The sequence below is a fragment of the Syngnathus floridae genome, chromosome 21 (assembly GCF_059516105.1).
Source record: "Syngnathus floridae isolate MCC-2025c chromosome 21, RoL_Sflo_1.0, whole genome shotgun sequence".
Classification (NCBI taxonomy): Eukaryota; Metazoa; Chordata; class Actinopteri; order Syngnathiformes; family Syngnathidae; genus Syngnathus; species Syngnathus floridae.
The window spans coordinates 8,190,484-8,253,396 of NC_142433.1; the positions used below are offsets into that span (position 1 = coordinate 8,190,484).

General features: G+C 44.5%; 6 protein-coding genes across 9 annotated transcripts; 2 read left to right on the forward strand and 4 right to left on the reverse strand.

The window, feature by feature from the left end:
- Positions 1 to 1,654: 1,654 nt before the first annotated feature.
- On the reverse strand, positions 1,655 to 22,134 carry LOC148380459 (synaptonemal complex central element protein 1). Of its 3 annotated transcripts, none has more exons than XR_015854753.1 (11): positions 21,964 to 22,134; positions 21,664 to 21,696; positions 21,517 to 21,579; positions 19,881 to 19,955; positions 19,527 to 19,574; positions 19,393 to 19,447; positions 19,066 to 19,155; positions 18,821 to 19,000; positions 18,640 to 18,745; positions 1,935 to 2,070; positions 1,655 to 1,854 (listed from the first exon to the last, which is right to left on the reverse strand). XR_015854753.1 is itself a non-coding variant. In XM_088364323.1 (10 exons), the coding sequence occupies exons 2-9, from the start codon at positions 21,686 to 21,688 to the stop codon at positions 18,652 to 18,654; spliced, it is 630 nt and encodes a 209-aa protein (XP_088220449.1). In that variant the 5' UTR covers positions 21,689 to 21,696; positions 21,964 to 22,133; the 3' UTR covers positions 5,096 to 5,900; positions 18,640 to 18,651. The 3 variants fall into 3 exon arrangements, 1 of the variants encoding a protein (XP_088220449.1); XR_015854754.1 differs by lacking the exons at positions 1,655 to 1,854; positions 1,935 to 2,070 and adding an exon at positions 5,096 to 5,900 and having other exon boundaries at positions 18,821 to 18,863; positions 18,937 to 19,000; positions 21,964 to 22,119; XM_088364323.1 differs by lacking the exons at positions 1,655 to 1,854; positions 1,935 to 2,070 and adding an exon at positions 5,096 to 5,900 and having other exon boundaries at positions 21,964 to 22,133.
- sack1hb (scaffolding CK1 anchoring protein Hb) lies at positions 9,838 to 18,535 on the forward strand. Its single transcript, XM_088364279.1, has 8 exons — positions 9,838 to 10,035; positions 13,263 to 13,441; positions 13,520 to 13,852; positions 14,188 to 14,352; positions 14,432 to 14,556; positions 14,637 to 15,179; positions 15,252 to 17,469; positions 17,726 to 18,535. The coding sequence occupies exons 2-8, from the start codon at positions 13,319 to 13,321 to the stop codon at positions 17,744 to 17,746; spliced, it is 3,528 nt and encodes a 1,175-aa protein (XP_088220405.1). The 5' UTR covers positions 9,838 to 10,035; positions 13,263 to 13,318; the 3' UTR covers positions 17,747 to 18,535.
- A 552-nt stretch (positions 22,135 to 22,686) lies between the features above and the next one.
- On the reverse strand, positions 22,687 to 27,009 carry grinaa (glutamate receptor, ionotropic, N-methyl D-aspartate-associated protein 1a (glutamate binding)). The gene is made up of 7 exons (XM_088364307.1): positions 26,843 to 27,009; positions 25,325 to 25,615; positions 25,136 to 25,251; positions 24,807 to 25,007; positions 24,582 to 24,710; positions 24,365 to 24,508; positions 22,687 to 24,287 (listed from the first exon to the last, which is right to left on the reverse strand). Exons 2-7 carry the CDS (start codon positions 25,602 to 25,604, stop codon positions 24,138 to 24,140), a joined length of 1,020 nt encoding a protein of 339 aa, XP_088220433.1. The 5' UTR covers positions 25,605 to 25,615; positions 26,843 to 27,009; the 3' UTR covers positions 22,687 to 24,137.
- A 163-nt stretch (positions 27,010 to 27,172) lies between these two features.
- mapk15 (mitogen-activated protein kinase 15) lies at positions 27,173 to 31,430 on the reverse strand. Of its 2 annotated transcripts, none has more exons than XM_088364289.1 (14): positions 30,873 to 31,430; positions 30,437 to 30,535; positions 30,275 to 30,304; positions 29,900 to 29,990; positions 29,684 to 29,814; positions 29,406 to 29,569; positions 29,194 to 29,333; positions 29,072 to 29,129; positions 28,829 to 28,966; positions 28,610 to 28,715; positions 28,128 to 28,365; positions 27,958 to 28,055; positions 27,738 to 27,884; positions 27,173 to 27,663 (listed from the first exon to the last, which is right to left on the reverse strand). In XM_088364289.1, the coding sequence occupies exons 1-14, from the start codon at positions 30,960 to 30,962 to the stop codon at positions 27,469 to 27,471; spliced, it is 1,725 nt and encodes a 574-aa protein (XP_088220415.1). In that variant the 5' UTR covers positions 30,963 to 31,430; the 3' UTR covers positions 27,173 to 27,468. The 2 variants fall into 2 exon arrangements, with proteins under 2 accessions (XP_088220415.1, XP_088220416.1); XM_088364290.1 differs by lacking the exon at positions 30,873 to 31,430 and adding an exon at positions 30,730 to 30,845.
- A 381-nt stretch (positions 31,431 to 31,811) lies between these two features.
- Positions 31,812 to 34,401, reverse strand: vps28 (VPS28 subunit of ESCRT-I). The gene is made up of 10 exons (XM_088364321.1): positions 34,327 to 34,401; positions 33,826 to 33,885; positions 33,667 to 33,698; positions 33,556 to 33,593; positions 33,393 to 33,482; positions 33,209 to 33,314; positions 32,853 to 32,954; positions 32,677 to 32,730; positions 32,367 to 32,458; positions 31,812 to 32,285 (listed from the first exon to the last, which is right to left on the reverse strand). The coding sequence occupies exons 2-10, from the start codon at positions 33,863 to 33,865 to the stop codon at positions 32,165 to 32,167; spliced, it is 675 nt and encodes a 224-aa protein (XP_088220447.1). The 5' UTR covers positions 33,866 to 33,885; positions 34,327 to 34,401; the 3' UTR covers positions 31,812 to 32,164.
- aunip (aurora kinase A and ninein interacting protein) lies at positions 34,201 to 38,404 on the forward strand. Its single transcript, XM_088364310.1, has 3 exons — positions 34,201 to 34,636; positions 34,775 to 34,944; positions 35,025 to 38,404. Exons 1-3 carry the CDS (start codon positions 34,522 to 34,524, stop codon positions 35,685 to 35,687), a joined length of 948 nt encoding a protein of 315 aa, XP_088220436.1. The 5' UTR covers positions 34,201 to 34,521; the 3' UTR covers positions 35,688 to 38,404.
- Positions 38,405 to 62,913: the final 24,509 nt, after the last annotated feature.

The following is a 62,913-nucleotide window of genomic DNA, read 5'->3' on the forward strand; positions in this document are numbered from 1 at the left end:
CTTTCAGTAATGTCCGTCTTGATCGCGTTCTGCGTGATGCGCGAAATGTTGTAAACACAAACTAGCGCGTCTTCTTCGGCGCATTATCTCTTCTTCGACTGTCTCGCTCTTGCTTCCTGCTAGAGCGCCCCCTGAAGGCCGGAGACCGTAAAAAATCCATAAGTACGCCGCGCCGCCATTTAAGCCTCAGGGTTCAAAGTAACCTTCTGAATAAAATGCATTAAAAGTTCACATTCATTACAACTTGTTTTTGGTGAGCAAAATGTCAGAAAAATTGAATTTAACCTTCCTATTGTGTTAGGGTCACTAGTGACCCGTTTTGAGTTTTAGCATGTGCTGGATTCTGTCTACAATTTAGGGAGCGCGTTATCTGCGCCTCACAGCAAAAGCCTTAGCCAATCACCTGTTATCCAATTTACTCACTGCGTGCTCGTTTAATTTCTTCAGATTTAGGAAAATGCAAGGACACTGAAGCAGAAATTGTGGGCCGAGATTGATGGGTGATGAGTCTTCGGGGTGGGGCAAGTTCGAAGGAGAGTCTGCTTGCATGGGAGTGGTGCTGGTTATGGGCGATTCGGTGTGTAGGTGGGGGGCTGTTGGTGTGTGTGTGTGTGGAGGGGGGCTGTTGTCCTCCATCCCGTCTTTCGGCCTTGGCGATCATCTTTGGCCGAGTTCTCGGTGGGGACTGTTGTCTTCCCTCCCGTCTTTCGGCCTTGGCGATCATCTTTGGCCGAGTCTTTGGGTGGCTCCTTCTGGCACCTGCTGGTTTTATCTCCACGTGACCTTCCTGTGAACATTCTTCTCCAATCTTGGACATACACTGTTGTACCTCATTCTTATTCTTTTAATTTTGTCATTTTGTACGAAATTATGTTAGCTTTTGGCTGTGACATCATTAATCTATTGCTGTTCTTTTGATACATCATGTCTTTGCTTATTCTTAGTTTAATCATGCTTCCAACCGTATCTTTTCTTTGTTAGGCAAACTATCTCCCTCTGTGCAGAGTGTTCAGTAGTAATCAAAAACTGGCGTCTAGCATTAGTCAAAACATAAGATACAATCAAGTACTGAACGGTCAAGATGACTCTGGCCGTGTCCATGATTCAGAGAAAAAACATCAGGCATGCATTACACAGTTCCTTAAGGGTCATTAAGCTATTTAGGCAATATATCAAAAGTCATTTGTTATTTCAAAGTGCTCAGAAATATATCAGATCATAAAGTTATAAAAACCTTTCTCATCACCACTTATCAAAAATGTCTAGTTATGTCTTCTTTATTGATTTGGTGTGTAGGTATAATTATATGCTTAAAATGTTTCTTTTATTTATTTAATATGTGAATATAGTTGTCTGCTTATGTGCTTTATTCAATGAGGTTTGAGCATATCTGTTTTTGTAGCTAGGCAGGACTTTTTGTATTTTGACCCCATTTCCTGCACATGCATACAAGTACTTCATACATTTATTTTTTGCGTTGAAACTTTTTGACTTTGTTAGGGACTTCCATTTAAACAAAATAATGTTGTTGTTTTTTTACTGATTTATAAAGTGCTCTGGTGTTCGGGTCATTTTTGACCCGGTTAAAATTTTCGATTATAAAACATTAAAAAATGCCAAAAATGAAATAATAAACACACAATCAACCAACAACCTCTTTCTCCAACCACTTGAGCTTCATTTAGGGGCTTTTCTCTTTGCCTTTCTGCGAGAACAAACAAAGGGAGACATGTCCAGGCATGTCAAGCCATTTGAGTGTAGAGGTGGTGACTTGCAGAGTACACATCTCCAATTCACAGGATGCAATAATGAGGAGAAGATTGACTGTAAATGAAGCTTTGGATCACATCTTTGCTGCAAATGTGGGAGAGGACACATAGGATTTTAGCGATGGAGATGAGCAGGCCTCTTAGGACGAAGATGATGTGGAGTACCAATTGGAAGAAACAGACACAACTGATCAGTCTGAAGAGGTCACTGATGCTGAAGCTGCTCCTGCTGAATCACTCCAATCCAAACGTGGCAACATACGTTGGAGCACAGTTCCTCCTGATGTGCATGGAAGGACAGCTGCTGCAAACATCATCAAAATGACCCCAGGGGCCACGAGGTTTGCTGTGACAAGAGTATGTGACATCAAGACGTGCTTTGATCTTTGCCATTGTCACTAAAAAAAGTCATAATTGCTATGACAAACCTTGAGGGGAAAAAAAGTCTATGATGCTGTGTCATCAGGAAGAGACAAAAAGCTCATCATCATCCTGGACTACAACAAAAACAAAGGAGGAGTGGACAATCTGGACAAGCTGACTGCCACCTACGCTTGCCAGCGAATGACCAAGAGATGGCCAATGGTTGTGTTTTACAACATCCTCAATGTGTCTGCATATAATGCATTTGTGTTGTGGACCCTTCGACACTGCCATCATCCAGTCTGTCCTCTGCACCTCCATCCCTGTCTGGTTTGGATCGGCCTCCAAACAAGACAAGCACAGACTGCAACGGACAATAAGGACTGCAGAAAAGATAATTGGAATCAACCTCCCATCTATTCAAGACTTGTACCTATCCAGGACCAGGAAACGTGCAAGTAACATCTCAACAGACCCTTCGCACCCAGGTTGCAGCCTGTTTGAACTAATCCCCTCCGGACGCCGTTATAGAGCTCTGTACACTAAAACCAGCAGACACAGAGACAGCTTCTTCCCCCAGGCTGTCGCTCTGATGAACTCACACCACTCTTAGAGTCTCAGAGTCATTACTGTGCAATAACATCCCGCTTTCCACACCTTTTTTGTCTACACTGTTTGTACTATGTGTCCTCTCTGCATCCATTGCAGCCTGGTCATCCTAGAAGAGGGACCCTCCCATCTGTGGTCTCTTCTCAAGGTTTCTCATTTCCCCTAGCTGGAGTTTTGAGTTTTTCATTGCCCTCTTGGGAGTTTAAGATCAGTTTAAGATCAGGAGATGTTTGAGAATATCTTTCATTTTTCACATGTCCTGAGTGTTGTTGTTAGTCACCTAAATGTTGAACAGAGGCTGTGATTTACCGAAGTCAAATTCCTTGTTTGGCACGCTCAAACATGGCGAATAAAAAACTCTTGAATCTTGAATATTCACCAAGGGTGGAATTCAACCCAAAACACCAAGCGGAGAATGTTTCTTCAGGAGCTCGGGAATTTTCTTGTCCAGCCGTACATTGAGCAACGGGAACGGGTGCCAAAGACCCAGCTGCTGCAGACTTGGTCAGACAGATTCAGTGGTCACCAAGCACGCCATCCACATCCACAGCAACCAGAAACACATCAGCATCACCTTCCTCCTCAGCAGCCAGTCCTGCCTCAAGCACTCCATCCACATCCACAGCCATAATGCCAGTGAGACCACCTTGCTCAAAAAGAAAGAGCTGTCAGGTCTGCCCTAGCAGTACAGACAGAAAAACCTACATAGTGTGCTTCACCTGCAAATAATACATCTGCAAAGAACACACCAAGTGTCACTTTTTGCAACACATGCATCTAAACACACACAAGCACGCCCGCGCGCACACACACACACGCACGCACGCACACACACACGCACACACAGGCATGTTCTTTGCACATAGGATTTATAGAACAAGTACTTGATTTCTTTCGGTGTGATTTTCTCGATTGGTCTCGATTGGTTGTTGTTTATTTGACCTTGCAAATCGTTGTTTTATTTGGATTTTTTATTATTTATGACTGTTCTGTTTTTCATATTGTTTAATATTGTATTGAAGTTCTATCGTGTGGAAAAAAAAAAAAGACTTATTTTTGCCCTTTTCTCGAAGTAGATATATACGGGTCCAAAATGACCTGAAACACCATAGATGTTACTATATTTGATAATATTAAAATGAAAATCTTTTTTTGTTGAACATTTAAGAAATGTGTTTTAATATCTCTCAGTTACACTCAGGTAACAGAACAACTGATTATTTTGTTGCCTTCTTCTCTTAAGGTTCATTTGACCACTTTTTAGACATTGAAAATGAGGGGTATGCTGTAAAAACAAAAGGCCCAGGGGGCCACAAAAAAATATTAAAACCAATCTTTTCATGGATAAGGGAGCCAAACCAGTTAAACAAGAGTTAAGAAAAACATTGGATGATAAAAGATTGTTTTTAGGGTATTTTATGGTTGATTTAATACACCGCTAACACCACAGATGGAAGCAGAAAGTTAACACATTAGGAAGGTTAAATGCTGATTGATTGGGTTTTAATACAATGCAGATGGTCCAAACAGCGCCACTGCTTTGTATAATCTCTGAGTCACATGGCAGAGTAAGAGAAGGGGTTTAGAGCACAGGTGTCAAACTCAAGGCCCGGGGGCCAGATACGGCCCGCCACATCATTCTATGTGGCCCGCGAAGACAAATTGTGCATCAAATTCGTGTGTCATTACTAGAATTGCAAATTGTCTTCACTTTTAATAATATCTTTTTTTTTAAATATTTGACCGGTTTTTACTCGTCTGATTTGAAAACGAGTTATTTTCTTCAGATTGTTTTGTAGCTTTTACTGTATATAATAGTGTTAAGAGTAAAAGTGATCAAGTCATCACAAAAATCACGAAAAAAATCTTATATAAGCCGCACCTGACTATAAGCCGCAGGGTTAAAAATTTTGGAAAAAAGTCGCGGTTTATACACCGGAAATTACGGTAGGTTAATTGCAAGCAAGCTAACTATCTTAGTAGAATTTAATGAAAACACTACACAAGTTGGATCATAGTCTTGAAAGTATTATTAGAATTGTATTTACGGTCTTCCAATGACAGCATGCATTTCCGTCTTATTTACATTTGGGGGGGGGGGGGGGAGCATCCTTAATCCCCGTAGGCCAGGGGTGGGCAATTAATTTTTACAAGGGGCCACTTGAAAAACCTGAGTTATGTCAGAGGGCCACACCAACAATAACTTAAACCTGCTCAACTTTATTCCATTGTAATAGGCACTAAATTATTTATTTTAAATGGCTGGTACTGGTAATTAGAAGAATACAATTATTCTGTTTATATTTATATTAGGCTATGTGAAATTGTGATGTATAGGTCAAATAAAAAAATCATTAATCAGTACAATTTATTCTTAACTTCAACTTTTCCTCAAACTGTGAATTACAACACATTTATAGAAACATATCAATGTGTCCTCAACCCGCCTTGTTACGGTACGTCGGGAGAGTGACCCATTCTCAAATGCACTCTTTTTCTCCGGGCATATCAGTGCAACAGAGTCCAATAAGCACTCCTTAATAAACTCTCCGTCAGTAAACGGCTTACGTTTTCTGGCAATTTTGCAGGAAATGACAAAACTTGTCCTGACCGCTGTGGGCGTGAAGTTTGATAAAAAGTCCTTGTTGGGCTTGCAGTTTTGCTAGCAATTGTTAGGTTACGGATTCTAGTTATTGATCTGACTCCAAATTGCGATCAACACTTAACACATAAATTGCTATGTCCTAATCCACACACTGGCGCACCTAACAATTTTGCGAGTTCGTTCTGTCAAAGAGAAGACCAGTAGATCAATTAGACCAAATTTACCAATTATTTATTCCTGACAAAGCGCACTAATACAGGCCTGGGTCCCGGGTCCCTCACACTAAAACTCGTGCGTTTTTGTGACCACCAAAAGACGACACATTCTTCCGGGTTGCCCAGTTTTAAAGAAACACAATATGAATATTAAAGCATGCAAAATATTGTGAGATGATTGGTCGATGGCCATCTCCTCCCCGGTCCAGGTGTCGCTGAGGTCAGACGGTTGGGTTTTCCCCTCAAAGGCCGGTCTCATAGACGTGCTGTTGTTCTCGTTCCTCACCGACCTTGAGATGGTCTCCTCCGGTACTCCCTATCCGGGCCTATTCCACAACACTTCGAAGAAAACAAGTTCATGCAGTTTGCCTGCACATTCCTCGGCCCCCACCAATCCACACGAGCACTCCAATACTAGATATGAATATGATTATAAGTTTAACACAACCTTAAAAAATATGTTTGCAAACTCCCGAAAGCACATTTTCCTTTACAATGCATCAGCCTCTGTTGTGCGCTCTTTATTAGACAGATTTCTGTATTTTCCTCATGCTTGGTCGTGTAGTGGCGACTCAAATTATATTCTTTAAACACAGCGACCTGTGTGCCACAAACCAGGCACACGGCTTTACCTTTCAGTTCTGTAAAGAAACTTGGCAGTCCATGTCTTGTTGAAAACACGGCACTCCTTGTCAACTTTCTTTTCTTCGCGTCAGCACAGATTTTGAGGGCAGCATTACTTCACGCTGTTCACCTACACGCACAGCTCACATGCACGCACGCTACACGGAAGTGCGACGCCTTTCAAAATAAAAGCAACACAGTTGTATTGCATGTACGACACTGATTTTTTCAATTTATTAAGTTGCAATCAAATGTAATTTATGATTGCGGGTCGGACAGAGACGCACAAAGGGCCGGATATGGCCCGCGGGCCGTATTTTGCCCGGGTCTGCCGTAGGCGAATTGTCATTGGTTTATCAGCTACAGGTGTCCATCGATTTGCATGCGAAAGCATTTCATTAAAATCTAAGATTGTGAAAAAGGATGACCAAAAATTAGCTGCCAACACATTATTTTTTACTTAATATAATATCTTGATATCACACACAAAGAATTGTGTACTCCCTCTATGCAGATCGATCAAGTTCACTTAAATCGCCTTCGGCCCGCTGTCTAGATTAGACCTCCACATACTGGCGGATCGGCACCTATTCGAAGATTAAAATAAATAAATAAATAAATAAATAAATAAATAATTAATTCCGCCAGGTAACGGTGATTGAGAGCAGCTTCTCATTTTCAATGCCAATGTGGTAGCAGACAGCAGAGTAAAACAAAGCAAATTAGACGCTACTAAATAGTTGTACTATGTTCATCTTGTTTTCAATTGTCAATTATTTTACTGGTTCTTTTATCACAAACAATTTATTTAGGTTTGATTACCTGATACCTGACATGTTTCGCGGAAGTGATAGCCGAAACATGTCAGGTAATGAAACCTACATAATTTGTTTGTGATAAAAGAACCAGTAAAATAATAGAAACTACTAAAAATATGTAGATCTCCTTTTCCCTTCGTCTTTTCCCCTCAGGGGTCACCACAGCGAACCATCTGTTTCCATGGTTTGGAACAGACTGGGTTCGCGGCATGAGAAATTTTGGCAAATTTCTACGCCGGAAGCCCTTGCTGACGCGACCCTCTGCATTTACCCGGGCTTGGGACCGGCACAGGAAAGGCACTGGCTGCATTACTAAAAACATATAAACTGTACATTTTCATATAATTGCATAGCTATATAATCACGTGAGAGCTCACAGTGATTAATAGGTTCATAATAACAGGTGCAAGTAAAATCGGATGAATAAGTGAAATTATTTGCTCCAGAGTGTTACTAAAATATGACAAGCACTACTGCAAACAATTCAACACATTTTAGAAGCGTTCACATTTGCAAATACGTGTTTTCCTTTATCGTATTATTTACACGATGGGCTTGATTTCAGTAACCCAAAATATTTTCACAATTTTGTGGATGCCAGTTAAGCACAATAGGGAGCAGTATAACACGGCTGCTTCTCCCTGCACTGTGAGAATGTAATAAATGGGGAAAATGCACTTCCCATTTGATGATTTTCCATCACTAACCTCAGGTGTCTTTCCTTTTGCTTGTTTTTTCTTAACCTTATTAATCTTCTTTAGGGCCGTGTGTTAGAGATTTGCTCACTCCAACTTATTTTGCAAGAACCACACGGGAGACAAGTAAGTCCTTTTAGACACCTGCAGGTGGAGAGTCCATTTGTCGCTGTGCGTACAGCGATGTTCGAATGGAGGTCTGACTCTCGGCTCCTGCAAGAACTTTTTCATTAAGAGAAACAGGGTGGGGGTAAGAGTGGACTGAATAGAGAAAGCCCTTGTCCTCTAGTCAAAACATATCAGGGGGTGTTTTACGACCTTGTGTAGGATGGGACAAGCTAGGTTACTTATTACCGGTTACATTCCAACATAATCATACGATAAGGATAATCTGAAAAACCCTAACACCGTGAGCTTGACCTCGCACCATTCGCCTGTCCTTTGACACGCCTGGGGGGGGGGGGTTAGGTTAGTTGAGATCTTATCGTCGAGAGGGTCTCTATTATTTGGCAGCTCGCGTTTCCCATATGGTGTTAATTGGCACAAAATGTGGCCCGGCATCCGCCCCCGCGCATCGCGCATACTGCAGGCTCGTTAAAGGGGACCAAATGGAGCCTGGCGGTAGAATGGTGTCAAGATGACCCGTGGCTGTGCAGAGTCACCTTATACTCAGGTGTGACATTACAGCATGAGAAAGGCATGCTGGGAAAGCTCGCAGGGGGGGGGGTAACGCAGATGAGGAAGTTCAGCAGGTGAAAAACAATATCCTGCAGTACTCTGGACTTGAATCGTAAATAAAGGTACACCGTGTGTGGGTAACTCCCAAATAGACGCCTGTCCCGGCTGCAGTTAAGTAGTAAAGGAACGGCCGCCCCAGCCAGCCACTTTTCAAGTATGCTTGCATTTGGAGGCGTGTGCGTGTGTGGACTTCCAGCCCGTACTTGCACATATACTGGTTGAGCGGGTGACTCAGCCGAGGCAAGATGGCAGGAGGGAGGGCTGAGGAATGGGGGGGGAAGGTGTGGCGAGATGCCTCTGGCGCATTCCTCTCAGCAGTCGCGCCCTTTGTGTATGTACCTGTTTGACATTGGGAGCGTCTTTTTCGCCCTCCTCTGTCACTCCCACCTCAAGTTTTCATGCAGTCGCGCTAAAGACAAACTCCTCTCGTGTGTGTGTGGGGGGGGGTTCACACTTTAGAGTTGCAGCGCAAACGGGCATGATGAGGGTTCGCAAGTGAATACATAGATCCAAACAGGCACCCTCAGAAAACAGTGTGTGTGTGCGAGTTGCTATTAGGGTACGCGTAAAACAAGGTGTGTTCATGACTTAGGGCATATAAAGGGAGCTAAAGTTCGGAAAGCACCTACCCGATTGTGCACTCATGCGTTGACTTGCGTCATTGTTCACTTTATCAGTCGAGATAAAGAGAGAGTGGCAAAACAAATCAGAATTTTTTTTCGAAATATATGTAATTTAAATCAGGATTTCATGCAACTATTCAGGTGGAAAAACACTTGTACAAATATCCAGAATGAAAGTATATCACACGGTTTAATTCAGATGTATTGTTCAAAGCTCAACATTGATGAAAAATATTCTAGAGTGGGGACAAAACTAAGGTGGGCCCGCTCTGAGTGAACAGACCATCATTCAAATCACCCCAGCAGTGATCGGATAAGTAAAATGAGTCACTTCGGTTGTCCTGTGATGCATTCATCACTCACTTATTAACAAGTAAGAAGAAGGGAGTCACTCAGCAGCCAAGTAAGTGAGTATTTGGGGATTATCAAATACAAAACAGTCATAAAAGGCCATTTGAGACCAACAAGTACATGCGGGCAACACACAATCAAAGGTCTCGGATGGCGACCAATTGCCACTTCAATGCCACAAATTCAAACTATAACCAGCACAATCAAAGCACGCCACACACAAATATATTGTAGAATTAAACAAGTTGCCTTAAGAACAAACAGCAAGCAGCCATGTTTTCAGTGGGGGGAAGAAAAAAAATACGCTGCAAGACTCACAGTGAGGGCGGAGCTTCCAGCCGGAGCCTGCGAGTGTCTGTACCGGGCCAACGACGTCTCTGGGCGGAGTCTCTGGGCTGGTGAGTGGGGGAGCGGGGAGCCGAGCATCCCGCCTGCTCCTTCCTCATTCGCCGCAGTGGCGTAGTGGCGGCGGCCCTGAGTGTGCACTTGGACGCACACACGCACGCACGCAGGGCACTCGATCCAGGCCAGGAGCCTCACTTTGGGGGAGGCTTTCAGAATAATTTGCTTTTTGTTGACAAGTTCCAATGCGGACGCAAAGAGAAGACGCCTTACAAGTTTGGAGGTAAATGGAAGGCGAGACACAGTTGGACAGACAAACGATCAAGCGGCTACAGCGGCTCTATTCAGTCGACTTCCTGACTTGACTTTCACACTTCTATTCATGCTACACATTCCATTCTGTCGTTCTGCTCCATGCGGCTGCTCATCTATTTGAATCCTGCCTGCTTTTTCCTGCACTTCTTACAAAATGTCTCCATTCAATTTCACATCATGTCTGAAAGAGTTGAGAACAAAAAATGCAAAATGTCTTTGATCTGCATCGAGGCTTGAGCATGACATCCTCCAGGTAACTCCTGCTCACATACACTAAAATAGACGGGATAGTTTTAAAAGGTGCGCCCAATTAAGTCAAGCGATCCTCACTTTCAAGAAGTTCCCCGCCTTTGGACTTTGATCCCTCTATTGTCATGACTGCACACATCTTATTTGGTTTAGAGCCGTAAAAAGTGCCAATTCAAATCGAGTTGCCGCGTTTTCCCAGTGAGTCACTCACTGGGAAAACAGTGGTCCACTGTGTGTAATTACAAGTGGGGGGGGGGATCAGTATTGTGGCAAGAATTTCTTGCGGTGCGTCTTTTTATGGATGTGGTATTTGCTGGAATGGTTTTGTTCCATTCTCAGAGAGCGTGGAAAAGGTCCATTCGTGCTCGATGTTACATAGTTGACAATTTTAGCAGACACAGAGAAAATGTTGCAGTACCGGCAGGAAACTACGGGGGCAGCATTGTAGATTGGATGCAAATTGTTTACAGGGAAACCATTTTACGAGAAAAAATGTAGCTGTAACTACTATGAAGAAAAACGTCCAAACTGTCACACCAAATAAAAGTTGTAACATGCAAGTTAGTCCAGAAATCATATGGCAATATTCTGCCAATAATGTTGTTTGGTGTTTGAATGAGTGTCGTCCAAAGAGCTGAAGCACCTTTGGTTGGCTTTTGTGCCCGTAAACAACACTCGGACCCAGAGTGCTCACCACCACACACCCAACTGGATCTTGAGTCCTCAGTTTTTGTGCGCCACTCAACGGTTCTGGTGAGGTGCAGAGCCCATGTTTGTGCTCGCCTGTTTGAGCACGTTAACTAACGCCAGCCGCTGGTAAAAAGCAGCTGTGGGCTCGCATGAACTGGCTCGTCCCTCCCAACCTGTTCTCAGGTATTCCTTGCCGAGCTGAATTATCTCACGAAATGAACGCTAGGTATGCCCGCTCCACTCGCGTGGGTGAGGCAGCTTTAGAGACAACAGATGCGATTGGGGAATATGGCTTCCAGATAATTCACATGTTGACACGGAAATTTGTCTTTGGGTGCAGGCACCCATTCTCTCAAATGGCATTTCAAGTCAGTGTCTAGACAAGAATGCCAGGAATGAGCTCACCTCAACATCGGGCTTAGAAAGCCAGCGGAGGTTGAAGGCCTGCACTGATAACAAAACAGTGCCATTTGAAACGGTGGTGATAGTTTGGAGCCGAGAAATGAAAACAGGCTTCAGTTCAGGAGTGGGTTTTTTTCCGCCAAGCATGAATTTTCCTTTTTTGGTTAAAAAAAGAAAATACTAATGCAACTTAGTATATTTGGAGGCAAGAAACGAGGCACCCGAGGGACTCAAAAGACGTTTGGGGCGGCCTAACCTTGACCCTAAACCCTAAAGCCGTGTGTGAAAAGACAGTCATTGCCTTTAAAGTAGTCGTCGTGTCCTTGTCAGTCACTTCACTTTTCCACGTAAGGGAGGACGAGTGTACGATTTCATTCAAGACTTTGATGTTGCTGTTAAAACAAAGCGAGCAGGCCGTGTTTGTTTGACAATCCCAACCAGTAAACCAGGTGGGAGTGTTGGTTTGGAGAGAACCGCCCAGCAGTGCTTCTTCTTTCCACAGTAAAGCTCAATCTGGCTTGACTCGGAAATCTTCAGATTCCGTTGCATGTTCATCATTTCTTAACACGTAAATTTCATCATGACTCAAACGTGATGATTCAGGACAACAGATCAAGCCCGAGGGAGATCCATTCATACGACAGTCTGATGTTCAAACAGTTCAATGCGAAATAGCATGTACGCCCGCCCGACATACTTCCCGGGCCGCTCGCTATGGAACTTTGGATGGGAGCGCCAGACCACAAAGTCAGGAACGAAAGGGAAAAAGCAGGAAGTTGCTTCCAGATGACTCACTAGGGCCACGAGTAAACTTGACTCTCCCTGCCCTATCACAGTAACATTGTGGGAAGGTCACACGCTCTTTGAGTTGGAACAAAAACACTTGGCCTCTTAAATAACAAAGATCATTTGTGCACACGCTGACAATCAGCCTCCCACCATCGTTAAAGTTAAAGTCCCAATGATCATCGTCACACACACATCTGGGTCTGGTGAAATTTGTCCTCTGCATTTAACCCATCCCCATGTGATTTTGATCCATCCCCTGGGGGAGAGGGGAGCTGTGAGCAGCAGTGGTGCCGCGCTTGGGAATCATTTGGTGATCTAATCCCCCAATTCCAACCCTTAATGCGGAGTGCCAAGCAGGGAGGCAATGGGTCCCATTTTTATAGTCTTTGGTATGACCCGGCCGGGGTTTGAACCCACAATTTTCTAGTCTCAGGGCGGACACTCTACTACTAGGTCACTGAGCTGGTATGACAGACTGTACGCTTCCACGGAGACGTAGCCACACAGTCCAAAACCGTGCGCTCCAACAAGTGGCTGAGCAGGGTGGTGGGCTTTTTTTTTTGTCGCCATTCTTACTTCAAGACGAATCTGACTGCGGCATCTCCATGAGTTGGAATTGTATCAGAAACAGAAAATCTTCAAATGCCGAGCAAACTCTCGAGGAGCTTGTAAAGTCTAGTGCCGCCGGCACCACCAGATGAGACATCTCGTGTGCTGTTGTTAGAGCTAAATTCAATTTGGGTGTTGTGGGCTCGAGGGTCGACCTGCTTGGCTCAGCTGATTGCACTGTGCTGCTCTTGAAATGCAGCCTGAGACCACTCCTTAATAGAACCTTGGCAAAGTTGGAGTCCTGGAATTGATGGACAAGGGCCTATGAGAAAAGAGTTGATTTGGCTTGAACAACTTTGCCTCTTTAGCATCGTCCTATTTGCCCTCAACTTGGTGTCTGAGCGGTTTCCGGCTGTGACAGGTTGACTCAGCGGGATCTTAGCGGGAGAACCTGTCCATACACCTCTGCATACTTTGTGCTCTCCAGTTCTCAACCTTGACCCTTTTGTGTTGTAGAGTTGCGACTTCCTCAGCACCAGCCCTGACTTGGACTCCAACTAATACCTCCAACCATGGCTCACCGCTCTCAGAGTTCTTCCATTGGTGACAACCCCCTGGACCCAAATTACCTGCCCCCGCACTACAAGGAGGAATACCGCCTTGCCATTGATGCACTGATCGAAAATGATTTATCGGTAAAAGAGATTTGCGGGATATTTGGGGCTCGTTTATGTCAGAACTATGCATTGACCGGGCGCTTTCTGTCCCGCCAGGGCTACTACGAGTTCCTCCAGGGAGCCGACGTGGTCAGCTTTCTGGCACAAGCTGAAATTGAGCACATCAAATCCACGATCCAAGAGCCCACTCACGCCCACAGCGTTCCCGACCTGAGGTACCCAGAGGCAGGCCACAATGTGGAGGGCTCATCCGACACCTACTGGCCTATGCAGTCCGACCTGGCCGCTCCGGGCCTGGACCTCGGATGGCCACTGACTCAGAACAGCTTCATTGGACCCACGGAGGTCACCACTTTGGTCAACCCGTCGGAGCCAAACATGCCAAGTATCAAAGAGCAGGCCAGGAGACTCATCAAGAATGCTCGGCAGGTAAGAAAAGGTGCAGAGTAGCTTCAAGCACAGACGGCCAATCAGTGTGTCGGTCACCACCAGAAATCACATGCCGGGTCAAAAACCAACACGTCCTATCCTATCTTGTCCTTATCGCACGTAGCCAACGGCCGAGCATTGCTGACTCGTGTATGTTTACGTAATGCTATCTCCCTAATTGTACTTTCTATCTACCACTGCCGAATTTGCTGCTCCGCCCTTTCCGACCAAGGTCTGGCGAGGGCTAAACTGGCTTGCATTTGGAGGTTCTCGCAGCTTTGCAATCCAGATTGTTTGATTTGGAAGACAAATTGTACATTTGTTCTATTTTCTAGGTCATTGCGGTGGTGATGGACACGTTTACCGATGTGGATATTTTCGCCGACCTCTTGGATGCAACAGCTCGCCACATTCCTGTTTACATTCTTCTAGACGAGCAGGAAGCTCAGAACTTTGTCTCCATGGTGATCAACTGCAAGGTCAACTTGGACTTAATTCAGGTAAAAAAAAAATGGTCTCGCATTCAGAAAGGTCGATCTGCCTCAATCTGACATGCGAATGCACATTTGAATTTTACAGATGATGCGAGTCAGGACCGTGGCAGGAATAACCTATCAATCCCGAACGGGGAAGTCATTCAAAGGGCAAATGAAAGATCGTTTCCTATTAGCTGATTGCAGAGCTGTGCTCAGTGGTAATTATAGGTGAGTTCTGTTCCTTGTGATTTTTTTTTCTTTTGTTTCTCTGCAGTCATTTTGATGATTTTTGGGGTATTTTGTCCCAGTTTCATGTGGTCATATGAGAAAATCCATCGCTGCATCGCGCACCTTTTTCTGGGTGAACTGGTGGCCACATTCGACGAAGAGTTTCGCATCCTCTACGCTCAGTCCGAGCCCCTCGTCATCGACCCGTCGGACGGAACGCTGGCAGTCCCGGACACTGGCGCTTACTTAAGCAGACAGTTGGGTTTAAAGAGGACCCAGTCCTTACGGAACCCTCTAGGCTTCCGGAGGCAATCCGAGATAACCTCCAGCTACTCATACGGAGATCAGGAACGCAACCTGGGACTTCCATTCCGACGAAACGACCCCTTTCGTCACACCATTGAGCACGGGGCGGCGATCGTGATGGGGAAGTATTCCCAGCAGCAGTTTCGTCCCCAGCAATCCTACTTGGAGCAGGGACGGTCTATCGTGTCCCGGCAGATAGAGATGAGCGGCTTCAAGAGGCACAGCTACGCCGAAGGCACCCAGGACAACTACATGTCCTCCAGGCACTACATGAAGCACAGAGTCATGAACAATCTGGACGAGACAGACTTCAACAGGTACGCTACACTGCCCACTATTCTTTTGGTGCCACAGACAGTAAACTCACTGAATCGCTGTCTTCTTAACAGGGAACCCAGACACCATTTCTACAGTGAAGGTCCCGGCCCGGGTTCTGGCCACGGACACTTTGACAGACATCGTCCGCCGCATCTATCCATCGACCAGTATTCAGACTCGAGTTCCTTTCGCTCAGACCTCGAGTTCAGTGGCGGAAACTATGCGAGAGGCAATGCACATCTTTCCTCGGACGATTTAAGCGGACCCGACGGGATTCACGCACCTCCAGTAGCCGGGAGGTATGGAGGAACCGCCGCCCAGAAGAGGCCAACCATTGGTCAGGCTTATGCTTGTCAGAGCTCGCCCACGCATCCTCACCCGCCAGACAAGAAGTCCTTTCCAAAGCACTCAGATCAAGAGCACGGGGAGGACGCAAGCGTGCGACACGGCTTGCGCAACTGGCGGATCCACTCGTATCTGAGCACATACGAGGAAGGCGGAGAAGATGGGCTCAATCAACCCGCCGGGCCGGACGCCTTTGAAGATCCTCCACCTGCTCAGGAGCCCGGTGAAAGTTCAGCCGCCCGCTTTGGGGTAAAGGAGCCGCTGAACGTTGCTTCCAATCCCAGAGCGGATTTCAAAAAACCTCGCTTTGGGAAGCCCTTCGTCCCTGACAGCACCGGCAAGGAGTTGACCACCAAGGACCTGCTTCCGTCATTTTCGCTGGATAGAAGTGAGAAGGAAGCGGAGAAAGACCGGGAGCGAGAGGCGAGGTGGGGTTCTGAAAAAGATGACAGCAGGGAAAGAGAAGCCAAAGAGCACTCAGAACTCTTCCTTTCCAAACACGACTCGTTCCGCTCACGGATCAACCCGCTCCTGCAGCGGAGCTCACGTCTGCGCTCCTCACTCATATTCTCATCTTCCAAAGCTGAAATGCATAGCGGGAGCACCGCTGCTGCCACGGAGGATGAGGGCAAATCCTCCATTGTAGCCCAGATCTTAGAGAAGAGGCGATCGTTGTCTCGGGAACCTTTCGAGTGGAAAAAGATGGCAGAGGAGAAGGATCAAGACAAAAGTGAGATTGCAAAGGAAAGCGAAAAAGGAATGAAAGACATAGCAGAAAGCAAAGATGAACCTCAGCAGCACCTGGCAACCGTTGACACCTCTGACGCTGTCACCTCATCTCTCAACTTTAACGACCCGGCGAATCGACTCAAGTATTTCAAAGAAGTAGCTGCTAAGCGGAAAGCATCCAGAATGGAGACTGAAGCGTCGCTGAAGGTCCCAGAATCAGCAGAGAAGAAGGCGGACTATCCTGACCATCCCCCCCCCACAAACACTACAGCCGGTACTGCGAGTAGCTCGACAGAATCCGAGACCAAGAAACCGGATGCATTGGGAAAAGAATCAGAACTCACTCGGCGATCTTCGCTTACATCCTCCAAGCCGTCTCTGCTCTCTCCCAAGCCTTTCGTAAGTAGCGTTAAGCACCCCGAAAGCCACAAGGACGAGAGCTCGTCCGACGGCCAAAAGAAAGACCTCTTCAAGACTTTGAAGCCCCTCCCGTCCCCAAAGATCTTCAAACGGGACCAGCTCAAGTTTAAGGTACTCAATCCTCGCAGGGTCTCCTGTGGCGAGGAGATCCTCACAGACGCTACAGACTCCGAGAAGAGCGAGATGAAGAAGAGTCGCTCTCAAAGTTCCTCCACTCTGCCACACGATGAGTCCAAGGAGAAGGTGATGGGTTCCAACACATCCATCAACACGTTCGGCGAAGGGAAGGGCGACGGCAAAACGTTGGACTTCCTAAAGAAACAGACTCAGAGGCTCAAGGGATTCTTGGGTCCCAAGGATAAGGAGAAGAAGTCCTCGGGAGAAGATCGGGGCAGCATGAGCACTGTCAAGGAAATGGTCGAAGATTACAACAAGAAGCAAAGTAAAGACACGGGGGGATCGGCCTCACCCGCCGCTGACGACCAGCCCACGGCAAACCACAGGACGTCGCCCGGCACATCGGGTTCATCGCGCTACCAGCCCTCGGGGAGCTCTGTTCTGTTCAGCAGCAACCTCCGTGACGACACAAAGGTCATCCTGGAGCAGATCTCGGCTAACAGCCAGAAGAACCGACACGAGCGGGGCGAGGACGGAGATCGCGATGCAAAGGACAATGACTTCTTGGCCAAGAAAAACCGCTTGCTGAGACCCCAAGGCGGCATACAGGAGAGGGAGGGACTGCTCAAGAGGATAGAGAGTCTAAGAAAGGAGAAGAAGGTCTACAGCCGCTTTGAGGTACTTTACGGCGACATACGATCTTTGTTTTCCACTCCAACTGAGACTTGATTCAAACATTTGAAATTAATTGTTTTCACACACTATATCTCAAGTTGTAACATTTTGGAACCAAGTTAGGAACAGCATCCCAAAAGTGCGATCTTATTCTTTCTACCTTGTTTCTGGTTTGATTTCCTGATCAAAATTAATTCAGTATGTTTGACCGACTTTTTACGAATGCCAACAAACAAGTGTGTTGTTGTTCTTTGAACAGATGGGAAATACACTGGGATAGCTGGAAAAAGAAGGTGCCTGCTTGAGGACGACGTGGGAATCGACTAAAGCGCCACCAAGTGCCAACAACACGCAAGCGTTGCTCCAACACAGTCACCTCTGCTAACCTGGAAGAACGTTTTGAAAAAAAAGTAAAGACGGATGCAGAATGTGCCAGTTTGCTAAACACCGCTACAACTTTGGCCTTAGAAGGTGACCGAAAGTGGATCGTGTGTTGACAGAAAAAAAATAAGGTGGCAGTGGTGCAGGCTTGTTGACTGAAAGTGGAAGTTGGCAAAACAAAAATACACAAAGAGAGATGGATGCCATTCAACAACAAAAAAATGTATTTTGTCTTATGGAAATGTGTGCCAAAACACAAATATTAAGAGTACAAAAATGTTGGAACGTTGTAATGGGGAGGTTGGTGTGTTTGTTTGCTGCGCCATACAGACGGTGTGTTGTAAGTGAGAAGACGCGTTGAAAATTTGCGTTGCCCCCTCTTGAGCCAGGTGTGAAAGGACGCAAAGGTTTTGATGGCGCCTCTGCCGAATCGCGTGATGAAACCAAAGATTTGCGCTGATTAAGCTTTTTTCTTTCTTTTTTTTAATATGCGGGATTGTACATATTGACAGGAATTCATTGGCTGGCTATTTTGACTTAACAAAAGCTTCTTTGTCTCACTGGACATCAAAGAAGCTTGTCTTAATCTTGTTTTTAATTGAAATTGAATATGTGGCCATTTAGTGTTAATAAAATTGCATTTGAAGTATGCTGCAAAATACTTTTATTAAAGCTCTTAAACAATATAGCAACACTATCAATGGCTTTGCAAGAATTGAACACCCTTTTGACATGTTGTGTAAACAAACATCAAAGTAAGAAAATCCAACAGAGGAACATTTGGAACGTTACCTTGGGTCAACGTTAGGAAAGAGGAGCAAAGTGGCCTGCTTTTTCCATGAAAGTACCAAGGCAGTCCTTGAGGTGGACGTCATCGGATGAGCTGACGTCTCGCGTTCTGCGACAACAAAGTATTTTGACAGTTTGGAACATGAGAGGAAGAAAAGAAAAACAAGTAGCGAAGGTTCATTACCTTGAGTCAGTGCTCCGCTTTACTCTTTTGGCTGAGCGTCTTTCTGGATGAGATGACCAGATGCAAGTCGATGACTGTTTGTGACGGGGCGGTGGTGGCAAAAGGTGTCGACTTACAATGGCGGCGTAGAGCTGCTTGTGCTGTTGCATCATTGAGTGGAGCTCATTCTCAAACTTCAACCTGTTTTTGAACACGTCCTGTCATCACTGTGGCCATATATCATTGTGCTTCAAAATCAGACGCACTTCATCTTGCGCTGCTTGAGCTTTAACTCCCAGATTTCAGAATGGTGCTGAGAGATGAGGTCCTCACTTTTCTTGGTCCGCTCAGCAAGCCTAAAACGGACATCAAGCAGTGCCAAAACTGAGAACATGCCTTCCGCTGCTTCACAAGATACCGCTCATAGATGTGATGCGGCATTTTCAAAATATGCAAAAAATGTGATTGGTTGTTGAATTTCTGGCTCTAAAGACTTTATGACAACTTTCAATGGAAGACAACTTGCAAGTTGGAAGACGAACTGGAAGGACTTGAAGGTATGTCGTTCCACAGGTTTGAGTGTGAAAAATCACCTGAGATTCTCATGCTTGGATTCTTCGCACTGGAGCTGCAACTTCTGCAACAGTTCTGGAGGAACGGGGATGTTGTTGTTTTTTAAAGCAGACTTGATTGACGGCGTTCTGAACTGGATATGAATCTCCAGTACCTTCTTTTTCCTGCTCGGTCCTCTCCAGTTGGTAGGCCTCTGTTTGCCCTGAAACGACAACTGAGACCTTTTAGGACAATCCCGTTGCAAATGCTAACAAAGTACGAAACGATGGGACCTGTTAATAGACCATGGTGCAAACATTTTTTTCACAAGAATGACGCAACAATTGGCAAGGTAATTTCACCGTGACAATAACAAGCAACAGTTGGTGTTTGGCTGTGCGATACTCCGCCCTACTGGCAGTTTCTAGGCATGGTTATTTATTAAAGCCTGTAGTTCGAACTCATTTCCGTGTTTGTGGTTGGTTGACGTTCAACTTTTGCTTGATGACAATATATGCGCGCTCCTTACGTGCAGCGAAATCCTTGTGTAGACAAACAATGAGTGATTTCCTCTTCATAATATCAGTCTCTAGATCTTTTTTGGCTGCAAAAACACACCAAATATAACAGGAAAAAAACATTAAAAATGATATCAGGCTTCCCATTGAAATGATGATGAAATAAGGATGGCCTTCCGAATGCACGACCAAGTTCCACATGCTCAATGATTCAAACACTTATGTACTATTTCAAATTTTTCAACAATGAGCTGAACATTTACAAAATTGGTAATAGAATCTCATTTCCTAAAAAACCTGTGGTGAATGTGTCAGTTCTTTGCTTCAATTTTACATCAATACACGGATCAGAATCGGGTGTGGTTGAGGGCATTGCTGCCCAGTACAGACTACGGACTTAAGTTTCGCAGTTGTGTAATAAGCCAACTTTTATAACGATGAACATAGATTTTGTGATTAGACGCATGGGGTTTCATTAACATATAAACATACCTACAGCACATGTAGAACATGCATTGCAGATTGGGCTGTACTACAGCATCACACGGGTCAGAATGTTAGATACGTGCAGGATGCGGACATCCCGATGCATGTGAACTATGAACTTAATCATGTCTCATAGTCAGACATTCATCACACCCATGGCACCATATCTTTGTCAGATAAGGATATACCAAACTGATAATGGCAGACCTAATGATGCAATCGCTGGTTTGACTGGGAGGAGTAGCTAAATAACTTACGGTTTTACCTAACTTTTATTTGCCGCCTCTCTCACAAGAAACTCTTGATGTACAGGTTTCTAAAATAATGGGTCACTACTCGATAAAATTTCAATTTACGCATTTTGTAGGTTCAAAGTAAACAATATGAAAACCTTGTTAAATTACGTCATCAGAAAGAAGCTTTCTTATTGGCGCACTTAAAAAGACGCGAATAAACGTTCAACGAAAGTAATTTCACGCTAACTTCGAATTCTAAGCCCAAAGGAGAAAGTGGTGCACATATTGCACACACGTGTTGCGGCACTAACGCGTGCCGTGTTAACAAAGAAAAAAACGTTAAAACACGTCGACATGGAAAAACGGAAATGGAAATAACTTTGACGTGGAGCATTTCCGCTGACAAGAAACTAAATTAAGTAAACCTACAAAACTAGAACGATGTGTGAGAAATATGGACTACACGCCATAAGCACGTCAAAGTGCGTTTTAGCTTTTCTAAGTTGTTTTTTAAATTTTATTTCCATTCCTTTATGTTAAATAGCATGAGCCAAAGTAAAAGCAGAAATACGTATCCAGGGCGTACCTCGCGTCACTTTAGAAACGATCCACAGAAATGTACTATTAAAAAACAGAATAACAACATAATGATGTAAGTTATGATGTCCACTGCACTGTAGAGATACTATATGTGCTCTTTGGATAGTACGCAATCTCCTCATTTAGCCAACATACACGTTAGAAACCTTGAAATACCAGAAGATGTGACTGCTAAGTTTGAACTTTCCATAAGAGACCCCAATTCCCGTTCCCCAAAATACACGCAGTTATAACAACTTTAATCACCATTTATTGTATGACTAACTACCAAACAAGTAGTTTCATTTAAATAATGTATGTGTTAAGAAATAAAAAGTCGGGTCACCTTGTTGCAGGCTCACGAGTTTGTTCTCCAGCTCTTGAATGTTGGGCTCCTTTAGTCCTCTACCTAGTGGAGGATTATAATTTAATAGAGGACGTGTTTATCTGTATATGAAATTATAACATTTGAATACATCTTAGACCCACTCACCTGCTTTGGCTCTAATATCTTCCATGTTGAACCCTGTTACAATACATGAGAGTATCAACAAATATTGTTAAAAAGGTGGTAACTGGACTGGTGTTGCCCATTTATTTTGGGCAATTAAATGCCAAGTTAGATATACAATTAGCTTATTAGCTTTAGCCAGTTATAGTATACTGTGCTAACATTAGCCGCGCTGGGAAGCACCTGTGAAGTATGTGATGCTCGTAGCTTCAGCTTCAGCAACGCTCAAAGCAACTAGCACATCGGTATTGTTTTTAACCCCTAGCAAAGTCGTCAACCTACTTGTCGAGTTGCTCAGTTTTACGCTCTAGAATGGTAGAGTTTTGGCTGGAAAACGGCTCGTTTAACGAGCTCCTTAGACGTCCAATTTGTTGTGTGCACGTTCCCGGCGGTCTGCCTCACTGTTGTGTGATTCTGCTTTTAAATCTCAGGCCTTCTTGTGTCTCGTTTTAGTTTTTAGTTGCATTACAACGTCTTTATTTGTGAATATTTGCTTGTCTATGTGCCCACACCCCTCACCCAAATCTATGTAGTTGCATTAAAACCTCTATTTGTGAATATTTGCTCATCTATGTGCTCACGCTCCTCACCAAAATGTATTTAGTTGCATTAAAACCTCTTCATTTGTGAATATTTGCTCGGCTATGTGCTCACGCCCTCACAAAAATCTATTTAGTTACATTAAAACCTCTTCATTTGTGAATATTTGCTTGTCTGTGCCCACACCCCTCTCCCAAATCTGTAAACCAGATTTGTATAGCTAGACATCACTTTCACACTTCACTGTTGTGTTGTTTTCACAATTTGCTCTTATGTAAGGTCTATTTGTATCTTCATTGTTGCACATTAACTGGCTGAGAAGTACTGAACAAAATGTATTTGTGCAATGAACCATGACACTATATCATTACTGTCTTCTTGTTCCAAAGACAGCTGAGATAGGCTCTGGTATACCCACCACTTTGCTGAAGACTCACTTTTGAGAGAAATGAACAGAAGTCCTCACACATTCCACGTTGTTTTAATGTGAAGCCGACAGCGAGGAGGAATGCGTTTCCACTCAAATGGAAGGCATTACGTACAATGCAAACGCACACCCGGCCTATACACATCTAAGCGCTTCTATGTACACCTACGCCTTGCGTTAGATTCAAACATCTTTGCCAAGCAACAAACCTTCCCAAATACAAATTGCATTATGTGCTGACAATTCACATGCGACAGGCCATGCATAGGATGGGAAATAAAATGCCAGACAAATCATTAAAAACACTGCGTGAGACTGCAGCGTTACCTTCAGTATCACTTTGTCACCAGTGTTTGAACATTTCCAGTCCTCAGTTAGTAACTCATCTACATGACTATCAATAAATAAATAAGTTATCATGCATTTGTCTCCGTTGCATGTGTAAATCCAGCGTTCGGCTACTTTATTAGTGGTCATTCCCGTAAAATAATAATGTGAAGCAGTTTACCAATACTTAATGGAAACATGAAACTACAGCACTAAAAAGAAATACGATCACCGCACACCGATGACCAATCAGGAAGAGAAAGGGAAAAAAGTACGACGAAAGGCTTACTAGTACATCATTGTCACACTTTTTCAAGGTGGAGCTACCGCACTAGAAAAGTCAGTGCGAGGGTGTCCGAGACTGGCTCGCTGTTTTAGTTAAGGGCCAGCAAAATCAAGTGAAAACTAAACTGAAAAATATGACCAGAACATAGTACATGGGAATAAGACAAAATATTTGCAAAAAAGACAAACCAAATTGATGTTGCAACCGTCATGAAAAGAAAACCAAGTTGTGATAAATTTAGTATTTAAAATTTGTAATTTACCATCCAAGGTAGACTGCATTTACTGGACGATGTCTTGCGAGTAAATTTTGTGCAATATTTTGCTGGCCCACTGTACCAAAGCGTGAGGTAAGCATGAAGGTAGGAACCAAATCAGATTTTTAAAAATGTTTTTAAATAATGCACCTATCAAGAACAAATGGTTTGGTTTTAACAATGAAAATAGCATTCTTCAGTGTCGGCCAGCCCTGCATTACAGCTCCCCTCGCCCCCCAATGATTATTAAGTCGTGTATAGTGCTACGTGGAACTATTTGCAGCCGGACTACCGCGCAAAGGCGATTGACTAATGCTTAAAGAAACGAGCGTCGGGTGGTTTTTCCGCCGTTGCCATGCAGTTACAATCGGAGGGATGATTCCAGCCGAACGTGGCAAACACGCACGGGAGATAGGACGCGTCTCCAGATGGGACGTCGCCGGCGAGTGACCATTTTGTGTTAGCAGAAGCACACAGGGAGTTTTAAACACGGAGAGTGACCACGAGGGTGCTACTGGCAAAAAACGGTCAGTAAATGAAAGAGCAGAAGGAAGGAAGAGGAGGGAAAAAGAAAGGCCGCCAAAAAGGGAAGAAAGAAAGCCCACTTGCTCCCGCTTTGCTCATTCGCGGGAACGTCCCACGATAGCCAGGATGTAGAGGAATATGTTGACTATGTCTGTGTAGAGGTGGAGGGCGGCGAAGATGTATTCCTCGGGACTCAGAGACAGCTTCTTGTTGCCCAGGAGAAGCTGCGTGTCCACCGCCAGGAACTGAGACAAACGCCCCCAAAAAAAGACGCATTAACCACTTTAAGCGAGTTAAAGTCCCCAGCCCCTTCCAAACTCACGCAGGTGAATAAGAGGGCTCCCAGCGAGGCGTAGACGATGTGCAGGATCTTGTGGCGGATGAACATGCAGAGGATCCCGAAGAGCAGGAGGACAATGAGGCACACGAAGAGCACGCCTTGGCAGGAAGTGAAGTCGTACTTGCTCTGAAGAACGAGACAAGAATGTACATTAGAAAAGCAATCAGGGTTAGCTCATATTCATGGGTGCGGTCTCCACCTGTAGTGAGAAGAGGACCACAGTGAAGCAAACCACGGTGGTGATGCCCACGGCCATAATGACGGTGTCTGTGTCATAGAAGCTGGCGATCATGCCCACCATGTAGGACATGCTCAGGGTCAGAATGGACTACAAGATGACACAGAGGAGGGAGACAAAAAATGTGTCCATAAAGAACTTGTCAACATCTGACCCCCCCACCCCTTTTTTTGGGGTTTTCTTTACCAGCGCAACCAAGTTCCAGGGGTGCCTGCGGCGAAAGTCCCCACAGCAGCTGAGCGCGATTAGGGACACCAGGAAGACCGCGTAGGAGATGTAGTACGTCCACGGGTTGCGACGTACAAACACCTTGGCGTCGTCCACGAAGGTGAACACAGCCACGAAGGAGAAGGTGACCAGCAGCTGCACTGTGAGGACCATGAAAACCTGAGGGAGGTGAAAAAGGTGATCACAAGATGGCACTCAAGGCCCCAAAACAAAAACCTTCTGAATATGCTGTGAGATGACTTTCAAAAAGGGTTTGTGATTGTAGGTTTGCCGACGCAGCAAATTACCTTTCTGATAAAGGCCCGTCGGATGCCTTTGTCCTCAAAGCCAGAGTTGGTAAAGTCCTCATTGTCGTAGTAAGTGGGAGGCACGTCGCCATGGTAACCGGGGCTACCAGCAGGTGCTGGGAAAACAAATGGCATTAACACCAGGACATTCAAACTTGCACATCTGTTTTCTTTGGGCTGTTCACTCACCAGAGGGGTCCCCAGGGAAGCCCGGCTGCCCGGATCCTTGCTGGTAGGGCCCCTGTGGGTAGGGCCCCTGCGGGTAGGGCATCTGAGGGTAGGGCATCTGTGGGTAAGAAGCGGGGCCAAAGCCTGTCTGAGGGAAGCCCGGCTGGCCGTAGCCGGCGGCTGGCGGGTACGGGCCTCCAGGGGCCTGGCTGTAGTTGGGCGGCGGCATGGTGAAGCCCTCCTGCGGGGGGGCATAGACGTTGTTGTGGAGTGGGGGGAAGCCACTCTTGTCCTGGGACATCTTGTGTCAAGCTAGGAAAAGCAGAAATACAGCAACAAATTGAAATGGAGTATTTGACTCTTTTGAATGACAACTTTTGCCCAAAAGGAAACAAAAAGAGCCTCTTCAAAACAAAGTAAAAGCCACATGAACAATTAGCTCTGCAAGCTAATTAGCCACCCATGCACACACGTGCAGGTGCATGCAAAGAGCAAGGACTTGGCAACAAAATGCATGATTAATCTCATTTGGCTTGAGATGAGAGCTGCCATCAAGACAATAAGATGCTGTCAACAGGTGTCAGAAAGACACCCGCCACCGACGACTACACCATTTGTGCCCTGCAACTGGTAATCAGTCAAGGATGTCAACCACCTCCTGTCCTATCCAAAGTCAGCTGGTATAGGCTCCAGCTCACCCATGACTGCAATGAGCACAAGGTTGCTGATGAGAGCAGAACTGTAAAATTGCTTGTAATCTCTTTAACCTAGCATGGCAAACACATGGGTGAAAAATTAATCAATTTAACCGGTACCAAACAAACCATAAGATTGTTCAAACACACGACGAGGTCAATAACACATGGCATTTTAAGATGTTGCAAGTTAACTTGTTTTTGTGTCCAAAGAGCCATTCATAAATAAGTATCAACCATCCTACGGTTTTATAATTTCAACATCACAATATTGACGGAAATGTTGATGCAACCGGATAAAAATAAGCCACTTTGAGCAAAGAGCATCAACGCAGGCTAGGTGGCGTTCTGCACCATTTGGGGAAACGAACACAAACATCCAAACATGAAGCACCCGCAGGGGGCACTCCTCCAGCAACAACGAGGCCTTGCCGTATCAAACGAATGCGACACACGTCGTCGTTTATTGAAAATGAAACAATGTGGAAAAAGGTGGCCGAGAGGAGACTATATGGTAAAGACCTCTTAAAGACGGCGATGAGCGGTTATCCGAGCTAGTGAGCGAACACCGCAAGATGGCCCCGCGATGACGGCTTTTCTGTTATTTTACCTCACGCCCAGTGGACGTTCTGAGGGATTAAAACGTAGTTAACGTTTTCAGCATATTTACAAGCCACGCTTGGATCACTTGACGTTGTTCATTTCTGCTCATGCGAGGCTAAATGTCATCCGGGCGAGTAGCTACTTGCTAAACTCGATGACTGTCGCAAACGGACCAACGAAAAAAAACGCTTATAACGGTTCAAATTTGATCGAGTTGCTGCCATATAGTACGATTATTTACCGTCTACTTCTCCTTCTTCCTGGAACGTTGCTTGGAGGCCGTGTGGTGTTTTGATTTATAATTTCGTCGTCGCTTGAGTGTGTTTGGTGCGGTGGAGTCTGCGACGTCAAATGGTCGTGTGGGTCAGTTGATTACGTCACCTCGCGACGTGGTCACATAACGACATGCGCTGTTGTGACGTCACGTGGGTTGTTTTTGTCATCGCAACCTAAACAGATGAAAGCTTGTGTTTTTTAAATGGCACATTACAAAAAAAATTCAATTTTTCCATTTTCATAGTTTCTACTTCAAGATTTAAATATTTTTTTCATGGGTAAATAAGTCAAACTGTTGTCATCACAAACATTTTATTAACAATACAGGTAATGTTCTACTGATTCATAGAGACCATCCATGGTATTCTCACAAAAGCAAAAAACTCATGGTCTTCTCACAAAGGTCAAAAATTGTTGTCAACATGCTAATTGATCAGAAATTTCATTTTCCTCTCTCACAAAGGTTTGATAAGAAATTGTCCTTTCTTCTTATGAAACCACCTTGAGAAGAATTGGTCTCTTTAAAATGTCCTTGATGAAGCAGGACCACCCCCCCTCACCCCGGCATCCCTGCCGTTAGGGCATAACACACTATTGGTTGCATGTTCGCGCCTGAAGCAGGTTGTCCAGCTCCGTCTTGCTGATGGTTCCGTACGCCTGGCAGTAGCTGCCCAGCTTTGCGCGTGGGTCACCCGCCGCCGCCACGTTGCAGTTGTTCTGGAAAACCTTCTTGCTGAAGCGCGGCGCCGGTCGTCCATCGCGGGCTTGAGAGCCTGAGTGCTGGTTCTGCGCAGGACATGGGTAAAAGAAGAAAGTAGTCTGGAAAGTGCTTGAATAACCACAAATGTTCTCTCGCTCACCGGGTTAGCGTTGGCGATGCTCAGTCCCGGAGGCGATTCGTGCTTGCGTACCAGCAGGTTGTTCTGAGAATGGGCGAATGCCAGGGAGAAAGCCCGGTTTGGGTGCGCCGGGGCCGAGCGACCGCGCTGGATAATCTGGTCCATGGACTTTGGTAAGGAGGAAAACTTTATAGCAATGTTGTAATAAAAGATAAGGGGGAAAAAAATAGACCAGACTTACTGTGTTAGCTCTGTTGCACTCTGTTGGCGACGAGGTGGCACTGTTGCTCCTCTGTCTTGCTCCTCTGGTGCCGGCCGCGTTTGAGTGAAGGAAGCCAACTGGATGAAGACAGTCGGACCTACCGTTTACCTATCTGGTTTGTTGATGCCGGTGGCTAACGTCAGACCTACTTGGGGCGTGTGTGATGGGGTTATAGGTGCATCTGCCCGCGTGGGGGTTCCCTGAAGGGTCCGGCTTGTCCGCAGGAGGCGGCGGTGACGCGTTCTCTGCCTGGCGTGGACTTTCACCTTCGGGCTTTGCGTCCCTTTTCTCGTCTCCTCCCTCCTTTTGGCCATCCCTGACGGTCACGACCTTTGTGGGTTGGAGGAGCCGCAGCATACCCTGATGGCTTTTCCTCTCTCGAATCATCTGCGAGGCAATGTCATGTTTACTTTATGAAGACCACAGAGACTCACAAGTTGTGATTTCTTCCAGTTGGGCAATTTTCTGCTTTTGCTTGCCATTTATATTTTACAATATAGCGTCATTTTTTTTCATTGTGGAATAGATTGGTTACATTTCATTTCATTTCATTTCAATGGGTCCAATTGATTGTGTCTTACTGGCTTGGTCGCGAAAAAACGAAATTCCCGAGATACAATTTTGCTTGTACCTCGTATAATTTGTTGCGGTACTGCTCCACTGATAACTGCACATCGTCATCCAGCGGCAGAATTACGTCGTAGTTGAGCGACGGCTCCTTGCCCGGATTGTGGAACCTGCAACGACGATTTGGACGAGACGGACCGACAATGCAATACATCATCTACCCAAGTCAAGAGAACTCACAATAGTGGCATCAGAAAGGAACGGCGACATGTCATGTTGGTACCTGGCTACGTAAGGATGCCGAAGGGCTTTTTCCGCAGTCAGCCTCTTGTCAGGGTTGAAGACCAGCAAACCCTTGAGGAGGTCCAGGGCGTCGGGGGGCACAGACACCTGTAGGAGGTCCTCTAAAAGAACCTGCGGCCTGGCCGGGGAAGGACAGGTATTTCACATTAAAAAAATCGGAATAGTCAAACTTTTAGGCTGCAAGATAGCAGAACAAAATGGAAAATAAGAACAGTTGTCTTACTTCTGTAATATTCTCTGAATGACCGACGACCCAATTTCAGACTTGACGGCAAGGATATCTGCCAGTTCAAGAGCATTCATTTGAAAATCAAATATTCTGAGTGGGGCCGGCATAGCGCTCACCTTCTGGACACGGGTGCGGTATGGCCCCCATGATCCTCTCGATCTGATTGATGGTTGACGTTCCGGGGAACAAGGCCTTTCCCAGCAACATCTCGCCCAGGATGCAGCCCAGGCTCCACATGTCCACGCCCTTCGTGTACCTTCCGAACCACACTGGTTGTTTGCACCACTTGTTACATGACTGCGATCCCTTCAACGGGTCACGGTCGTACCTGGTAGACCCCAGCAGGATCTCGGGGGCTCGGTACCACCTGGTAGCCACGTACTCCGTCAGCGCTGGGTTTCCAGCATCCTCCTGGTCTTGGTTGAGCGATCGGGCCAAGCCGAAGTCGCACAGCTTGACCACGCAGTCTGAGTCCACCAGCACGTTGGAAGGCTGGGGAAAAAAAATGTTGGACACACATTGTAGCATGATGAGCATTAACTATAATCAAAATGGCTGACTTGCTGAGACATGGCCATAGCTCTGTCAAACTTAGTGGAATGGCACCTTTTGGTCCCGGTGGATGACGTTCCCCGAGTGCAGATATTTGACCGCCTTGAGCAGCTGGTACATGACGTACCGCTTGTGGATGTCCTTCAGTAGTGATCCTTTCTTTATCACTGCATGCAGGTCACTGTCTGGATTAAAAAATTTTTATAAAAATTAAAAGAGGTTACTTTGCCTTTGTTAAAGCACGTCCTGCAGAAGCCTTCCCAAACTCACCCATGTATTCAAAGATGAGATAAATGTCTTTGTCATTTTGTGCCTGGATGACATTTTGGAGTTTGACCACATTGGGGTGATCGCCAAACTCCTGCGCAAATGACAACGATGACAGAACACTTGATGAATTCTGACCCTGTGCCGATATTTTATATTTCTCATTGATATTGGCTTTGGGGCTGAATTCTTGCTTCAGGGGGCGCTACAAAACCAACTTTCCAGGGAAAGTCTGGTTGAACATTAACAGGCAGATAGTGTGTCAAAGCTTTGTACAGAAAAAGGATTATGAACAGAAATAATTATTGACACATTTACTTTATGGGGTTCAAAACAGCAGTGTAACAGTGATTTTTTTTTTTAATTGCAAGGTTTTACCTGCAGTAACATGACTTCTCGAAAGGTCCGCTGTTAAAAAATACAAATGAAAAACAATCAGGATGTAAACTCCGAGCACTCAAGCATCCTGATGATGTAATCATTAGCCAAACATGGGAACATTTGAGTTTCCTGTCTCAAATGAATTACAAAATGGCCCACCTGAGCATCTGTCTTGTTTTTGAAGGCATCGAAAATCTTCTTCACCGCCACAATTTCTCCCGTTTGCCTGTCCACCGCCTTCCAAACGATGCCGTACGCCTACCACATGGACACAAAAAACTATTTGAAATGCGTAAAACAAGTTTTTGCTCCAACGTTAGCTGTTTGTAACTAGCAATTTTGGATGCACTCCCCTCAGGTGTAAAACAGGTTTAGCAACTAGTGACAGTGACACTTAGTAATTAAGGTCCGCATTTTGTGGGGAAGTTAACTCCAGTATGTAGCAATCCCACCATGCAAATGGTTCGTCCTTCAAGTGCAAATAAACATCAAAAAGGAAAAAAATGGAAGGGAAAAAAAAGTTGAACGTTGAACACTTTAAAGGTGTGTGATGCGTTCACGTTCCCTCTGTACAAATGTAAAAGCTACCACTCACCCCTTTGCCAAGTCTTTTCTTTATCTCGTATTTTGTGGAAATGTGATCCTCCACTTCAGGCATGCCCCCGGATTTCACACTTTTGCTCATTTTGAACACTTGCGCACTCCTTCCACAACTGTGCAGCAAAAAGTCGGACGGCAATCGGATGACAAAAGTAATCGCGGCTAACCGGAAGTGGTGACGCGTCTGCAGCCAACAAAGTCGTTATTTTACTCCTTTGGACGCCATTACAATTATATTTGAGCGTTGCGTGGGTCTCTTGGTCGCATTAGTGTCTGTTTAGAAGTTGGAAGTGTTTAGCAAGTCCCGTTAAACGAAGTCGGCCGGTGAGGAGGAGACAAGCAGGTGGAGCCATTTTACATCCGACACTAAACAGCCATTTTAAAGTTACACTTCCCTCCTCGCGGTCAGTTTGTTGCCGATCGGCCGTGTGGCGTTTCGCGACAAGTCGGGGACGAGTCGATGTGGCGGCGGTATGAGCCCGGGAGGTGAGTTTTGTCTCAACTTGTCGTCGTGGAAACCGTGGAAAGCCAGCCAACAGGCGGCGACGACTGCCGTGACGACACGCGTTAACTGTTGTCATGGTGACACGCCTGGCGTAAGAGAGCGGCGCGTATTGCGCAATCCCCTTCTTTCATCATAGTTACTTCACTTCAGTGAAATTCTAAAGAGGAAGATACAATCTGGTTTTCTGTATTAAAGAAACCGAAAAAAGATATGTATATGAGGAATTACTGTAAAGGGATATTATATCTAAAAGAATTAAAGGAGTTAGCTTTGTCGCCCTCAGCTGGTAATAAAGGACAAAGACCTTTTTTTCATCACAAAGAAATTCAACTAAATTCAGTTTCAGAAAACTGTGAAAGGTTTTTTACTTGTTTTAATTTTGTATGAAATATAGAAATGTGTAAAAACAAGAACCACAGTAACATCACATTTTAAGGTATATTTAAACTTTTATTGTTAAAAAGAGTAAGTGTGTATGATTCTAGATGTAATTATCCTAACATTTGTATATACATTTTAATAAATATTTACTGAAGTCGATAAACGGGGGTGGGGGGCCTGATTAGCTAAAAGAAGACATTGAGAAATCCAACATATTACTGTACATGAATTACATTAATCGTTCCAGGTATTAATAGGATACAAAGCCTAATTACTTAAATTATTTCCCTGTCATTTTGATGACAATAATATTGTAGGAAGAAAGAAGGGAATAATAAAGAGTACCAAATATCAATAAGGACACACGGAAAGGTCATGTAACCTTAACAAAGACGAATAGCTCAAGAAGAGTGCAGGAAGCGGTTGAAGGCGTTATAGGCCGACTCCAGGTCAAAGAGCATCTGCCGCACTTGGCTGTCGTCCAGCTCGTCTGAGGCTGACATGCTGCTCAGGGTACTTAACCTGATGACATGAAAGATGCAGTGAACATGGCGCCAGCTTGCTCGCAAAATGAACGCCGGCTTGCCAGCGACGTTGACTCACCACCGGCTGACTTTGTCCTTAGCCTCCGAATCGGGAGGCATGTTGCTCATTCGGTTCATGGTCTCCATCAGCTCGCGCAGATCCGGTTGGATCTAATGCAAACAGAGTTAAACATTCAAGCTTTATAATTCTGTTGATAACCAAAACAGCAGCACCTATCAAGGCACAATATCAAGTGTGGAAACAATGCTGTATTGAAGATAATCTGAGGAGAGGTATAAGGAGAATTTAGTGACAATTAGCTTTCTCGTAAACCTGCAGACCCGCCTCCGCCTACCGTTTTACTTAGAGTCAAAGTCTTGGGACCTACCTCGTCCATGGCTCTGATCTCCAATCTCAGCTTGTCCATGACGGTGATAAACAGCTAAAAAACCAAGTGGAAAAACAAATACGCAAGTGAGGATCACCTCGAGAAAACGAGACCATTAAATTTTTAAATCTCCTCGCATGAGTGTCCCATCTGGACTGATTGAAGAGGGGACATACAGAAACGATGTCGGCAATGCAGCGGTTCAAGTTGCCCTTGTCGTCCTTGATGGTGATTGGCCGATCCTCCTTGATCCTTTCCATGGCTAGCGGGCAATCTAGCTAAAAGAGGAGAAAAGGATCAGCATAAGTACATCATTAGCGTTAGCAGCAGTAAAAAAACAAAATCAAGGTTAACAATAAATAAGTGTGTGACGCTATACAGCAGAACACCCCAAATCAAACACAATTAACTTTTGCCAGTGATCCTTTTCACCCACTATGGAATTCAACATAAACATGACGTAATCATCTCGTAGCAAAGTGCCACATCAATAAGTTATCTTTTATATTTGATATAATTTTGGAAAACTTACTCTGTACTTGCGGCAGAAGTCGTCGATTGAGCCCACGTCGGAGCCCTGCACCTGTTTGAAAGCCGCCTTGTACTGTACCAAAAGTCTGGAACACGAGCCGGTGTACCTACAAAAAAAAAGGCATCCCGGTATCAACAGAGACAACAAAGTCAAGACATTTTCAAATCCCAAATTCCCAACTCACTCATTGGGTGTGACGCAGTCTTTGATGTAGGCTTTCTCCAACGCCTGCAAGGTCTTGACAACAGCAAATAACTCCGCCATGTTGTCATACCTTCATGAAGAAGCATCCCACGGTGATTATGAACCTTCACATCAATGGGGAGGGAGCATCATGTGACACTTACTTTTCTCTTTCTCTTGCATTTTTGTACAATTTCACCTCCTGGAATGATGAAAAAAATAAACATATGTGGTCACATTATTTGAGATAAACTGTGAATATGCTCAACTTTTACCTCGTAGAGCTCAGGTTTATTGGGTGCAGATCCTGGAAGATGAAGCCACAACTTCAGATGTGTTTTATACATATGACATTGACATTTGCTATTCATTATTTGCAAATGTCCTTATTATAGGACTATTAACTTGTTATTTTTAAATAAAAGGCACCTTACCTCCTCCCATGCTGCCTGTAACCGGAATGCCATGAAACATGTTTGATGAATCAACTTTATCTAAGGAAATAAGGATTTGTGTCACTGTTTGGCGTGTTAATGAATTTTATATTCAGTCCAATCTCTAAATCATTATTATTAACACGTCACGGAAGTAGCATGCCGCCACGTACGACTAAGCTCGCTAATTCGAAACGATGATAATCCTATTAAAAACTTTGAATTTAACAGCAACACGAAAAAAAAAACTGTTGAAGAATGCCAACAAGCGAGCAGCTTGGCGCCTCGTTTGTTACAGTAAACCGGTTAGCTTGAAATTAGCTTCCAGTGCTATTTCGTAACAATGGCCAATAAAATTGCCATGACTTGAAATATGTAGTTAAAAGCTAACTTTTTGTGCCTTTTTATTTACGTCAAAACCGGTAGGTTGTCTCATGTGTCTTTAATTTGTCAATGTTAGATTTAGAACCGAAAATATATACGTTCAAAAGAGACGCTTACCCTTTTCCGTGTCGCTGCTGTGACGTCAAACTAAACGCACCCTGCTACCAGGACCAGAAAAGTTGTGTCCAACGCGCCTGAAAGAAATTCAACTATTATTTTCTTTAAATTCACATTCTCGGACGGTTAAAATTAGCATTTCAATTTCCTGAAACCCGACAATACTACAGGCCAGTGTTGTTATCAAGCCGGTTCATGCATATGGGCCCCACGCGTTATTTGGGGCAGTCAAACGTCAGGGTCAGCCTGTCGCCACGGCGCCAGACTCAAACAACGAAGACAAAAAAAAATCGACGTCAACGAGAAAAAGGTAAACCTAAACACAAATTAACATTTTAACGTAGAGGTTGAACAGTTTTCATGTTTGTTTAAGTTGGTTAAACAGTTACTTTGTGACTATCATTCCGAGTGTTTCGAATTGACAGGTACCTTTTGTCATTATTTCTAGTGGACGTAGTCAAGCCCACCAACTGTCGATTCGCAGAAGTAATAATATTTCAAAATATATTTCCCGAGGCTGCCACGATGAAGACATCCAAAAGGCTTCAGTCGAAACCTGCCCTTGAAGAATGTGGCGTGTGGTTGGACACGGTGGAGCTCAAAGGAAGAGCTAAACAGGTTAGGCGATAGCAAATAAGACGCGAATAAGACATTTAACCAATTTTAATATATATATATATATATATTTTTTTTTGCAGAAAAAATCCGCCTGGCCCATCTTCAAAATGCTCAATCCGCTTGCTAAAGGTGCTGGCTACTGTTTGGCTGCGGTGTTCAACTTCACGCAAACCAAGATAGAAATGCCAAAGACCAAACAGAGCTCTATATCCAGCTACTTTCCACCTCGAAATAAATCTGTTCTGGCATCGGGAGGAAAATGGGAGAGCAAGACAGACGTCGAGATGCGCAAAGACAACGCTCACAAGAAAAAAAATCCTAACATTCACTGTGAAATACAAGGAGAGCAATCATTTGAGATGGAAGAGGACATCCAGTGCAAAGTCCGAGAGGAGGAACTGCACGAGATTGACAGTAGCCAAGGATCCTCTATTCTGTTACCCCAAACGTTAACAGACTTCGACCTAAGCAAAGACGAAAAGGCCTTTCGGATGGAGGAGAAAAGCAAAACGTCCACTCAGAACGCACTTCAACTTGCTCACTCTTCTCATGACGACGAGAAAGAAAACAGACACTTCACAGAGTCGTTTTCTCCCCCGAGGAAGCGAGCGAAGCAGCGCGACGATGAGGATAGCCTGGCCTCGATGTTCACGCAGGACTCCGACGGATTTCGGGTGATTGCTCACCGAGCTCAGAGGAGTCCCTTCCAAAAGCGCAACGGCAACGATGGGATGAATGTTTGACGCACTCTTCACACAAGACACTGAGGGGAATTTGGTTATTAAACACTGACACCATGGAACTGTGAACGCATTTTAATTTGTAAAAAGACATTGTTTTGCTTTTGAGGTTTTTCTTTTGAAGACACATTGGAATTGTGTTAAGTACACTAAGGCAGTGGTCCCCAAACCCGCGGACTGGTTCGTGGGTCACTTGGTACCGGGCCGCCAAGCCGCACAGGAAAAAAATTAATAATTTTTTTTTTTATCGACAGTCAATTCATTCTGGTCAAGATGGTCACGTGACATGTTTCCCCAGTCGAGCCCGCAAAGCTAGATTTATTTTGAAAAATATTTAAAAAATGGGCAATTCTCTCCCAATTACATTTGTCGCTGTGTCTCTTGACACAAGACGCTCGGCTCGGTCACATGACATGTTACCCCAGTCGATCCCGCAAGGCAAGCAAAAATGAGCAAGAAACGGAAGTTGGGAAAGCTTCTTCGGAAAGGGAAAAAAGCCCAATGAGGAGACTGAAGAAGAAGAGGTGAACACTTCTAAGAAAAGGAAAGCTGCATTTAAAAGAACATTTCTGGAGTCCTTAAAATATGGATTTATTGCCACAGGTGACTAATGCGCCAAGCGCACTCGGCATATGTGTCAACAGGCTAGCTAATGAAGCAATGAAGCCTTCAAAACAGCTTCGGCACATGGAGACCAAGCATCCTGCATTAAAAGACAAACTTTAACCACTTTAGGTGTCATTGTGTTCGATTACGCCTGGATGGGACCGGCTCGTTTCTGAGAAATGAGCTCGGTGCTCCCAATAATTCAATGTAATGGTGAGTTTTATGTGGTTAATATTTGTTTTTATGCCAGTCGATTCATTTTATTTAATTGTATTTATATATTTATTATAAATGTATTGTTTGTTTATATAGATTTATTATTTAATTACGTAAAGGCCGGTCCGCAAAAATAGTTCTGACACGTAACCGATCCGTGGCACAAAAAAGGTTGGGGACTGGTGATGTGCATTCCAGTTCTTTTAAGTGAACTGAATCTTTAGAATCAGTTCACTCAAAAGATTCGTTCTAACAAATCGTCAAAAACCGAAAGTTTTCGGAATGAGAAATATGCAAGTGCGCATCTCGTGAATATTTGGAATACGTCAAAAGTGGAATGGAGTGATTCGGTTGAATTATGTGGAAGGAGTAGCATGACAGAAAAGTGAGGAGAATAAAATAGAATAACTAGAAAATGCAATTTAAAGTTAAAGTTAACTTTAAAGTTAAAGTCCCAATGATCGTCACACACACATCTGGGTGTGGTGAAATTTGTCCTCTGCGTTTAACCCATCCCCGTGTGATTTTGATCCATCCCCTGGGGGACAGGGGAGCAGTGAGCAGCAGCAGTGCCGCGCTCGGGAATCATAATGTGATCTAACCCCCCAATTCCAACCCTTAAAGGCCCAGAGACACCGGTATATGTATAAATCGGTTTTAGTTATCTTATGGGCTTATAAATATAAATTGACGATCGAAACAACGAAAAGGAAGCTGTTGCTCTGAGAAATATAATTTAAATTTGCCGCGCAGACGAGTTTGACTGCACCGAGCCGCCAGCCGGAAGTGACGTCTCATGACGTCTCAAGTTGTACGCGTTTAGCTTCAGTGAATGTAAACAAAAAGAGAAGAGGAGCCAGCGCGGAGACGTCCGGCCAGGCTTGCGGCCAACCCAGCTCGCCCAGCCGTGCCTTCCATTCTCCTGGCGTACGTTCGTTCGCTGGACGTCAAGATGGGTTGCGTTCGCCTGATAGGATCCACGAACCGGACAGTGCGTACCTGCTGTGTGCTCCTGTCCACAGTGGCCTGGTTGACTGTCATCTTTCCGGACTCTGCTGTACATCGGGAGCGGCTAGCGTGCTATCACTCTTATTGTTCATTGATGTTGACTTCTTATTTTATTTTTCCTGTGTTGTTTACTTGTATGTGCGTTGTGAACTCTGTCTTGTCACCCTGGGATTGTGAGAAATGTAATTTCGATCTCTTTGTGTGTCTTGACATGCGGATGAATTGACAATAAAGGAGACTTTGAGACTTTGACTTTGAAAAGTATGCCGAAGCGTGACGGGAGGGGCACAATTCAGAAAACGTGCTCAGCTCGTCGAAAAAATGTGATTTAAGCAATTGAAGTGAATTTTGAACTTTAGGCGTATCTGTATGTTGCATTAGATGATCCAATAGTAGCAGTAAGACTATCAAACTATATTTGCTGTACAGAGAAGCTTTAGTTTCAGTAGTGTATAAGTACTTAGTAGAAGATAGAAGGGCCAGTTGTCCGTGACCAGGGAGAATTCAGTTTCAGCAATGTGTGCAATCCTATAATAAGGTAAAGTGTCGTCCATCACCAACAGCGCTGGTCAAGATCTCCTTTTTAGGACTGAAGTAAACTAGTAGATTGAAAACTACAGCTGTGACCCAAAGCCGTGACATTAGCTTCTTGTCAGGTATAAAAGCTACCGGCCTGACAAGAGGGGGGGTCGCTCTAGCTCAGGAGTGTCAAAGTCAAATGGACGGAGGGCCAAATAAAAAAATTAGCTACAAGCCGAGGGCCGGACTGATCGAATGTTCATTGAAATTTTTTTAAATGACGCATATAGTCTAGTGAACCTAATTGAACCTACTGAAAACTTAACAAATATATTCCAATATGATCAGATAAATAAAGCAATATTTTCTTATGGCTCTGTCAATAATCTTTAATTTTCAACAGACACAAACGACAAATTTCCTTTATATAAAAATCCCCATAACATGAACATTAAATGAAAGAAACCTTTATTGTTTAAGGCACCATCAGTAACCTATATTTCATATTTTAGCAAAAGTGGGCTAAATTTACTTCAAAAAAAAAAATAATAGCAATTTTCTATCATCCACGCAACTGAAATATTTTTAAAATGTAATTGGATTGAAATACAATAAAATAAAGTGCAAAAATCTATTAATCAAAAGTAACATGCAGTGAAAACAAATATTAAACTTTAACTTTTAAACTTTCTATTTTAGCAAAAGTGGGCTAAATTTACTTCAAAGAAAAAAATAATCCGCGTCTTTCGTTTCATAATGTCGTCTCAGATTATACTCTTTCAGTACCGCCACACTTTCTCCACACAGAAGACACAGGTTTTCCTGCTACCTCCGTGAACATATACTCCGACTCCCACCTTGTTTGAAACCCCCGGTTCTCAGTGTCCACCTTCCTTCTTGCCATTTTTGATGGGTATCTGAAAGTTAATTTTACAGTTATGCTGACGACTGCTGTGCTAATAATAAACACTGAAATGAAGCAGCATACTGCTCGGTGCGTCACCGTTGCATTGTGGGTGAAATGAAGCAGCATACTGCTCGGTGCGTCACCGTTGCATTGTGGGAAATGTAGTATTGGTGCTTGTAAAAGATCTGCAGGTTGCCGGCTTGCTGCGGTCTGCGGGCCGGTTCTAATAATAAATCAAGATCATCCCAGGGGCCGTAAAAAACCTTCTCGCGGGCCGGATGTGGCCCGCGGGCCTTGACTCTGACATATGTGCTCTAGCGGGTGCCAGCGGTCTCTCATTCCAGCGGGGGCTCGCTCTAGCGCGGGCTCGCTCGCTCCCTCTTTTGGGGGGGGGCTTTTTTACATCCATGCCTTGGGCCACTCAACTTTTTGGAAAGACTTCACTCTGACATCGGTTGAATAAAATCTTTTCCCAATCAGCCGTGGTCCCTGAAGTGCTTATTTGTCTGGAAACAGACACCGACAACCGAGTGTTTTTTGGAGACCAGCGAAGCAACTAAAACCATATACCACATTTTTGGCGTCACGAACAGGATTAGTGTTCTCCAGGGGACCGTCCCGTCCGCTCTCTCCGCGAGCATCCAGCGGCCGGTCGACGACCGGTATTGAGGTGAGTTGCTTGCACTCAAAGTCGCCGCAGCATGCTCGCTCTTGGAAAGGGGGGGAGGGAGCGTTGTCCCCCGCACGGAGGACAGTTAAACGGATCTGATGGGGCCACGGCGGGCTCCAGGGAAAGTTGTCTCTCCTAGTCAAAAGCCGTCATAATGCGACTTTTGAAGGGGGAGTGGCCCCAAATAGAGACAGCGAAAGAAAAGTAAAATAAAAACAGGAAAAATAAATAAAAAACAATAAATAAAAAGGGAACAGTAACAAAACGTTTTGGGAATTGTATGAATGACATGTCTTGTGAGAATGATAAACGAGAAGAAATAAACGCTCCAGGGAGGGCGAATGTGAAACAGGACAGGTTGTCGAGAACAACGCTGGTCGGCTGTCACGAGAAGTAAATAGTAGGAAGTCCCATAAAACGTGGACGTGGAAATTAGTCGTTTCAATGGTGCCGCGGAGGATCGAAATTTTAGCTGGGTGATTGTGGCGGAAACACAGGTACGATTGAACTATGTTGTGACAAGAGATAGATCACACCACCTAGCTCCCAGACGGCAAATTCCTGGGGCAAGCCGGGACACTGCAAGCGCCAAGTGCGATTGTCGAGATGTTCGGTGGCCGTGCTAGTCTCTGCCAAAGTCCAACGAAAAAGGGAGGTTGCGTTGACCGCGTTTGGCCAATAGGAACGAGCGCAACCTTGGCATCCGTACCGTGAGAGTGGATGGAGAATATATCCGGCCAGGTCACGGACCTGTGGGCCGAAGAGAATGATGCGCGCGAAGCCACGTCGTTTGGGCACTGATCGAATTAGAGGTGTATGTGAGTTATAAGGCTTGTCAATTTAAATGCTGGTGTAAGAGGCCCCCAGGTAAAACGAAGGACTGGCGGTTTTTGAATATTGATTAAGCTGATACGATCTGCTTGCGGTTCGATTCCTCTATGGGGACGTATTATAATAGCATGCACGTCTGTCAAAGTTTGATAAATTTGAGCCTGTACACACCGCGTTTGGGAAATAGGTGCTGGACGGCTTTTGTGTGTAGAGAAAATCCCTCTGTGTGAAAAAGGGAAAACGTGGCAATGAGGCCTCGGAGTGCAAGGATTGGTATACCTTGGGAAAAAGTAATTTGTGTGCACACTGTTAGGTTATGGATTCTAGTTATTGATCTGACTCCAAATTGCGATCAACACTTAACACATAAATTGCTATGTCCTAATCCACACACTGGCGCACCTAACAATTTTGCGAGTTCGTTCTGTCAAAGAGAAGACCAGTAGATCAATTAGACCAAATTTACCAATTATTTATTCCTGACAAAGCGCACTAATACAGGCCTGGGTCCCGGGTCCCTCACACTAAAACTCGTGCGTTTTTGTGACCACCAAAAGACGACACATTCTTCCGGGTTGCCCAGTTTTAAAGAAACACAATATGAATATTAAAGCATGCAAAATATTGTGAGATGATTGGTCGATGGCCATCTCCTCCCCGGTCCAGGTGTCGCTGAGGTCAGACGGTTGGGTTTTCCCCTCAAAGGCCGGTCTCATAGACGTGCTGTTGTTCTCGTTCCTCACCGACCTTGAGATGGTCTCCTCCGGTACTCCCTATCCGGGCCTATTCCACAACACTTCGAAGAAAACAAGTTCATGCAGTTTGCCTGCACATTCCTCGGCCCCCACCAATCCACACGAGCACTCCAATACTAGATATGAATATGATTATAAGTTTAACACAACCTTAAAAAATATGTTTGCAAACTCCCGAAAGCACATTTTCCTTTATTCCCTCTCATGACCTCATTTATGAGGTCATCACCCGTTACTCTAGCAAACAGCTACCAGCGCGCTGTCGATCCTTCCTTCCCCCCGCTGCTCATGTTGAGTCACCAGGGCATATTGGCCCATCGGTGGCAACGGGCCAACGGTTTTCTCGATCAACCGGACAGTGAGTGACCTAATACATGGAATACAACAACAATCGCATAAAATCATAATTGTAATAAAAATAGCTAAAGCAACAAGCACAGACATGATGAGGCCTTTCCAGCTTCCGAACGTTTTCATCCAATCAGACCAAATATCGCCTGAATGATCTTTCATCTTTTTGTTCAGTGTCCTTAGTCCTTCCAACGCCCTGGTCAGTCGGCCTCCTGGTGCCGTGTTGTTTGGGATGAAAGTACAACATGCATCACCAAACATTCCACACACACCATGTTCCTTAGTCAATAGCCTGTCCAACGCAATTCTATTTTGGAACGCCATTAACGACGTTGCAGCCAATTGTTCATGAACTGCGGCAAATGATTCAGCTGTATAATTACCCAGTCGTTGGACATTGTAATGAAAGTAATTAGTACGGTCTACATTTTTATTGGGAGTGATCCATAGGAAGATACTTTCGAATCCCGAGAACACTTGATTAACGAGTTTATACTTATCTGGCACACCCCGGGGCACTCCTATAGTGTCAATATATGTTGGATCGTCGTCGCTCAACCACTGGGGCAAAACGTCTCTTTTGCTTGCTTCAGGAGCCCCGCCAGTGGGGACTCCAGGTTCCAATTGAGATTCTGTATTTCAATGGGGACAACCACCACAGGCATTATCAACGACACGAGGGCACAGATACCTGATGCATTCTTCTGCAAGCGATCCTATAATTTGTCATCTCCACACCACAACCAGATGTCACTGGTCTTCCTCTGCTCCTTCCATCACTGCTGGGTGAATTCTGGCATGTCCTGTTAAAGCAAGTGACTTGTTTACTTGAAAGCAAGTGAATTTGGAAAAAAATTTGTATATCACAATTACACATTGAAACCAACTCACCCATTTCTATTTTACCACTCCCCCTTTGACACATTCACCCAATGTGTCATTACGTATCAAAAGGAACCTGCAAAGCGTCCCCTCTCATCACCACACTCATTGTAGACAGGCCCACGGAACCTCTAGTTACCATCTGGGCCCCGGGACCATCACCCCAAGTCCTTGAAACTTGACTGTCCACCACACACACTCGGCAACACAAACAAAAATCATCGCACTCCTGTCAGTGAGCTTATAGCCCGGCTGACAGCGGACATTTGTACACACAAAAACAGACATCAAGTATCAAAATAAAAACATAAAATGAATCCTGGCGCCCGCGGATCATGTCCTGAAAACCACGTCATCAACAAGTTCATCATAAAAACCAAAAGAGCAAGGGTTAACATATTCTTGTAAATCCAACACAAACTTTCCACGAATGCAATCGACAACCTGCAAAAAGGAAAACAAGTTACGCAAGCAACGCGCAATCCGCTCCTTAGCTGGTGGCTGATGCTGCAAAAAAATCAAGTCACACAGAAAAACAAAGCAGAGCGTGCTATTGTCGCAAACACGTTCAAGCGTCAAACAATTGGTCACTGTCCACCTAGTCCGTCACCCCGTCGGGTGAGTTCAAAGTCGTCACACGTCAAATCGTCCAAAGTCTTGCTGTTCGATACTAGTTCTGTCTTGTCTGACCATATCACTGAAATGGGCCTTCTCCATCACACCGTTTTGTTGTCGATGGTGCCCCTGATTGATCATTGAGCCATGGTTCCGGTCAGAACTCATCACTTACCAGTTCCAGACCCTCCAGTCTGTACCACCCCTTCAGGTGAGAGGAATTTTATCCTCAATTGCAAACACATCACCCCAACTTCAGACCTCTCTGGCCAATCATACTGCGCACACACAGTCATAGATGATCTCATGCGCCCCATCCACACACTCGCAGACACACACATCCGTCTCTATCACTCAGCTCTCCTCCCACACTAAGCAAAGTTAGTATGTTAGTGTGCAGGCAAACATTGACTCCTAATAGTAACTCTTCACATTTGGACATACTTGTCAACATGACCTATTGTAAAATCTCCAATTCAATTTTCCATAAACTCGCCCATCAGATTCATCGCAAATTGTCATATATGTCTATCTGGGGGGGGACGACTGTGGGACCCGCGTGTCAGGGGAGCCTCCATAACCTCAGATTGCTCCTACAAACTCGATCTCTATTAATTATCCTAATTAAATTCAATAAAGATGGGTCCGACTATTCCCTCTGGATTTTTACGTCATCATTTGGCTCTCCCCCTTTTTCCTGTTGTCTAGCTCAAATATGTTTCTCAGTCTGCTTCTCTTTATTGCCCCTCTTGGCGAGTCTAACTCCCCCCTTTTTCTCTTCCTAAAAATCCTGCCTGTCACACCATCCAGCACCTCTCCCTAGAATGGGCAGTTTTTAATGTAATTTACGTCATTGCTGTCCAGATCTTCTATCCTCAATCTCCCTTGCTGTCAATCCCTGTTAAAATGCCAAAATGCCCCTCTTCCTCTTGACTGAATCCACTTTAGCCCAAATGTCCTATTCTAAAATGTATCTAACTCAACTTCTACTTCTTAAGCCTGACGAGCCAAAATATCAGATCTCGCTCTTGTTTCTTACCGTTTTAGCCTATTTGTTTTATCCAAATCTGTTCAATCTTTGACTATGATGCTTTTCTCTGTAGCTCTACGCATTATTAAATTTTTTATCAAATCTCCTCAGTTCTGTCAAACTCAGTGCACAATGAAGCTCTTGTCCACCTTGACCCAAGCTCCACCCAGTTTGGTAACGCCACAGCAAGGAGTGCGATTTGGCCGTCGGACACTTCCAACACCCCTGCGTCCCAGAGGCCACACAGAGTGTCTTCCATGCCTTGGTCCGCCTCTTTCGGCCAACGATATTGAGGCCGTTTGATAGGCTGCGTCTCATCTATTTGGAGATCAATAGGGGCCACCGAATGACAAAACCCGACATCAAATGGACCCTGGGACCACAGTGTGTCGGGCAAGGCCGCCAGCATTACTTCAGCGTCCTCATGATCAGTTAACTCCCTACCGTGTGTGCGGGACACCAACATCATCTCCAGCAATCCTGTGTCTGCCATGGGTTGTTTAATTTGGTATGCATTCTGAGACTCAGACCAGTACAAATTAGGAATGTGAGTTTTCTGCCAATCGGTCTGTTGCAACAACTGCTTGACCATTGAGCCCAATTGTCTGGCCTCGTGTCCTGGGGCAAGAGCCAGCGAAATGTGTGGCACCCCTTTCTCTGTCATTTTGAACCACTGCATTTGTTCATATGTCAATTCAGTTGCCGCTGCGACTCCCTCTTTACCAATCAAAATGGATGATGAAGTTAAATCCCACATGTGCCCTTCAATTTCTTCAAACAAATCCCGATATACATCATCACTTTTTCGGTCATAATATAGAGTGCAATGCAAAGGATCAACAGGTGGGTGGTATGCGCCAGTGAGCAGATCCAGGGCTTCCACAGTAGGTAGGTCGAGAACACACCGCCACCAGCAGGGGTCTCTGGCTCCAGCCTGGCCCAGTAGATGGTTGCAGTTTCTGCTTCTGCCGGTAGGGGCGCCATCAGCCACTGACCATGTTGTTGTAGCTGCTGTGAGCACTGGATGCTGACGCCATCTGGAAATTGAATAATCACTCCCTCTGGCCCACACAGAATTCTGGCTTGAACGGCTGACAGCAAGTCCCTTCCCATCAAACTGATCGGAGTGTCTGTGGAATGTATGTATTTGTGCCACAGTCTACACCCTGTCCGGGTGATCACAGTTTCAAGTGGTTTGGTGAAAGGCAGAGTACGTGGTTGTCCCGAGAAGCCAGCTAAAGTTGTTGTTTTCTTTGACAGTGAGGATACAGGAAGGGCAGTGTTTATTGATGAATAAGTTGCTCCTGTGTCCACCAGCATCTTCACAGGTTTTTCCTTCCACTGTCACATGAAGCATTGGCTCCGCCGGGCCACTGCTTTCCTGGCTCCCCGGGCAGCCCTATTCAAATTGTCCACACCAGAGATCATCATGTTGGTAGTACTGACCTCCGTGCGTTTGTGGGCGGGTGGCTCCGCGCGGTCGATACTGTGGGCATTCTTTTGCCCAGTGGTCGGTTTCGCCGCAGATGAAACATGCGTTGGGCGAATGGGGTTTGTATGCTGCCCTCCCCGGGTAAGCAGGTGCACTCCCTCCCCGGCCTCTGTATCCGCCCCGGAACTGGCCCCTTCCGCGCCCCACCACCTGAAGAGCCTGTGACATTTGCATTTCCTTTTTCTGTGATTTAGACAGTTTAGCTTCACCATGCATTTTTGCCAACTGTAATTTCAACAACTGTTTAGATAATGCGTCTGTCTCGTTTTCAACTTTAGCTTGTGACTCAGTGAACATTCTGCAGTGATGCAAAAGATGACGTTTAAATCGTTCTTCGGCACAAACCAGAATGTCAGGATCTGACATTAGCTGCTTCTTCACATCTGGCGGAAGTCCATCCAGCAGCGCCGTTCGGAAGAGCACCTCTGCCTCGTGCGTGAGAGCCGGATGGCGACCTGTGGTTTCAATCCAACTCTCCACACATGTTACATAATGTTGTGCAGGTGACATTTTCACATCATAAGGAAACATAGTGGGGGCCAGATCGGTGGGTTGTGGGAAAGTCAATTTAATGTTTTCAAACAGGGGCGCTGCTACTTGTGGCAAGGGCACCTCCCTCCCCAGTCTCGCTGTGCCTGCTGCGTCCTCAATTGCCTGCAATTGCACTAGGGAGCATGCTCCTGCCAACATCTGGCGCATGTCACCGAGTGTACAGCTCTGCCCACTCATCAGAGCCAAAAATTTGTTTAGCCACACCTTGCCTCCTCTGTGAAGTGGGGGCATCTTTTCCATCATCGCGGTCACATCACGGAGCACCATGGGCTCGTAGTGCTGACCGCCCGATGTGGTCACCAGCGGACACATCAATTCATTTTTCTGCACCTCGGCCTGTGTCATCTGTCCCTGACCACTCCGCAAATTATATTTTCTCCGTGTCTCTCTCTCTCTCCCTGTCTGCACTTCTTTCTACTGTCCTGATTCGCGCACTCCAACATTTTTCTCTGTTGCATCACAACATCATCTTCTTCCTCACCCTCGCTGCTTTCCCACTGTGGACGCTCTTGCTGTCTTCGCGCGCTCTTCGCGTCTTCTCGTCTCCCTCTCTCCGTTGCCCATTTTAACATCTGCGCTTCCTGTCTACGCTGCTCATCGGCTTGATCAATTTTCTTTTTTAGCGCCTCATTCTCGGCAGTAAGTCTATGCCAGCTTTCTCCTTTCGTCACATTGGACGGTTGAGGGCTCGGACCGGGGGTGGACGTATCCACGCGGGATGTGTCCCCCTCCCGGGCACGTCGCCTCTCTCTATTTACTGCTTGTTCAATCAACTGTACAATACTCTGATCCGCCCTTTCGTCTTCGCCCTCGACATCCACTACCATCCTGCCACCCAGCGTCACCACCGGAGCCATTACTCCGGGGTCGCGGCACGGCGGCGGTCCAACATAGCTCACTCCAAGTGTCGGGGCACTCGGGTTTGTCACATCATGCAAAGATGGATAAATGCCCTTGTATTCATTTCTTTCCTCGTCTATTTTCACTGCTTTCTCTACCCTTCTTTCTCATGCTCTTGTTAGCCTGCAATTGTCCAAATCAAAAATGTTATTTTCTTTTAACTGTCTTTCTTTTGAACCTCTAAATCGCTCGTGTTGCTAACCTAACCTAACCTTAAAGAAAGGACAAACAGATTACTCCCAATAGCTCCTCATTATTTACGAGTTAGCCCCCCCTTTCTTGAACATTCTCTGATCCATGCCGTCTTCCTCCTCACACGCCTGCACCCACACAGGGTGTGCACATAAACGCACACACCGAGCACGCACACAACCGCTCAATCTCACTGCTTCAAACATTCACTGAGAAACTCACACTGTCCCTGCCCCGCCCGGGCCATAGCACCCCCCCCGTGCGAGGGGGGGTCGCGGCATCAATGTTGACCGGTTACAGGCTGGCCATTTCCTGCAACAATCATGATGCCGGCCCACCGCCCGCACGAGCATAGCACAGGCCCACGCGCACAGCCCAGACCCGCGACTACGCGCGAGTGCAGGCACGCTCATCAGTCTCAACCTCTCAAAGGGCAGGCCAACTTTGCTGTTGCGCCCTTCATAATGTTCACATTCGACATCTTTCAATGTCTTCTACACAACATTTGTTGTCTCTTATTCTCATCCTATCAAGCCACCGTTCTAGTAACTTTCTGTCACACGCCTTATTTTCTCTACTGCCACACCTTGCTGATCTTAGTTTCTCTAACCAACTTAAACACACCATTGTCCACTTCTCAATTTCCCTATTATCGCTCAAAAGCCTCCTAAACATTCTCCATTACTGATTTCTTCCATAGAACACACATCTCACTCACACACACTGATATACACACCCACTCATGAGGATCCTCTGCGCGCACACACACTCTCCCCCCAATTTGGTTCATCTTGGATATTTTAGCGGTCTGATCTCTCACAGGAGGAACTGTTACCACCGGATATTTTTTGAGGAGGCCTCACTTCCCCTCGGGGATCTCTTTATTAACCCCAGCTATTTGAATACGATCGTCACCGCACCCTTGTCCGCCACGACGAAGCACTAGGTCCCTGACCTATCCGTAGTACGCGTAAGTCCCTGATTTTACCGTACACGTTACACATGTAAGTTCCAAACTTATTCACCGTATGTATCTTAACTTCATGCAGACCTTATTTGATCTGAACGACAGTCTCCTCTTAAATTTCCTCTTTCAATTTGCAGCATTTCGACTTATAGTAACAGGTATTCTGCTTACCTTATCGGTGATGAGCTCAGGGTTGAGGAGACGTCGTACCAGCTCAACGTTGTGCGCTTATTCCAAACGGTTCGCCGACCGGGAGACAGTGTCCCTGACACTGTCCAGTGTCTTGGCTAAAGACCACGAGTTGTCAATTACCCTTCTCTTGACATCACGTCCGCGGTCACCAAGAAATTGTTAGGTTATGGATTCTAGTTATTGATCTGACTCCAAATTGCGATCAACACTTAACACATAAATTGCTGTGTCCTAATCCACACACTGGCGCACCTAACAATTTTGCGAGTTCGTTCTGTCAAAGAGAAGACCAGTAGATCAATTAGACCAAATTTACCAATTATTTATTCCTGACAAAGCGCACTAATACAGGCCTGGGTCCCGGGTCCCTCACACTAAAACTCGTGCGTTTTTGTGACCACCAAAAGATGACACATTCTTCCGGGTTGCCCAGTTTTAAAGAAACACAATATGAATATTAAAGCATGCAAAATATTGTGAGATGATTGGTCGATGGCCATCTCCTCTCCGGTCCAGGTGTCGCTGAGGTCAGACGGTTGGGTTTTCCCCTCAAAGGCCGGTCTCATAGACGTGCTGTTGTTCTCGTTCCTCACCGACCTTGAGATGGTCTCCTCCGGTACTCCCTATCCGGGCCTATTCCACAACACTTCGAAGAAAACAAGTTCATGCAGTTTGCCTGCACATTCCTCGGCCCCCACCAATCCACACGAGCACTCCAATACTAGATATGAATATGATTATAAGTTTAACACAACCTTAAAAAATATGTTTGCAAACTCCCGAAAGCACATTTTCCTTTAACACTTAAGTTAAATTCTGCAGAAAATAAAGGGGAAAATATAAAGCGCTATTAGAAACGAAACGAAACGAAAGTTAAGTAAGACGTGCGTATTTGTCAGTGCATATCTGCACTGTTAAACACCAAACTGCATAGCAGCAGTTGGCAAGCAGCAAAACGTGGAATGGATTCGAATCCTGCTCTGTCTTCTATGTTTGTGCGTGAGCGTTTATCGCTCAATGGCGTCTGTTTGTGATTGTCTGCGCGTGCAGAGACGTGTGGGATCCCTGTGTGTGTGTGTGTGTGTGTGTGTGTGTGTGAGTGTACCCATGGGTGTGTGTATGTGAGTGTGCGTGTGTGCGCGTGTGCGCGATCGTGAGTAAGTGTGTGTGCTCTTGAGTGCGTGTGAGTGCTTGTAGAAGAAACAAATGGAATGGATAGGATAGTGTGCTTCTCGGTGCTCTGGGGCGCGTGCCCGCCTGCGGTGCCCGCTCGGGGAGGGGAATCTGGCTTCGGGGGCGGGACAGGGAGTGGCCAACCTGTACCTGCCCACCGTGTTTTAAGGCTGGGCACTCCCCGTGTGGGTGACGTGGGGGTGGGGCGCGGGGCCGGAGTTATGCCCATTTGGGGCCTACCTTGCTGGTAGCGAGAACATGTGACAGGATGATGGAGGACGGCATGCTGAATGAGCAAAAGAATGCATGACCAACAGTGGAGGTCCTGAGGTAACTGCAACCCATGAAAATTAATGTCCCATAGCTGTCTAACAAGAGAAACAAGAAGCATGCGTATGTTAATCAATACGACACCAATATAGATGAGTATGTAGGTATGTCGAGAGGAGTGTGGTCCCCTCGTAAATAATGAGGGACCCTACCAGAACCAGCTGATGCTCCTTTTAGCATTCTGAGGGAAATTGTTTAAAGACAACCACAACTTGTTAATTTAAATTGTTGAAAGGATAAGAAAACTGAAAACAAATTATTGCTACGGCTCTGTTTCTTTGGGACTCTCCTTAACACTTCAGATTTTCTGTTTACATAAAAAACCCGACACAGCGGATACATCTGTTGTCTCCGGGACAAAGAGACACAGACTGAACTTAGAATTAATGTTTAACAGCCGGCTAACAGGTGAAGACTAATTTATGAGCGCAAGAGAGGTATCAAGTGAGGGCCACAGTGCCAGCTAGAATTAAAGGAATTCTCTGGATTTAAACATAGAACTGAATCGTATTCACGGAGCGCCCGCTCATAAATTTTGGCTCGACAAGGGCGACCAGCGCCTATGTAACAAGACTCACAGGTCAAAGGCAGTAAGTCCAAATTAGAGGAGGAGATGCCAACGAGGAGATATTGGATTTGGAAGTAATCTGTTGGTTCTCTTAATACCCTTGTAAAAGTCTACTCGGTACAAATAAATTAGCGATAGGAGCGTTTTATAAGTCCAAAAGTAAGAAATTCAGATGAAAATCACATCCTAGATTTGAATAGTGGAGCCTAACAGGAGCATGGGGAAAGTGAACAGCTGAGAAATGGCTTTCAATGTAGTGGCAGTGAATTTAAAGATTCAAGATAGTTCAGTAATATCTGTAAAGTGAGCATAACACCATTAATACTTAAGTCAAAATGGAGATGATGCTATGCACAATTTGGAAACTTTATCAGAAATTGAAGGCTCAAATCAGGAAAGGTAATAAAGAGGATGGCATAAAATCAAAGTTAGGAAAAATAAACAATAGAATGTAGCCTGAAAATAGAATGAGCTTCTGGAAATTGCAGTATAATTGAGAGAAATCACAGTTAAGACTGGCAATTTAAGTTTGGGGTAATCTGCCAATTTACAATGGCTCAAATGAGGTCCATCACAATACATCCGAGAGCTCATGAAGGAAAGGCGCCGTCTTTCTCAAGTGTATTACATCGTCGATAATAGTAGAATTTGAAGTTTGATTAACAAAAGGCACTATCAAATTAATGGCATATTGGGAGATGATATTTAAGTTTGGTATCCCAGTCTGTCTCTTTCAGTGGCCATCAGTTACTCAGAAACTCGATCCCGAGACTCCACCGACAGCTGAGAACAACAAGAAAACGGTGCATGGCTCTGAGGCACCTTTGACCTTTGCAAGAGCAAAAGAAGGACTTTATTTGTGCTTGGGGGGGAGCACAACGCTTCTGGAGGAGAACGACATCCTCGGCGGCGAAGTACAAAGAGTGAAGGAACTTACAAGATGAGAATGGACTCAGTTGAAAATGGACTCATCCAAGAGTGAGAGATGAGTTGACTCTGAGACTACAACCAAAGACAACAACTTGACAATGAGGTGCGGCGAAAGAGACATGAGACCTGAAAGATGCATCAAGTTGCTGAGACGTTATCAAAACTGGTGGAGCTTGGGTCAGAGTGGAGGGAAGCTTGCTTGGACACTGAGTTTGACACAACTGAGGAGTCTTGATAAATAAAGACGTATAAAGAAATAAGGAGCAAAATGTGTAGTGTTAGAGAAAAAGGAAAAGCATCATAGTCGGAGATTAAATTTGGATAAAACAGATAGGCTAAAACTGTAAGAAATAAGAGTAGAATCACATTTAGCCCATCCAGCTTAACGATTAGACATTTAGTCATTGACACTTTGGAGAAGGGAAAATAGGGCATTAGGACCCATTAGGATGCAGTCAAGAGGTGATTAGATTGTTCAATGGAGTTAATTAATAAATTAGAAGTTAATCACACCTCACAGGAAAATTCTGGTGTCAAACAAGTCCGATAAAATCAAGGAATAACAGCCATGAAAACTTTTGACAGTTAAGAAGAATACTGCTACTACTAATACGAAGAGTCACACCAAGTGATAGTGAACGCGATGACAAATGTGATAGGACTCGAATAACAAATGCCTTAATATGGCAAAGTGAAAATAACGTGGTGGAGTAGACTGTTGGAGTATCTTTACCCAGCTGCTCGATCAGAACGATGGATTAGGACAAAATTATTTAGGAACCATCTGAGGCTGCTTCTTTCACCATGCTCACCTATGAACATGCTCAACAGTGGAAATGACTGAATTTTTAATCGGAATCATCAGAATCAGAAAATCTTTATTGTCACTCTACATAGTACAATGAAGGCATTTATTTGGCAATTTTACGGTAAAGGTGAGGTACGAATGTAGGAAATATTTAATTGGGAAGAACATCCGGAAATGAAGGGTTACTGTTAGTATTCACTGATTGCCTGCTCACTTACACATTTAAATTTGTTTGTTGTGGTATGAGTGATAGAAACAAATGGAGTGGCATTTGTGTGGTTAGGAATGAGTGTATGTGTTGGGAACAGTGTGAAAGGCCAAAGTATTTTGGAGTTGGTATGAAAGGGTCGCAGTTGAGGGTAAGATTCCTCTCACCTGAGACGGGAACACCCAAGAGTGATGACTAACAGCTGATGGTTAATCAGAGGCACCGTGAACAGCAAAATAGTTCATGGAGAAGGCCGAATTTTACTTTTGTACTTTTGTAAAAGTACTTTTAAGTACTTTTGTTGTACTTGTTTACTTGTTGTCTGTTGTGAGCCATGTCTTGTCACCGTGGGATGGGGGGAACGAAATTTCGGTTTCTTTGTGTGTCTTTGGCATGTGGAGAAATTGACAATAAAGCTGACTTTGACTTTGACTTTGAATTCAGCAACATGGATGGACAAGACAGGACTAATATCAAACATTAGGACGATGGACGATACAACATGACAAACCTGGACTCACCCGACAGGGTGACAGACTATGTAAATGACAAGAAAGTATTTAAGAACACATTTCGACGAAGATAAGGTACATACACAAATTGGTTGGACAAAACTGACGGGACTGGTACCAATTTGACGATATTGAGAAAAATCTAAATCAAAGAGGAAATTTGGAGAGAAAATTAGTATTTGGACTGGGAAAGAGTGATTGCCGGGACGTGATTGACAGGACTTCAGACAGTGACAACTGCAGCAGGAAAGGCCAACTTGAACGGCTAGCAGTTACTCTGCTACAAGAGAAATCTTGCGAGACTGACAGCAAGACGAGAAATAAGGGGGGTAATTCATAACTCCTGGGGGGAGTGTTTTTTTGTTTGTTTGTTTGTTTGTTTTAAGGATCACGTGGGCCTCTGGATCATAGGAGTAGATGCCGGGAACGCGAGGAGGTTCTATTGAGTACTTCGATGAGACGATGACCACCAATCGTCCCCATGCCCCAAACAACCCCAGAGGAAAAGAATTTGTTTGCTGACGACTGCTTATGGAGATGTCGTTTACTAGGGGTGACCAAAGGGGGGCAGGAGGACTTCCGGCCTACGCTGGGCATTGCTACTTTTTTCATTGCAACTCAAGGTTTTGTGCTGTTGCCATTGTTCAATACTGGCAGTAGCTACCAATTATTGGAGAACTCCTGGACGCTGACCGGGGCCTCGGAAGTGACTCTGAGGACGGTGAAGTGGACATAAAGATCTTGGATGGACAGCAGGCCCTGGGCAGTGATCCCAGCGCGGTTCACTACTGAGCATTCAGTGGACTGGATTTGCATCAACAGAAACATACATATGCAAGGGAGCAAAACTAAGAGCGTTTCAACTTTGCAGTATGCTGTGATATTGCGTCAATATTATGTCCTTCATTACTTTATCAAATGGCCACATGTTGCATTACTTTAATTCATCACATGTTAACGTCATGTTAATGCAGTTTGACTGTTTAGCGGTCGGTGGATATGTCATTTCATTTCCATACTGTTTTGTGAGCTCATACTGTTTTGTGGATTGTAATGTGCCAGGGTTCCTTACACCTGGTTGACACCAGGTGAAGGGAACCACTGGTAATGGTAGAAAGGGCCTTCCTCTTTTTCCTTGTCATTAGACTGGCGAGGTTTTTTCTTGAGGAAGGGCCGGCAGCTTTTTGGGGCTTCTAACGGGCCACGCCAAATTTATTACTTCGCATTTTGTCACCGTTGTAAGGGTATTACCTAAGGGGGGTGGTACCGTCGTCTGTATAATGTGGACTTCAATTTTCTTTACTTGTGGTTCCTGAGAGGCCTCAGATTGTTGTCAAGGAGCAATTGGCTAACAAAATAGTTTGAGCTTTCCTAGTTAAAGTAACCTTAAGTAGCATGCCTCGAGCATAATTTAGGCTATGCAGGTATAGGCCAAATTGTAGACGTGACCATAGAAAATTTGGTTGGGAGAAGATTTTTTTTGATTGTTTACTGATGTCATCTTTTGTTAAACTGTTTTCGGGACATTTGTAACGTCCCGAAGGGGGGAATGAAGTGAATTTTGAACTTTAGGCGTATCTGTATGTTGCATTAGATGATCCAATAGTAGCAGTAAGACTATCAAACTATATTTGCTGTACAGAGAAGCTTTAGTTTCAGTAGTGTATAAGTACTTAGTAGAAGATAGAAGGGCCAGTTGTCCGTGACCAGGGAGGATTCAGTTTCAGCAATGTGTGCAATCCTATAATAAGGTAAAGTGGCTGTTGTCATCCATCACCAACAGCGCTGGTCAAGATCTCCTTTTTAGGACTGAAGTAAACTAGTAGATTGAAAACTACAGCTGTTACCCAAAGCCGTGACATCAGCTTCTTGTCAGGTATAAAAGCTACGGGCCTGACAAGAGGGGGGGTCGCTCTAGCGGGTGCCAGCGGTCTCTCATTCCAGCGGGGGCTCGCTCTAGCGCGGGCTCGCTCGCTCCGTCTTTTTGGGGGGGGGGGGGGGGGGGGGGGTTTTACATCCATGCTTTGGGCCACTCAACTTTTTGGAAAGACTTCACTCTGACATCGGTTGAATAAAATCTTTTCCCAATCAGCCGTGGTCCCTGAAGTGCTTATTTGTCTGGAAACAGCCACCGACCACCGAGTGTTTTTTGGAGACCAGCGAAGCAACTAAAACCATATACCACACAATAAAATAAAAAATGCGCCTAAAACCTAAACCAAACGCTGCAGATGTTCATTTCTTCATGCGCAGTGGTCAACTCGGCACTCTAAAGCCCCCTGAGAACTTTTTACTATGCCAACCTAACCACAGTGACGGGAGAGGCACAATTCAGAAAACGTGCTCAGCTCGTCGAGGAAATGCGATTTAAGCAATAAAATTTAAAAAGCGCAAAAAACCTAAACCAAACGTTGCGGGTGGTCATTTCTTCATGTGTCATGGTCAACTCGGCACTCTAAAGCCCCCAAGAGCACTTTTTTTTATGCCAACCTAACCAGAGTGACGGGAGGGGCACAGATCAGAAAACGTGCTCAGCTCGTCCAGAAAATGTGATTTAAGTAATAAAATTAAAAATGCGATTTAAACCTAAACCAAATGCTGCAGATGGTCATTTCTTCATGCGCCGTGGTCAACTCGGCACTCTAAAGCCTGCAGGAAATGGGGTCAAAATACTAAAAAGTCCTGCCTAGCTACAAAAACAGATATGCTCAAACCTCATTGAATAAAGTACATAAGCAGACAAGTATATTCACATATTAAATAAATAAAAGAAACATTTTAAGCATATAATTATACCTACACACCAAATCAATAAAGAAGACATAACTAGACATTTTTCATAAATGGTGATGAGAAAGGTTTTTATAACTTTATGATCTGATATATTTCTGAGCACTTTGAAATAACAAATGACTTTTGATATATTGCCTAAATAGCTTAATGACCCTTAAGGAACTGTGTAATGCATGCCTGATGTTTTTTCTCTGAATCATGGACACGACCAGAGTCGTCTTGACCGTTCAGTACTTGATTGTATCTTGTGTTTTGACTAATGCTAGACGCCAGTTTTTGATTACTACTGAACGCTCTGCACAGAGGGAAATAGTTTGCCTAACAAAGAAAAGATACGGTTGGAAGCATGATTAAACTAAGAATAAGCAAAGACATGATGTATCAAAAGAATAGCAATAGATTAATGATGTCACAGCCAAAAGCTAACATAATTTCGTACAAAAGGACAAAATTAAAAGAATAAGAATGAGGTACGACAGTGTATGTCCAAGATTGGAGAAGAATGTTCACAGGAAGGTCACGTGGAGATAAAACCAGCAGGTGCCAGAAGGAGCCACCCAAAGTTTCGGCTAAAGATGATCGCCAAGGCCGAAAGACGGGAGGGAAGACAACAGCCCCCACCCGAGAACTCGGCCAAAGATGATCGTCAAGGCCGAAAGACGGGATGGAAGACAACAAAGTCAAAGTCTCCTTTATTGTCAATTCCTCCGCATGTCAAGACACACAAAGAGATCGAAATTACGTTTCTCACTATCCCAGGGTGACAAGACAGAGTTCACAACGCACATACAAGTAAACAACACAGGAAAAATAAACAAGAAGATGAACATATAAGAGTGATAGCACGCTAGCCGCTCCCGATGCACAGCTGAGTCCGGAAAGATGACAGTCAACCAGGCCACTGCGAACACGAGCACACAGCAGGCATGCACTGTCCGGTTCGTGGATCCTATCAGGCGAACGCAACCCATCTTGTCGTCCCGCGAACGAACGTACGCCAGGGGAATGGAAGGCACAGCTGGGCGAGCTGGGTTGGCCGCAAGCCTGGCCCGACGTCTTCGCGCTGGCCCCTCTTCCGCTGCCTCGCAGACCCGCTGCCGACGCATCCCAACAATGCTCCAGGACGGAGCAGTCCGAGCTCACGACGCAGTCCAACCGGGGGAGGAAAGCAGGCCAGTCCGGCGTCGCTCCATGACGAAGCAGTCCGAGCGCCCTTAATCTCTCCGCACCAAAGTCCAGAACGCCATAAAACCCACTTCCGCCAATGTTGAGCAGAACATGCCCGCCGCACTAGTAGCACGACGTATCACACGAAACGAACAAACACAAAACTGCCGGACAAACACTCAGTAAACACTCACAATACACCGAACGGGACAGAGAGTGGCCCCCCTCCACACACACACCAACAGCCTACACACCGAATCGCCCATAACCAGCACCACTCCCATGGAAGCAGACTCTCATTCGAACTTGCCCCACCCCGAAGACTCATCACCCATCAATCTCGGCCCACAATGTGCTACTGAATATAAAACTGATCTAACAACCTTGGACTTTGCCTTTTCTGAATGGAGACTTTCCGCTCTTGAAGGGCCCAGCGCTGTATTGTACTTTCCTGAAAACAGAGCTTTTTGAACAAGAATTGTGATTGAACTCAACCAATCTGTGTAAGTCTAATTTCTGCTTCAGTGTCTTTGCATTTTTCTAAATCTGAAGAAATCAAACGAGCACGCAGTGAGTAAATTGGATAACAGGTGATTGGCAAAGGCTTTTGCCGTGAGGCGCAGATAACGCGCTCCCTAAATTGTGGACAGAATCCAGCAAGCCCCCTAGAGAACCTTTTACTATGCCAACCTAACCAGAGTGACGGGAGAGGCACATCTCAGAGAACGTGCTCAGCTCGTCGAGAAAATGCGATTTAAGCAATAAAATTAAAAATGCTTATAAAACCTAAACCAAACGTTGCAGGTGGTCATTTCTTCATGTGCCGAGATCAACTCGGCACTCTAAAGCCCCCAAGAGCACTTTTTACTATGCCACCCTAACCAGAGTGACGGGAGGGGCACAATTCAGAAAACGTGCTCAGCTCAGCCCAAGTGAACTGCTAGATTCATCATATTCTGCGTCAAAAGAGGTTTCTGAATCGGATAAAATTATGCTAATATTGCCGCTTTAAACGGAGCTGCCGCTATCATCTGCCATGTGGTTTGGGTTTGTTGAGATCCGGATGTACAACTTGTGACGTCACAGTAATGGCGCCACCAGTGTGGCTGCGTGCGGAACCGGATCGATAAACTGGCATTTAATTTTATCTTTATTCTTAGTAATCGGTGTCCATTTTTAATTTCCAATGCAGCAAATGTGTTCTCTTTATACATTCTATCAAATTCTGTTCTAATTGAAAAAATAAAAGGGATGTCTCTAGGCCTTTAATGCTGAGTGCCAACCAGGGAGGCAATGGGTCCCATTTTCGTAGTCTTTCGTATGACCCGGCCGGGGTTCAAACCCACAACCTTCCAGTCTCAGGGCGGACACTCTACCACAGGGCCACTGAGCTGGTGGCTCAATTTCTGGAGAAATTGCGTGTGAAGGCAAAAACTTTGAATAACTTCTCGGGGAATGATGCAGAATGATGTTGAAATGAGTTGAATTACTTGAGAAATGTGGAAAATAGAAGTGTAAAACGAAATTTTGGAGAATTTGTGGTGAAAATTTGTAATTTTTGGTGAGTGGGAACTGGTGGAATACGTTGGAAAATGATGAACAATTGAAAGTTTGAACGGGTTGAATCGGTTCTAAAATGTAGAAAATAGAGTTGAAAAATGAAATTTTGGAGAATTTGAAATTCAACCAAATTCTCCCAAATTTTGTTGAAAGTTGGAATGGGTTGAATCGGTTGAAAAATGTAGAAATTAGAGTAGAAAAACGAAATTTTGGAGAATTTGGTTGAATTTCAAATTTGAAAATTTGGAATTTTTGGTAAGTGGGAAGTTGTGGAATAGGTAGGCAAAAGATGAACAGTTGAAAGTTGGAATGAGTTGAATCGGTTGAAAAACGTAGAAATTAAAGTAGAAAAACGAAATTTTGGAGAATTTGGTTGAATTTCAAATTTGGAATTTTTGGTAAGTGGGAAGTTGGAATAGGTAGGCAAAAGATGAACAGTTGGAAGTTGGAATGGGTAGAATCTGTTGGAAAATGTAGAAATTAGAGTAGAAAAACTAAATTTTGAAAAATTTTGGAGAATTTGGTTGAATTTCAAATCTGAAAATGTGGAATTTATGGTAAGTGGGAATTTAGGGAATAGGTAAGAAAACGATGAAGATTTGAAAGTTGGAATGGTTTGAATCGGTTGAAAAATGTAGAAGTTAGCGTAGAAAACGAAATTTTGGAGAATTTAGTTGAATTTCAAATTTGGAATTTTTGGTAAGTGGGAAGTTGTGCAATAGGTAGGCAAAAGATGAACAGTTGAAAGTAGGAACTGGTTGAATCGATTGAACAATGTAGACATTAGAGTAGAAAAATGAAATCTTTGAAAATTTGGTTGAATTTCAAATTTGAAAGTTTGGAATTTTTGGTAAGTGGAAAGTTGTGGAATAGGTAGGCAAAAGATGAACAGTTGAAAGTTGGAATGGGTTGAATCGGTTGAAAAACGTAGAAGTTAGAGTAGAAAAATGAAATTTTGGAGAATTTGGTTGAATATCAAATTTGCCATCGCCTTCACACAATAATAGAGAATGGTGTAGAATAACATCAAGACAAAAGTCAAAGTCAGCTTTATTGTCAATTTCTCCACATGCCAAAGACACACAAAGAAACCGAAATTTCGTTCCCCCCTATCCCACGGTGACAAGACATGGCTCACAACAGACAAACAAGTAAACAAGTATAACAAAAGCGTGCTGAATAAATAATGAATAAATAACACAACAATAAATAAATAAATAAGAGGAGCAGAAAAAAAAAGGAGCAAGTGCGCGTACAACAGACATTCCCGAAAATAGCGCAACAGTGCCGCACGCTACGCAGAAGGGGGTAGCGAGTTCAGGGCCCTAACAGCCTGGAGAAAGAGAATATGTGTGAAGGCCATCGCCTTCACACAATAATAGAGAATGGTGTAGAATAACATGTGTGAAGGCCATCGCCTTCACACAATAGTAATAATAATAATAGAGAATGGTGTAGAATCATATATGTGTGAAGGCCATCGCCTTCACACAATAATAATAATAATAGAGAATGGTGTAGAATAACGTGTGTGAAGGCCATCGCCTTCACACAATAACAGAATGGTGTAGAATAACATATGTGTGAAGGGCATCGTCTTCACACAATAATAGAGAATGGTGTAGAATAACATATGTGTGAAGGCCATCGCCTTCACACAATAATAGAGAATGGTGTAGAATAACATATGTGTGAAGGTCATCGCCTTCACACAATAAAGTGAATGGAGTACAATAACATATGTGTGAAGGCCATCGCCTTCACACAACAATAATAACTAGAAAATGCAATTTCAGGAGAAACTGCGTGAGAAAGCGAAGACTTTGAATAACGTCTTGGCGGAATGCTGCCGAATGATGTTGAAACGAATATAATGACTTGAGAAATGTAGAAAATAGAAGCTGAAGGAATGGGGTCAAAATACAAAAAGTCCTGCCTTTCTACAAAAACATATGTGCTCAAACCTCATTGAATAAAGTACATAAGCAGACAAGTATATTCACATATTAAATCAATAAAGGAAACATTTTAAGCCTATAATTGTACCTACACACCAAATCAATAACATTTTTTATAAGTGGTAATGAGATGATGATCTGATATATATTTCTGAGAACTTTGAAATAACAAATGTCTTTTGATATATTGCCTAAATAGCTTAATAACCCTGTGAACTGTGTAATGCATGCCTGATGTTTTTCTCTAAATCATGGACACGGCCAGAGTCGTCTTGACCGTTCAGTACTTGATTGTATCTTATGTTTTGATGAATGCTAGATGCCAGTTTTTGATTACTACTGAACGCTCTGCACAGAGGGAAATATTTTGCCTAACAAAGAAAAAATACGGTTGGAAGCATGATTAAACTAAGAATAAGCAAAGACATGAAGTATCAAAAGAACAGCAATAGATTAATGATGTCACAGCCAAAAGCTCACATAATTTCGTACAAAATGACAAAATTGAAAGAATGAGGTACGACAGTGTATGTCCAAGATTGGAGAAGAATGTTCACAGGAAGGTCACGTGGAGATAAAACCAGCAGGTGCCAGAGGGAGCCAGCCAAGGACTCGGCCAAAGATGATCGCCAAGGCCGAAAGACGGGATGGAAGACAACAGCCCCCACACACACCGAATCGCCCATAACCAGCACCCACTTCCCATGGCGAACTTGCCCCACCCCAAAGACTCATCACCCATCAATCTCGGCCCACAATGTGCAACTGAATATAAGTTGATCAAAGAACCTTGAACATTGCCTTTTCTGAATGGAGACTTTCTGCTCTTGAAAGGCCCAGCGCTGTATTGTTCTTTCCTGAAAACAGAGCTTTCTGAACAAGAATTGTGATTGAACTCAACCAACCTGTGTAAGTCTAATTTCTGCTTCAGTGTCTTAGCATTTTCCTAAATCTGAAGAAATCAAACGAGCACGCAGTGGGTATATTGGATAACAGGTGATTGGCAATGGCTTTTGCCGTGAGGCGCAGATAGCGCGCTCCCTAAATTGTGGACAAAATCCAACAAAGTGTAAAATAAAATTTTGGAGAATTTGTGGTGAATTTCAAATTTTTGGTAAGTGGGAAGTTGTGGAATAGGTAGGAAAATGATGAACAGTTGAAAGTTGGAATGGGTTGAATCGGTTGAAAAATGTAGAAGTTAGAGCAAATGTTGAATGCCTCATAGAGAATGAATGGAAATTGAAAAAAAAATGCGGCGAAAATTTTAGAAATTTGGAACAAAAAGAAAACTACAGGTTCAAGAGGTTCACTTTGGAGTTCATGAGTTGAAACAGTTTGAATCGGACAAAAATATTAAAAGTTAGAGCAAATGTTATATTTAGGTCACTTCTGGTTTCATTGATTTGATAAAAATTGAATAATGTGTAGAGTTACGGAGAAAAGCATCATGACCAGAGATTGAACAGACTTGGATAAAACAGATAGGCTACAACGGTAGGAAATGAGAGCGAGATCTGAAATTTTGGCTCGTCAGGCTTAGGAGGTAGGAATCTAGCTATATCAATTGAAGAATAGGACATTTGGACTAAAGTGAATTCAGTTAAGAGGAAGCTAGGTTGCTCAATGTACCTACCCAATACGATAGTAGTTAGTTACGCCACAGTGGAGGATGCGTGGTCAGAAAGTTGGATACGTTCATGGAGGAAAGGCCATAGGAACTTTTGACTTTCACACAGTCATGCATAGGAGTAGCACAAGGCGACAGTTAACAAGGAGGGACTGTACATTTATATACATTTATACGGCCGCCCCCGCGACCCGACCCCAGATAAGCGTAAGAAGATGGATGGATGGATGGATGGATGGATGGATGGATGGATGGATGGATGGATGGATGGATGGATGGATGGATGGATGGATGGATGGATGGATGGATGGATGGATGGATGGATGTTAACCCTTGCCCTTTTGGTTTTTATCATGAATTTGTTGATGACATGGTTTTCAGGACATGATCTACGGGCACCAGGATTCATTTTATGACTGTTTTTATTTTGATACTTGATGTCTGTGTAGTTTTTGTGTGTACAAATGTCCGCTGTCAGCAGGACTATATGCTCACTGACAGGAGTGCGATGATTTCTGTTTGTGTTGCCGAGTGTGTGGTGGACAGTCAATTTTCAGGGACTTGGGGTGACGGTTCCGGGGCCCGGATGGGAGCTAGAGGTTCCATGGGCCTGGCTACGATGAGTGTGGTGATGTGGGGGACACTTGGCAGGTTCCTTTTGAGACATAATGACACATTGGGTGAATGTGTCAAAGGGGGGAGTAGCAAAATAGAAATGGGTGAGTAGATTTCAATGTTTAATTGTGAGATTCAATGTTTTTCTCCAAATTCAATTGTTTTTTAAGTTTTAACAGGACATGCCAGAATTCAACAAGCAGTGATGGAAGGAGCAGAAGAAGCATCTTGAAAGAAAGGGAGTTAATGGGAGACAACCTGGAATGGATGCAAAGCATGCTAACAATCTAGTGAC

Coding starts and splice junctions, on each gene's coding strand:
- sack1hb (XM_088364279.1), top strand. CDS start 13,319: ATGGCTCACCGCTCTCAGAGTTCTTCCATTGGTGACAACCCCCTGGAC. Junction 13,853..14,187: donor TCATCAAGAATGCTCGGCAG/GTAAGAAAAGGT, acceptor TCTATTTTCTAG/GTCATTGCGGTGGTGATGGA. Junction 17,470..17,725: donor AGGTCTACAGCCGCTTTGAG/GTACTTTACGGC, acceptor TTCTTTGAACAG/ATGGGAAATACACTGGGATA.
- LOC148380459 (XM_088364323.1), bottom strand. CDS start 21,688: ATGGAAGATATTAGAGCCAAAGCAG. Junction 19,448..19,526: donor GACCGAGCAGGAAAAAGAAG/GTACTGGAGATT, acceptor CCGTTCCTCCAG/AACTGTTGCAGAAGTTGCAG. Junction 18,746..18,820: donor AAGCGGAGCACTGACTCAAG/GTAATGAACCTT, acceptor TTGTTGTCGCAG/AACGCGAGACGTCAGCTCAT.
- grinaa (XM_088364307.1), bottom strand. CDS start 25,604: ATGTCCCAGGACAAGAGTGGCTTCCCCCCACTCCACAACAACGTCTAT. Junction 24,711..24,806: donor CCTGGAACTTGGTTGCGCTG/GTAAAGAAAACC, acceptor GTCATCTTGTAG/TCCATTCTGACCCTGAGCAT. Junction 24,509..24,581: donor TGGTCCTCTTCTCACTACAG/GTGGAGACCGCA, acceptor CTCGTTCTTCAG/AGCAAGTACGACTTCACTTC.
- mapk15 (XM_088364289.1), bottom strand. CDS start 30,962: ATGAGCAAAAGTGTGAAATCCGGGGGCATGCCTGAAGTGGAGGATCAC. Junction 30,305..30,436: donor AAAACAAGACAGATGCTCAG/GTGGGCCATTTT, acceptor ATTTTTTAACAG/CGGACCTTTCGAGAAGTCAT. Junction 29,815..29,899: donor TCTCATCTTTGAATACATGG/GTGAGTTTGGGA, acceptor TTTTTAATCCAG/ACAGTGACCTGCATGCAGTG.
- vps28 (XM_088364321.1), bottom strand. CDS start 33,865: ATGTTTCATGGCATTCCGGTTACAGGCAGCATGGGAGGAG. Junction 32,955..33,208: donor ACTTCTGCCGCAAGTACAGA/GTAAGTTTTCCA, acceptor CTCCTCTTTTAG/CTAGATTGCCCGCTAGCCAT. Junction 32,286..32,366: donor AAGGACAAAGTCAGCCGGTG/GTGAGTCAACGT, acceptor TCATGTCATCAG/GTTAAGTACCCTGAGCAGCA.
- aunip (XM_088364310.1), top strand. CDS start 34,522: ATGCATATGGGCCCCACGCGTTATTTGGGGCAGTCAAACGTCAGGGTC. Junction 34,637..34,774: donor TCGACGTCAACGAGAAAAAG/GTAAACCTAAAC, acceptor CATTATTTCTAG/TGGACGTAGTCAAGCCCACC. Junction 34,945..35,024: donor TCAAAGGAAGAGCTAAACAG/GTTAGGCGATAG, acceptor TTTTTTTTGCAG/AAAAAATCCGCCTGGCCCAT.